The sequence below is a fragment of the Prunus avium genome, chromosome 6 (genome assembly GCF_965620075.1).
Source record: "Prunus avium chromosome 6, drPruAviu1.hap1.1, whole genome shotgun sequence".
Lineage (NCBI taxonomy): Eukaryota > Viridiplantae > Streptophyta > Magnoliopsida > Rosales > Rosaceae > Prunus > Prunus avium.
The window spans coordinates 15,301,388-15,373,476 of record NC_142289.1 but is presented as its reverse complement, the minus strand read 5'-3'; the positions used below and the strand labels follow the sequence as shown (position 1 = coordinate 15,373,476).

Genomic DNA, 72,089 nt, shown 5'->3' with positions numbered 1-72,089 from the left:
TATGGAGATGTGGTTTCTAGTCAAAGTTCGTGTTTCCTTCTCTTTAAAAATTCTCACATTCTTTTATTCTCTCTTTTTTCTAAATCCATGTTGATAAAGAGGTTTATTTTTACTGTTTACATGGATAAATCAATGAAGCCCACAATATTTACTAGCCACCACAAATGGTATTCTTCCATTATTGATTCTATTGCAGTTTCTTCCTCCTTGTCATAAGATAGCCATCAATCTTCACCATCACTTTCAGTGTTACATTATGTCCAGTTGAACTTGAGATCTTAGAAAAGTCTTGGCGATTCATCTCAACTTATAGAGATAAGCCTGTCATACTTCATCTCAAATATTCCGACAACCAATCATGAGGCGCCACGTGGACAAAGAGAATATCGCTTAGGTCAATAATTATCTCCATTTAATTGGATAATTATTTAGACCAAAAATAGAGATATCATCATCAATTAGGAATTTGATTCGTATTAAAATCCCTAATTGACTCAATATCTCCATTCAAGGGAACGAATAATTCCTTCATTGTAGTAATTATTCTTTGAAAAATCCTAGATGGCAAGAGCACTATAATATATCGCAACACAAGGCATTCAAGGTACGTAATTCTAAAAAACCCTACCAACTCTCTCTCTTGCCGCCACTCTCTCTCTCTCTCCTCTCTCCCACACAGCTCCGGCTACCACACACGGCTCTTGCCACCCGGCTTTCCTTGTGAAGGAAAACTCTGTCCACTTTAGCTATTGCCGTATCTTTCTCAAGGTCCAATCGAACTCACTTAGACATCAGAGGGCCTTTGGCCAACAATCCCTTAGTGTGGTCCATGAAACTAGATTTGTTTTACAGGAACCAAGGAGGAAGAAAGAGAAGGAAGCCCGAAGGGCGAAGAATCTACACGTGAATATTCCCTATGCGGAAATTTGCTCAAACATATTTGGTGCATTCATTGAGAGCACAAGTTATACTCAACGAGTGTTCTTGAATCAAAGGAATCCATTTCCTATTCATCATTCAACAGAAGCTTTCCAAACAACCATGGTTGGAAGCACATGAACAACCCAATCCAAGACAAACCCGGGCCGTCACCACATTGTGGGTCCAAGGCGGCCACCACTTTCCGCTACCAAAGCAGTTGTTCAACTCTCTGCACCTCTGCTGCCACTACAGTTGTTCCTCCTCTCGGTCCTGTAGCTACGAGCACCTTTTCGACGTGCGCCGTTGAGCCTCTTCTTGGCCCAGCTACAAGCACGACCTTGCAACCTCAAGGACTAGCCGTTTGCTCCAACAGTCGCTCGTCACATGGCCACATAGCTGGATTTGATGTTCATCACTGTGATTGTCACATCCCGGATCGGCTCTGCCATAACACGATATTGTCCGCTTTGGGCCCCTGCCCTCACAGTTTTTTTTTTGGGAACTAACGAGCAACTTCCCAGTGGCTCACCCATCCTGGAATTGCTCTAGCCCAAACTCGCTTAACATTGGAGTTCTCATTCCAAGACAAACCTGGGCCGTCACCACATTGCAGGTTCAAGGCGGCCACCACTTTCCGCTACAGAAGCAGTTGTTCAACTCTTTGCACCTCTGCTACCACTACAGTTGTTCCTCCTCTCGGTCTTGTAGCTAAGAGCACCTTTCCGACGTGCACCGTTGAGCCTCTTCTTGGCCCAGCTACAAGCACGACCTTGCAACCTCAAGGACTAGCCGTTTCCTCCAACAGTCGCCCGTCACACGGCCACATAGCTGGATTTGATGTTCATCACCGTGATTGTCACATCACGGATTGGCTCTGCCATAACACGATATTGTCCACTTTGGGCCCCCGCCCTCACAGTTTTTTTTTTGGGAACTCACGAGCAACTTCCCAGTGGGAGTGGGTCACCCATCCTGGAATTGCTCTAGCCCAAACTCACTTAACATTGGAGTTCCTATGGAATCCAAAGCCAATGAGCTCCCAGAAGGCCTCATGCTAAACGGAGGTGGGCATGTACATATAAGGCACATCACCCCCTCTCCGTTGGTCAATGTGGGATGTTACAATCCACCCCCCTTAGGGGCCCGACGTTCTCGTCGGCACACTCGCACCACAAGGCAGAGTGGCTCTGATACTATTCTGTCACATCCCGAATCGGCTTCGCCGTAGCACAATATTGTCTGCTTTGGGGCCCCGCCCTCACGGTTTTGTTTCTGGGAACTCACAAGCAACTTCCCAGTAGGTCACCCATTTTGGGATTGCTATAGCTCAAACTGGCTTAACTTTGGAGTTCCCATGGAATCCGAAGCCAGTGAGCTCCCAAAAGGCCTCATGCTAGATGGAGGTGGGCATGTACATATAAGGCACATCACCCCCTCTCCGTTGGTCGATGTAGGATATTACAGTGATGGTGCACATCACCCCCTCTCCCGATGTCGCTGTGCACGACCATCTTGGCACTGCCATCAATTTTGGATCCATTGTGGAACAATTACAACATTTCCCTCCTTTGTCGTCGCGCTTGACATACGCTCCTGTGTACACCACTAACAAAACCCCAACTTGTTTGTAATTGGGCTCCACACAATTCTCTCCCCCAGATCCACGTAGTCAAGTAGACCTAAGTCTTAGAGTTGACAGTTGACTCAAAGAGTAGACGACCAAAACAACTTGGTTGGACAGCTCCTTAACAAGATTGAGTTGGTTTGAAACCTCGACCTTGAAGAGAAAGGGATGGATGAACCCATCGGCAGGCAGTTCGAGAGTTCTTAAGCAGATAGAGCAGAACCGAGCAGGCAAGGAGAAGGACAAGGACATGTTGTTCAACACGCATGCATGTCATAAGCATCTGCAAGCCCTGACCTGCTCCGAAAGAGTCGAATCATGTGGACAAGCCAAAGAGAATCCATCTCAAGCACAATCCACTAATACACCGCACTAGCAGGACAACCGAGGAGATCGACTCCTAAAAATCAATGAAGAAGTTGACCTGCGGCGCCCGCGTCATGGGAGACACCGATCTGAACCGCATGCCTTGCAAGTAGATGACGTCAAGAAGTTCGTTAACAATCGACTTCCAGACTTGAGAATTGGAGGAGATTATGAGGATGCTCTATGCAATGAGAAAGACCAAGTGAACTCTTCTCCGTTCACTAGTGAGATCGAGCATGTTGCTCCCCTAAAGCGGTTCTTAACGCCATCCTTTACGCCATTTAAAAGGATTCTGATCCCGAGAGTCATCTCAAGCATTTCAAGAGCGCTATGATCCTTTACAAATCCGAAGATGCGCTAATGTGCAAGGTGTTTGCGATGACCTTGTGGGGGTAGCCCAGGATTGGTTTCATGCCTTTTTTTCGGGGTCAATCAGCAGCTTTCGAGAGCTAGCACTTGATAAAGGAGTACACTTCTTAACGAACGATAAAAAAGAACCATGACCACCTCTTCAACTTGCGCAAGAAGCATGATGAGTTCCACCATGACTACATCAAGAGATTCAAGGTAGAAAAGGCAAACATCGTAGGATGCAATGATCAAATTGCGTCCTCTGCGTTCAAGAAAGGCTTGCAAGCCAATCATGACTTGTACCGCGAGCTGACTGTCGCTCCCAGCCAGACTCTAGCAGAGGTCTTCACGACCGCGAAATGCTATGCGCTCTGGGATGATGATCGAATCGCTGCGAAAAAGCCTACTAAGCAGGCCGATCAACCAACCAAAAATGCAGGTTAGATGAGCGATATGATCAGCAATAAGAACAATGGTAAGCGCAAGTTGCAGCCCCAAGGGGATGCTCTATAGCAAATGAGAAATACATCAGTCCTCCATCCAGATACATCACATTTTAGCCCAAGTGAAGGACAAGCCCTAGGTAAAGAGACTACCACCCTTAAAGGGATATCCAACCAAGAAGGGTATCAGCAGGTACTGTGCTTTCCATAGGACGCAAGAGCATTACACAAATGATTTCTTTGCTTGGAAAAAGCAGCTCAAGGAGGTGGCAAGAGAAGGCCACTGCACAGAATTCATAGCAAAGAAGGCCATCTAGTAGATCAAGGACCGCGATGCAACCAAGGAGCTGCCGCACAATAACTTGATGAGGGCATTCTCATCAGCACAATGACTTTAGAGGAAAGACTTGATCGACCTTAATCTACCGCACAATGAAACCCTTGTCATCAGCATTCAGATTGCCCAAGCGGTAATCAACCAAATCCAAGTAGATGAGGGCAGCACAGCTAATATCATACAGTTGTCGGTTGTCCATCAGATGAGCAATGAAACCAAGATCAACAAGTTAGCAAGGTCATGGATTGGCTTCAATGGTGCGACTTTGGTTACCATGGGCACAATAGACCTCGACGTCAACTCTCCACCGGTGATCAGCTCGGAAACCTTTATGATCATTGACGAAGTCTCCCCCTACAATGGAATCCTAGGCAAGCCATAAATTAACAAGATCAATGTCGTCACTTCTTCTACTCATCATAATATTCGTACCTAATCTCTGGATGTAGTATCGGGTAGATCAATAATGATCATTCGATGGCAAGAAAATGCTCAACCCTAGGGTTGAAAAGGAGCAAATAAGCATAGTTCATACTGATAAGTCGGACAGAACAAGTAGGGAAGAAAGTAGATCTCGTTCCCGATAGTCGAGCAGACCAAAAAGGAAAGGGAATAGCTACCCCCTAATAGCAATAAAAAGTCAGGACCAAGACGAATGGAATTTGTCTGGAGGTCTCTCTTGAATGTCTTTTGGGCTGAAGAATGCCGGAGCAACCTACCAAAAGCTTGTGAACAAAATTTTCAAGCAATAGATCGACAAAACTATGGAAGTCTATGTCGACAACATACTGGTCAAAGCTCCTCAGGTAGCAAATCACATTAAGAACCTTGTCGAAGCCTTCAGCTTGCTCCGAAAATACCACATGAAGTTGAATTCGGACAAGTGCACATTTGGAGTCTCATATAGCCGATTTTTGGGATATTTCGTCCCAAAATGGGGATTGAGGCTCACCTAAATCAAATCAAGGTCATCCTAAACATGAAGTCACCTGCCACCATAAAGGATATTCAAAGTTTGACGGGTAGAGCAATTGCTATCAACCGATTCCTTTCGAGATCTACCGACTAAGCAGTCAGCTGAGTTCTCATCCGAGAAGAGTTGGGGGCCCAACATTTGGCATTCTACACGTCAAAAGCTCTCCTCAATGTAGAGACTCGTTACCCGAAAATGGAGAAGCTTATTCTGGCCTATGTAGTTTTCGCAAGAAAATAAATACCCTACTATCAAGCTCACTGAGTCATTGTCATGGTCGACTTTCCTGCGAGAGAAGACCCCATTGGCCATTTTTCTAATTTTATTATTAAGAAACAATGGTTTTTTTATTACAGAAAAAATGATATTGCATTCAACTCAAGAAAAACATGACATGGTAAGAACAAGCATATTAACAGTGGCATTATTAAAACTTTTCACAAGGATAAAACACGGGGTAAGAAACAGTGTTATTCTGGGATTTGAGTTCGTTAAATAAAGTGACGCGTGGCAACATTTTATGCAACAAAGGACATAGTGGGGAGACCAATTTGGGCACAGCAGATCCTCTCCCCTTCTTCTCTGTACCCTCTCTGGCGTTTGCTCGCTCCCCCCTGTAAGCTCCAAAACCTCCATGTCCAGTGTCCTATATGGGAAACTGAAGATCGCACCTCCAATTGTAGAGCTCGAATAACCTAGAGAAAGTGACATAGAATTTTCGAGTTGCAGAGATGGTAGCATTCGCTAATTAAGCAATCCGTACAAGCTTCCGGTTCTTTCTCGAACCTTTTCTATTACTCATTTTGGAATTTGAACCTATAATTTCTTAGTATTTTAGTTTGGATTTCAAACTTTGTTGCTGCTTATTCTGTTTGGGTGCCAAGAAAATGGTTTGCTCCAAACAATAGGAAAACGCTCTATATAGAGTCTGAAGATTTAACCATAGTAATTAGGAATAATAGAAGTGGAAAAGAAGACCTTCTGATGAAGGTTTTTGCATAATCTTGGGTCCAACCATTTGTTGTTGTAATTACACATACATATATATGAAAATGAATATAGGGTAAAGAAATTTATTTCCAAAAAAGATGGATTCTAAGGCTTTTCCCAAGTTAGAGAACTTTCCCTGCTATCCTTCTTTCAGCTAGTCCTAACTTCATTCTCTTCTGGTTAATCCTATGAATCGGTAATCAGATCGGCAACAGGTAACAGGCTTTATCTAGGTTTAGGGTTCAGTTCAATCGAGCTTTTCTCAAAAGTTACACATATACACTCGGAGGAAAACATTCTTGTTCATGCATTATCTTCTTGCAGTAGGAAATTTCCTATTCGTTTGTTTTTCTTTCCTTTTCATTTCTCCCCTATCATCTTTGAATGAAAAGTTACCATCGTGTGCATACCCAAAATTTAATTATCCTGTAGACATTAAAGAAGCTTTCTCCACTTCGTATTCTTCTTATTGCTTTGTCTATTTAATAGATTTGGTATCCTAATTCTGTCCCTGCTTTTTCTCTGTTCATAATTGTAGCTATGAACTTACAGCAACATTATTATCATACATTTCTTAATACTTTTTTTTTTTAATGGAAACTGTTGTATTAATAAAATAAAAAAACAAGAGGACAAGAAATCCTCGAGAAAGAACACAACAAACTAAACACATCACAAACCTATGCAAAACGAGCAAAGAAAAACACAAAAAACACAAAAACAAAGACAACTAAACTTAATCAACCTCTAGGACTCCCCCAAGGACACCAAAAAACCTTTAACTTAGGACTGCTAACATGTCTCGCATGATTATAGAATAGTGATAATCATTGAAATTCCCAGATTCAGATGCCCAGAGTGAAGCCCAAAATTTAACTCTCTCCCAAACTTCTTTAATGCTTGCTCCTTTGTAATCCTGAAAGATTCTTTGGTTACGCTCCAACCAAACATTCCAAAAGAAAGCATGAACCAGACAGCTCCAGAGAGTTTGAGCTCTTTTTCTCCTTCCTGGCACCACCCATCTAATGCTAAGGATATCAGCGCTGCCTCTAGGAATCACCCAAATTACACCGGTTTCACTCAAAAGCTTCCACCAAACATTTAGTGAAAAAGGGCAGTGCATGAACATGTGGTCAGTGGTTCCTTCTTTGGATCTGGTCGCAAGTGTTGATTTTTCCAATTGCGATTAACCACACAAAGAACTTAACTTTAGGGGGAGTTTTCACCTTCCAAACAGATTTAAAAGGAGTGAAGGATTCCTTAATATCATTGGACAGAAGGAAATACCTAAAAGATTTACATGAGAAATTCCCGTGTTCCTCAATCTCCCAAATTCTCTTGTCCCTTCTAGCGTGGATGATTCTCACTTCCCCTAGAATCTCCAGAAGTTTCACTACTTTAGCAATCTCGGCCTCCGTCAAATTTCTTCTAAAGCTGAAATCCCAATTATGTGGTACATCGGCAGTGTTAACAAAATCTGAAATATTTTGGTTCTTTTTTCTTGATAGGGAAAAACACCTTGGAAAAACCTCCAGTAAGATCCCTTCCTTCCTCCAGTTATCCTCCCAGAACCTAATCCTTTCTTCGTTTCCAACTACATAGCGACATCATTGAAGGAAAGAACTATATCCCTTCGAAATGTCTATCCATGAATTCCTACCAGAAATTGTAACAATCTGCTTGGGATCCCACCCGTTGGAGGCGATTCCATACTTGCTTTTGATAACCTTATGCCATAACGAGTGGATTTCTAAAGGAAATCTCCACATCCACTTAGCTCTCAAGGCTTCGTTTTTCTCTCTTATCAACCCGACACCAAGACCACCCTCTTCCTTTGTTTTGGAGACCTGCTTCCAAGATGGACTTTTTTTCTCTTCTTCCACTCCTTCCCACAGGAAATTATGCATTTTTTGCTCCACCTTAGTTACCACTCCTGCAGGCATCTTGAAAAGAGACATGTAATAAGATGGTATGCTACTCAGCACGGCTTGGATCAGAGTGAGCCTTCAGCCCTTGGATAAGCAAGCTCTCTTCCAATTTTGGAGCCTTTTCTCCAACTTTTTCAGCACTGGGTTCCATAAACTAATTGTTTTTAGGTTTCCCTCAAGGGGCGTACCCAAGTACACCATAGGCCAACTACCCACCTCGCAACCCCACCTACTTGCCTTATCCTCTAGGGAAGCCATGTTGAAATTGATACAGAGGAGGGAGCTTTTCCCTTTATTAATCTTCATACCTGAAACTGTGCAAAACAGATCTAGCACATCCAGTAAATTTCTCCAGGATTCCTCCTTATCATCCAGGAAGAAAATAGTATCGTCTGCGAATTGAAGGTGCGAAACTTCCACTTCATCTTGGCCAACCATTAAACCATGTAAAAGGTTAGCTTCTTGCGCCCTTTCAACCATTCTGCTCAACACATCGCTGACTAAAGTAAACAGGAAAGGAGATAATGGGTCACCTTGTCTTAGCCCTCTGGTAGCCTTAAATTTTCCTCTTGGTTTCCCGTTAACCATCACACAAAAATTGGCCGATTCCAAACAACCTTTCATCCAGTATCTCCATTTTGTTCCAAACCCTTTCCTCTCTAGCACATCCTCCATGAAGTTCCATTCGACATGGTCGTACGCTTTTCGAAATCAATCTTGAAGACCAACCCTTTCTTCTTTCTTTTTATTTTTCCTAACTTCCTCTATGACTTCATTTGCAATTAAGACAACATCTAGTATCTGTCTCTCTTGTACGAAAGTCCCTTGTGCTTGGGAGATAGTCTTGTCTAGAACCTCTTTTAGTCTTGCCGCCAACACTTTTGAAATTACCTTATAAAGACTAGTGACTAGGCTGATCAGTTTATAATCCGTAACCTTTAAGGAGTTCTTTTTTGGGATGAGACAAATGAAAGTTTCATTTGTAAGCCCGTTGGCAACCCCGCTAAGGTAAAATTCTGCCATTACCCTCATAAGGTCCTCTTTAACGAGCTCCTAATAGCTTGGGAAAAAAGATATCGAAAATCCATTCGGACCCGAGGACTTGTCTTTTTCGCAATCAAACACAGCTTCCGACTCAAAAGTTCTTTCTAGCCAATCGGCCTCCTAATGGCTAATTGGGCACCAATTTAAACCTTCAACTCCCTATCCTATATTGCCATTGCTGTTGTACAGGCCTTTGAAAAACTTGATGATTTCCTTTTCTATACTTGCTTTGTTTGCTATTACTCCCAACTCCTCTACTTCTAGTTTTTCAATAAGATTTCTTTTCTGAAAGCCGCTTGCCATTTTGTGGATAAACTTGGTGTTCCTGTCACCCTCCCGTGCCCACTGTACTTTACCTCTTTGTCTCCATTTTATTTCCTCTTTTTGGGCAAGATCTCCCAATTTGTTGAGAAGATCATCTCTTTCTTTCCTTACCAAGTTGTTCAGACCATCTAATCCTTCAAGTTGGTCAATAGCCAACACCCTAGCTTCAGCCTCCCTTTTGGCCAACTCAACCTCCCCAAACATCTTCTTGCTCCACGATTTTAGTTTTCCCTTCACAGATTTTAATTTCATCATGAACCTGTAACTAGGGGTGGGCATATTAACCGAAAAATTGGAAAACCGAACCGAATCGAATGAAAAAAAAAGGGGGAAAAACTGAGTTGACTAAAAAGTCAAAAAAATCGGACCAAATCGAACCGAACCAGTTCAAACCGTTTTCGATTTCGATTTTACACAAGACAGCACTGGACCAGACCGAACCGAACCGATCCAGTATTTAATATATATTTTTAAATATATTATATATAATATACAATATAAAAAATATTATTTTATTAGGCCAGTTCTATTTTGTTAGAATAGAACTGGCCATATCTGATTACAAAGAAACAGGTCCACTTTAGTTTACACAAATAAGGTTTTCCCTCAGTCTCATCTTCTCCTTCTCACTCTCTGTCTGCTTCTCTTCTCTCAGACGCAGCCACGCTGCCGCTCCTTGCCGCCGACAACGACAATCACGCAGCGCACACCTCAAGTAAGTCATGATCTTCCTCTTCTCTCTCTGTTTGCTTGCTATTTTGAATGTCTCCTCTTCTCCTTCTCTCTCTCTGTCTGTTTGCTTGTATATTATGATGGAGGCTGGGAAGTCAAATTTGGGGGACTATTTTCCTGTGATTATGATTAGGAATATTGATCTCCAGTGCCTTGTGTTTGGCTTCTAGGGGTATGAACGATTCTTTGCTTCAAAATCCAAGTTTGCTGCTTTCACATGCAACAGACATAATCTGTGGGTCTTTTGTTAGCATTTTTAGATTTGCGTTATTGCTCCTTGCCTAGCTAATTAAAGCTTAATTGGTCATTAAAATATTTAATTAATCCACATTAAGTACAATGAGCTTACAGATGTTTGCTTTGTTTTGTGCAGATTTCAAATTTCAATCAAAGATGCACAAGAATGTCGAGTCAGCTTTAGCAAAGTTTTGACCAGGAGGTAGTGATGATTAATTAATATTTGAATGTGGTGGATGATTAATTAGCACTCATGACTCATATTAGAAATAATAATGGAATTGTTGAAATTTGATCATGAGGTTGCTTTTTTTTTCTTTTTTTTGCTGTCATGTTGTTGCTAAGAATTGAAGGGAAACCAAATTGAATTGTTGAATTTGTTATGCATTGAAATTTCAGGAACGTATACTGTGATTGAGAGGAAGCAATGAGCAAAGGGCCTTCCTCACATATTGACATTGAAAAAAGGCAGTGCTCGCCATGCAAAACTTGAGGAAGAGGTACGCATTAGAGACTGAATTTTCTACTTTTGTAGTATATCTGGTTTTGTACTGCATGAATGGTACTTGTTTAAATTTTTTTGCCAAAGTACAAAGCACTCTTCCATACTTTTGTACTTGTAGTATATCTGGTTTTGTACTGTTGTAAGAAAATTTATTTGGCTTTTGGAAGTTCTTATTCTTACCCCCATGTTTTCTATGCACTCTTATGGTCTGATTATATTTTTGTACAGGTTGTAAAAAAAGTTAAAGTTCGTATTGAATCAATAGAAGATAAAAGATTTAGGAAAATTGTATCGTCTTACCTATAGTAAGTTGAGACTTACTCCTTTTAAATATGCTTCATGCTTCTCTCAAATTGATAACATTTATATATTGGTAAATAATCAGGTGCTGATTTTTAAATATTAAAAGAGGAATGGACCAATTTGAGCAGTTGCCTAGTAATAGTAATGAAGTATGCTCTTCTTCCGCATCCACTTCCGCTTCCGCATCATCACCATCACCTACTATACCAATAACCCAACCTCAAGCCCAAACACCTCCTCAACAAAGTGGTCTTCCACCATTACCTCCTTTAGAGACTAGAAAATCATCAAGAGAAAAATCGGAGGTGTGGGATCACTTTGAGAAATATGATGATGTGGTTGAGACCGTGAACAAGGATGGTAGCAAATCTTTGACAAGTAAAAAGAGAGCTAGGTGCAAGTATTGCTTTACTAGTTATGCCGTGGACCCCAATGTGAATGGGAAATCAAGTTTGAAGAAACATATTGAGTCTATATGTAAGAAATACCCTAGGAGTGTTGGAAAGGATAAAAGGCAAAAGACCTTGTCGTTTGACCAAGCACTTGGTGGTCTTTCAACAATCGGGCATACTAAAGAAGATTGGTAAAGGTCTTGTGTAGAAATGGTAGTGATGGATGAGTTGCCTTTTAGCGTGGTTGAAGGTAAAGGGTTTAAGAGATTTTGTGAATCATTGAAATGGGGATACTAGTGCTAATGGTGATACTAGTTCTCCTAGTAGTATTACTATAACAAGTTCTAGCAAAAAAGGAGGAGGAAAGCACCTTTGGGAAATGGAAGAAGGTTGGATAAAAGAATCTCAAGCAAGTAACACCATGATATTGGAGCATGAAGTTGATAGGTACTTAACCGACCCAATTGAAAAAATGGTTCCCAACTTCGATATTTTGAAGTGGTGGAAATTGAATGGGGTTAAATATCCGAGTTTGTCACTTATTGCAAAGGATGTGCTTGCTATTCCCGTATCAACAGTGGCTTCGAAATCATGCTTTAGCACGAGTGGTCGGGTGATTAATTCATTCCGTGCTTCTTTAACTCCTAAGATTGTGGAGGCCTTAATTTGTTCTCAAAATTGGTTAAGGTCCGATGACATCTACGTTATACAATATGAGCCAACCATTCAAGAAATGGAGTTTTATGAATCCATTGAGTCAGGTATTTGTTTTTAGTTTTATGTGATTTAATGATGTATACTATTACTATATATATAGTTTGCATGTTTGCCTAATGTTTTAATGTGTTTATGTTTTTATTTGTAGATCTTGCAATTTTACCGGTACCTACCAACTCAAGTCCTTCTACGTTCCAGTGATCATTTAATATGTGAAGCCTTCATTGGTTTTTATGTTTTAATTTTGGGCTTATATTTCGAACTTCTAATTTGGTTTGTAATTTAATTATCAATTTTTACATTGGGTTGTATAATTCTTAAGATTGTATGTTTGGATTGGATAACCATGTTTTGTATGTTTGGATTGGATAACCATATTTTGTATGTTTGGATTGGATGGCCATGTTTTGTATGTTTGGATTGGATGGCCACATTTTGTATTTGGAAGTTAAAATGCATATGCTTGGCATGTATAAATTATTTAAGTTGAGGCCAAATTTTTACAGGAATCTGAAACAGGGCCAATCTTATATGCTACTGAAGCCCAACACAAACAGATTATAAATAAAAAATTAAAATTAAAATTTTTATAAAAAAACCGGCCCAAACCTGAAAATCGGACCGGGCCCAACCAATTCGATTTGGTCCGATTTTTCGACTATTTTTACTAAAAATCGAACCGGACCGGATCGGATGAACAGTGCCGATTTCGGTTCTAGTTCGAGCTCTGCACCAGATCGAACCGGACCATGCCCAGCCCTACCTGTAACCTTCCCAACCGGAAGGTTGTACCTCATTCCACCACTGCGTGATCCTTGTTTTAAAATCCAGATGGGTCAACCACATATTTTCGAAACGGAGGGGTGAAGGACCCCATTTCACCCTAGTTGTGTCCAGCTCAATCGGGCAATGGCCGGAAGTTATCCTTGGCAGGGCTTTATGGCGGTAGTGAGGGAAACACTCTTCCCAGCCACCGAAAACTAGAAACTGATCTAATCTGCTACAGACTGCATTCGCCCTAAGGTTGGACCATGTGAAGGATGCATTGAGCAAATTGGGATCCCGTAAGTTGATATCTTGAATGAAGTTGTTGAAATTTTGCATACTTTTCATCGTTCTTCCACCGTTCGACTTTTCTAAAGTAAATCTCACTATATTGAAGTCACCTCCTAGACACCACTTATCACCACAGTAGTCTAACAAGTCTGCCAATTCTTCCCAAAATCTGGTTCTTTCCCTTTGTTTGCAAGAGCCATAAATCCCTTATAACCACCAATCCTCAATCCTAATAGAAACGGAAAACTCACTAATAATGGAGTCACAAACTGAGATTGATTGAGAGTTCCACATAATTAGAATACCCCCAGAACTTCCAAAATAAGGGGAGAAGCTCCACTCCTTAAATCTGGACCCCCACACACTTGCCACTAATTGTCTATCCACTACCTTTTCTTGGTTTCTAACAAAATAACAATGTCTGGTTTAAGTCTCCGCAATAGCTCTTTCACCAACAATCTTTTCCTCCTACACCCAAGTCCCTGAATGTTCCAACTGATGATCTTCATTAATGAGAGTTGTAATCCCTCGAAGAGCACTTATCTGCTTCCTTCTTACTGTGCCCTTTCGATATGAGGTCGTGAAAGGCCAAACCTGCTCTGCCTCGTCTTCTGTTAATTAGGTTCTTCTTTAAGGGCATTAGAGAGATGTCCATTTTGTTCAGTAGAATTTTAGACTGACCTTCAAGTCTTCCTTTTTCTCTCCTTAATCTTCTTTTCCTGGTATAATACAACAGTTCTGGATCGGTCGTTTCCACTGTTTCGGCAGCTTTGTCTGCCTCTAAGGTCTGACCCTCAGTTGGCTCAAGCCCTTCACCACTCGCCTCTACTGGATCAGCAAAGAGTTTTTCAAACAGCCCCTCTTCTCCTTTGAACGCAACAGTCTTCAGTTTAAACTCAGTCGAAGACAACTCATCAACGTACTCAGACTCAGTCGTCGGCATCTCCACTGACTCCTGGCAGATCGACGAAATGGAACCATTAAACTTTGCCACTACTTCTATCTTCGAGTTAAGGGAGTCTGCATTTGTCACCACCTCCGGCTTGGAAAGACAACCATCAAATTGGGCAGTTACACTTCTGCCCCTTCTATTTTCTTCCCCGTTCACTCGCCCAAATCTGAAAAGGAATTTGGGTTTCGGCCTATTCTTTGTTGCTGTGCAATTCGATGTTGACTTAATATTATAATTTGCCTCCACATCCTCCCCATAAGCATGGGCTGACTCACTAAAGGACTTGGAGTGCAGAAAAGGTTTGGGGTCAATAAGATTTTTAAATGAAGTCTTGGTTTGGGCTGAGGATTCCTTGCAAAGCCCATCAGGATTTGAGCCCAAGACGACGTTGACTTCCAGTATTGTTGGGCTTGCAAATCTCACGGCATGGTGCTTCGAGCCAAAGGGATCCGCATCGACATGTGGCATCCTTCTTTTGGTGCAGTGCGGTTGTGTGTGGGCGTGCCAGCACGGTCTACCGTGCGTTTTGAGGGTGATATGATTGGACGAGTGGTTGGATTGTGTGCCTGTTTGAGTTTGACTTCTAATCAAACGATTGTGGTCGAGAGAGGAACTGATCTCAGCCGTCAGGTTCGCGGCCTGAGCTACAAGGCTGTTAGTGATCGTGTCTCTGGTGGATGTTTAGGTGGTGCTCCGACGCATTGCTGGATAACAACGGTTGTGTGATATATGGGATGAATGAAAGAGTAACAAAGATGGTGCTCCAGCGCCTTGAAAATCAAGGGTCGTATGATATATTGATGAATGGATTTTCCTACAAGCTGTCACTACTCCTAAGAAAGCAAGTAAAGATATTGAAAGTGCATTACAAGGAAATAAATAACAGAAGATAAATGACAAGAAATTATAATTTGCTCCGTGGGAGGCTTGTGTTTGGTGTTGAACCCTTCAAATGTAGTTGGAGCCTAGTATTTATAGGGAAGTTCTTGAGAAGACAATGGGGTGGAAAATTTGCATGGTGAGGTTGATCAGAGCTAGTGGGTAGTCGAATCGACATTTGGAAATGTGAAGCATAGTGTTGTGACCCCCATAAACCCCGGCCGCCGCCCTGATGGTGGGCTCTGCGTCTCGGGCCTTAGAGGAGCATTTAATGCCCTGGTCTGATGGTTGGTGGCTTAGCCTTACAAAGTCATAGAATTTTCGTACCTAATCCATGATTTTACTCGCCATATCTGACTTCAATCACGTCCCCTCTTTCTTGGTTCATTAAATGCTCCTACGTGGATCATGGGCTTTCTGCTGTGATCAGAAGCATTACTTCATTAAATAAAGCGTGGGACCATGACACCACATGGCAATGTTGCTTAGCTTTTCCTATCTTGGCTGTGTATCCGAGGAGCTTATCCTCGGCTAGTATTATCGAGGCCGTGATGACCTTGCCGTGCCAACTTACTTTTGTTTCCAAAAGAGAACGAACAATGACTCGTAACTTTCAGCCAAGGGTAGGTGCTAGGGCCGAGAGGAAGTTCCTTCGGTTAGTCTCCTTCGGTCAGTTTCCTCGGACGAGATTTATTTAGGCACAAACAAGTATTCTCTTTTTGTACGTGTGCAATGAGGTATTCAGATTTGGGTTCTGCGATCTGCCATCTGTTTGTGCCTAATAAATCACGGCCATGAGCTGGCCGAAGGAGCCCCTTTTCTCGACCTTGGCACTTCCTCGTAAAACTGAAACGTAGCGTTTCAACAGGGTGCTTTGCCTTCCTAAAGACAAAAGAAAAATGCCAAGGCATGATCATCTCGGCCTCAAGTGCAGGCCGAGGCCGAGGCCGAGCAAAATCACGGCCAAAGGCATTAAAGGCGAATCGTCACGTGACAACAGGGTCCCAGGTTTCATTTAATGAAGTAGTGCCTCTGTTTATTGCAGCAAACCCACTGACCACGAATAAGCATTTAATGCACGAGGGAAGGTGGGAAGTGATTGAAGGTGGCCTCCTAAACATGAGAAAGAGTTTGGGTGAGAAACAATTAGCTAGGACATAAAGGAATAACAAAAAAGGGAACTAAATACTCACGGCGAGCGAGAGGTCGGTCATGACCGCCGAAGTAGTCCGCAGGAGACTCGGCACACTCACGACCGTGGCTCCAGTTACCGCCGGCTCAGACACGACCGTTGAGTCTTGGGACGACGGCGTGGGGGGGTATGGTCGCAACAACCGTGGACAGCGGCAGCAACGGCTGGGGAGGCTGGAAGCAAAAATTTGGTCAAGAACATAGTGCAAAATTCTGAAAAGAAAAACAGTTAAGTCAGGCATAAGTAAAGCAGGCTCTTACCGAATGGAAGACAATGCCGCTTGGACGATGAGGGATGGACGGCGACGGCTCAACAGGCACGTCCGCAGCGGCCTCTTCGGTAACCTCCTCGGCGGCCTCTTCGGCAGCTTCCTCAGCGGCCTCTTCGATGGCCTCCTCGACGCCCTCGTCGGCAGCCTCTTCGGTGGCCTCGTCGGCAATCCCTTCAACAGGTGGCACTTCTACAAACGCAGTCTCAGCTTCCAGCATTTCAACCACCTCTTCAGCGACTGCCTCCTCAATCGCCATCTCACCCGCGGCCTCATCTTCGACTACCATCTCGGTAGCAGCTATTTCCTCGACCGGCATCTCGGCCGTTGCTTCCTCCTCGACCACCACTTCATCCTAAGGAAAGAACCAAATTACCAAAGTGAATAAAGAAGGGTGGGGGTGACCTGGAGAATAGAGAAGAGAGGAAGAATCAAGAAATACTTACGGTCACGGGGGGAGCTTCACTTACAACCACAGGGGGGACTTCTTCCTCACCTCCGCCCTCCGGGAAAGCAAAGAGGGTCCTTCTTCTCGGCCTCTTCAAGGCTGCCGTCTCAGCCACGGCACTCTGGGCCGGTGCGGCCTCGGTACTCGGCGCCTCTCGACCCCTCTTGCGACCCGGGGCTGCGTACACGAAGAAAAGAAATAAAAAGAGGTGAGGTAACCAAAGACAAAAGCGGCTTAGAGAGGCCGACAAACAATAATGATAAATATGTAAAATAAGCAAAATGTACCAACGGCAGCGATCGGTAGAGCCGGCGGGGAAGACGGCACGGTCCTGTGCGCCAGCGTTTTTCGCGCCCTCACCACAAGCGTCGCCCTGGGAGCTGTGGCCGCAGTCGGGGATGGGGCCGCGGATGAAGCCACGGCCGTTGTTCCAGCCGAGGGAGGGTACGTCACCTTGGGGGCGGCCACGGCCGGGGTACTCGGGCGAGGAGGCCCGGCTGATACCTTCTTCACTTTGCTGCCCTTGGAGAGGAGAGGATCCCAGTCCGCATTCTTCAAGGCCCCCCTCACGGCCTCTTCAACAGGCCGAATAAATCTGGCCGAGATACATTCCTCGTACCAGACCCTCCCATCCTCGTCATAGGCATTACGACGCAACCAAGGCGTCAGAGTGAGGAAGGTCATCCCCCTTTGCAGCTGGAAGGTTATGCCAACTACGCCGTGCTGCTGGGAGACCTCGGCCCTCCAGGACGAGAGCCGGTTGGTTGACATAGGGGGGAGCGGGGCCGTCTGGATTAGGCCGACCTGCCGCGCCACGCAGTTTGGCAGATAAACTTCGGCCCCGGCCTTGGACAAGTCGCAATGAACGTCGCGCGAAACCAGGAAGGAGCCCCAGATCTCCTTCAGATCGTTCTCCGTCTCAACATCAGGAATGGCGGAGAGGTCGTGAGTTAGGAACAGGCGGAACGGCCGAGCAAGGCAGACTCGGAACTGCGCACCAGTCCTCTCGGTTAAGCCGTAGAAGAATTTGTAGCAGAAGGCCGTGATATTGTGCTTCTTAGGGGCTCGGGCGAATGCGTTGGCTAGCGGCTCGTTGTCTTTGGCACTGGCCACCCCCCTCAGTTCTGGGAAGTAAGCTTGCAGCCAGAACTGGAAGGCCCACAGTGGACCGCCATGCTTCGGCTTCATCCCATCGGTAACGATGTCATGAAGCGTGCGGTAGATGTGGCCGAGCAGGAATGGGCCGAGCACTAGCCTTCCGCCCTGCGCTAGATAATCGGCCAAGTGGGTGAACTCCACGGTGACCTTGTTCGCCTGGGTGCAGAAAACGAACTTGCACAGCCAGTACAGCAGAAATGCGGCATGCTCAACTTCGCCCAGGGGAGTGATGGCGTCACCTTCGGCGCTGTCCTCTACGCCAAAATTGCTGTAGAAGCTGGAGTAGTTGAGCATGTTCTTCGCCTTGCTCCCGGCGACTCTCGTAAGAGTGGGCCACGTGGCTTTAAAGCTCCCTTCCACCTCAGGAGCAACGAGCGCGGCGTTCACTTCCACGCCGAGAAGAGAAAGGCCGAACAAGGCGGCCATGTCTAGAACGGTCGGCGTCATCATGCCGAACCGAAAGTTCATGGTATTGGTGGCCGACGACCAGAAGCACAGGGCCGCGGCCAAAAGCGACCGATCCATGACAAGCGGTCGATCGAACAGCTTGATCAAGTGGTAGATGCCTTGATCTTTCCATTGCTGACCGAAGAAATGCTCCATCCTCGGCAGCCATTTTTCCCAGTCTGAAGTCACGGTTGGCCATTGTTGTTGCGGCCTAAGGACATTCTAGTCCTGGAAATCCCCCCATCAAAGGTTGAGAGGTCCACCAAGTTGTTCTTCAAGTGGGCCACAAGCCTCTCTGGCATTCCGCCATCAATAGAGGGGTCGAGGAGGCAGGAATCGGTGGCAGCACCATCATCGTCAGTCCAGGGCGAAATGATGTCGGGCAAGACCGAGCCCTGAATTTCTTGGCAAATGCCTTCAAACTCCGTGTGGAAGGCTTGAGACCGAGCTTCAACAGATGTGGAGGTACTGGAGGCCATTTAAGACAAATATGAGTTGGGTGTTTAGAAGGAGAATGCAGAGAAAAGGCGGTGAATTGTGAAGAACACTGGAAGGGAATCCAGAAAAGGGTGAGGGTTTGCAGGTGTTTGAAAAGGCCAAGAGTAGAAAGGGTCGTGGTTTTAAAGCGGGATTCTTTGGTAAAACTGGAAATTCGAGAACTTGGTAATCTGAAGGTTTGAGAGAAAAGGTTTTTTGGCAAAGCTTGGGCGTCTGAGAGTTCTGAAAGCGTGGAAGTCTGGGTTTTTATATTGGCGCTAGAATTCGAAACGAAAGGGCGTGTCTCTCTCGAGAGACGTAACGTTCTGTCAGCACGCTCAACAAGCGCAATGACGTGTCAAGAGCCCAGAGGCCGTCGTTTCCTCTAACAAAACGAAATGACGCCCTGGGCAATGATGGCCTACACGACGTGCTTAAGGCATTAAATGCGCCGACTGGCCTGCGCATTTAATGCCCCAAGTTGTCAATCACTTCAGAAGGAATGCAAAGGGTCCATCCCTTGGAATCCATTCGGCCCCTACCCATGCCGAGGCCGAAGAATCCAGGGATGTGGGGGCAATGTTTGTGCCTAATAAATCACGGCCATGAGCTGGCCGAAGGAGCCCCTTTTCTCGGCCCTGGCACTTCCTCGTCAAACTGAAACGCAGCGTTTTAACAAGGTGCTTTGCCTTCCTAAAGACAAAAGAAAAATGCCAAGGCATGATCATCTCGGCCTCGAGTGCAGGCCGAGGCCGAGGCCGAGCAAAATCACGGCCAAAGGCATTAAAGGCGAATCGTCACGTGACAATAGGGTCCCAGGCTTCATTTAATGAAGTAGTGCCTCTGTTTATTGCAGCAAACCCACTGACCACGAATAAGCATTTAATGCACGAGGGAAGGTGGGAAGTGATTGAAGTCAGGATTTGGTGATGAGGATCAGAGTGATTAGACGTAGACATTCTCACAAGAATTCTGGCAGCTTGAGATATTAGGTCACCAGCTATCAAGGCCATAAATGCGTCTCCACGGCCAGAAGCGCAGAGTCCATGATCAGGGCGGCGGCCGAGATTCACCAGGATTTATGGGGTCACACCACCATACTTCACGATCCCAAATGTCGATTGGACTACCCACTTGCTCTAATCAGGCTCCACCATGCAGATTTTCAGCCTCGATTACTCCTCCAGAAACTCTTCCTATAAATACAAGGCTCAAGCTACATTCAAAGGGTTCAAACACCAAACCAAAGCCTCCCACGGAGCAACTTATTTTTTCCTGTAATGCACTTTCAATATCTTTACTTGCTTTCCTAGGAATAGTGTTAGACTGTAAGGAAAATTCATTCATCAATATATCATACGACCCTTGATTTTCAAGGCGCCGGAGCACCATCCCTGTTGTTCGTTCACTCACCCCATATATCATACGACCGTCGCTCCCTGAGCAATGCGCCGGAGCACCGCCCAAAATCCACCACCAACACCATCACTCAACGGCCTTGTAGTTCAGGCCATGAACCTAACAGCAGAGACTAGTTCCTCTCTCGGCTACAATCGTTTGATTAGAAGACGAGTTCAAACAGGCGCACCACTTATCCATCCTACACTCATCAACATCTCGACGCACGGTAGACCGTGCTGGCATGCCCGCGCACCACCGCACCGCACCCAAAAGCAGGAAGCTGCGTGTCAACGCATATCCCCTCGGCCCGGAACTCCAGGCCTTGAGATTTGCGCGGCAGACACCATCTTGCATGTTCCATTCTAGCGCACTTCTGGGAATCCATGAATACTCTTCCGTATTTCTAGGTTCAGTCTCGGTGTTATCTAAATTCCGCATCGCACTCACTTTGCCATGATGATTAGTGTCATCCCGCAGAGGGGTTGGATTCCGCCTGTGATTTCTGGCCGTTAGCCTTCTTCGACTCCTGATTGTCTTTCTTTTTTTATAGAAACTGATATGTTAATGTGGGCGAATCGCAGAGGAAATTGGTCTGATCTTCACGAATTGAGTTGCAGAACCTTCAGATAAAGCTACGATCTCAGGTAAAAAGTCAGTGGAATTTTCCTGATTTTGAGTTTAGCTTCAAATAGGTAATTGAAGTTTTCTGTCCTGCGATCCACTTCTAACAACCCCCCACATTCCTCTCCTATGCGATCAAAGAACTTTTTACTCCACCAGTGCATGGGAAGCCCTGAGATCCCCACCCAACCACCGTAGTTGACAATTTTTGGGTTGTTATTTTTCAAGCCTTCTTCCCAACTGAACAGCAATGCATCAATTTGATTCTCCACAGCCAGTCTACCAATGCTGCTGATTTCCGTTGCTAGTGAATTACTATCACAGGAGAAGAAAGCTCTATTGATTTGATACGGAAATAAAGAAACATCTTTCCCAAATTGTTCTCTTGTAGCTATCCGAATGTCATCCCAAGCCTGATGCACCACTTGTCTTTTGCAAACCACCACCCTGCTCCAGTTTGATATTTCCTTCACCTTTTCGCTCTTTTCTTCCTCTATTTTTAATGCTTCTCTGCTTTCTACTGCCTTTTTGTAGGTCAAACTAGGGCCTCTGCTACTTGCTTTTAAACCCCATCATCAAAATTGACTGATCTTCGCTTTTCATTTCCTTTCATTAACATCTCAAGATTTTCTTTTAGCAGAAACCATCCTTCGTTGTCCCGGCCCCGGGGAACAATAACTGACTTCACAACTCCATGCAAACATTTCGTTCATCTCAGAAGGGTACCTTTGGAATTGTAGCTCCTCTCTAACCATACCTGGTACGAATCCACCCTGTATCATTTGAAGTCTACATGTTCTTTTTTACCTAGAAAAACTTGCAGCTCTTTTAACAACCAAGTCGCGCACCTAAGCTCAAGGGAAATGTGGAAGGACCGCCTTTTAGCCAACTCAGTGATTAATAATGATCCTCCAAATGAAAACTCATCAACTTTAATTCTAAACTTCTTTGCTTCTATAAAGAAAAATCTCGGTTAATGTCTCACACAAACCCTTAAGAAGCACAGACACGGATACAGATACAGATACGGCGATACAATACGACACAACACGACACGGGGATAAGGTAAATTTCCAAAAACTAGGACACGATACGTGTTGCATTCCTAAGAGGACACAAATTAATGTGCAAACAACCAATTAAAAATACCCGCAAGTGCACGAATCTAATGAAGTATAGATTATGTAAGTACGGGGTCGATCCCACGAAGAACTTGTCGGCTTCCTATAAGTTCTAGTTTGAGTACGTAAAGAACACTTATTTAACACACCACAAATGCACAAATGCAAATTGGAAACTAAAAATGAGTAAAGAAATGTAAAAGAAATGAAACAACACAAGAAACCAAAGAAAAACAGAAACAGCACTTTCTATCGCCCTTTTATCACCTATTTATCACCTGTGAACAGTACTGTGAATAGTATCATGAACAGTGAAAAATGAACAGTCGCATGAACAGTGACGACCGGTCGCATGAACAGTGCCGACCGGTCGTTTTTGGCAGAGTCGAAACTCAAATTTGGACGTGATGAGCGACCGGTCGTTAGGTGAAAGCGACCGGTCGTTTTTCACAGAGTCGAAATTCTCTGCTTTTCAGTTTCGACCTCTGTCCAGCGTTTTGCCTATAACTTTCCAACCGTTGGTCCAAAATTCACGTTCTTTATACGGCTGGATTCAGCACAGAAAATACAAGAACACAACGCGGACCAAAAGTCCAAAACAATTACAGAAACAAATAAAATTCAGTAACAAAGACACATAATGTGTCGAACACACAACTCACACACACATTGGGGGGGGGGGGTTTTGATTTGTTTGAAGTGACCTATTTCTATTGCATGAAAGTAAATGGACTTTAAAATTGAATAAGAAAGGCAGAGATGAAATATCAAAGAGTGGAATTAAAATGTAACAAACACTAGGGTTTCGGAATCCACCCTAAACAATTCTACCCAAGTTCATGAATACTCAAGTGATGAACTCTAAACGTGTTGATGAAGATGTTCGCAATCAAGACCAGTACGAGTGGCTCAAGACGCATTGATTTTCTCTAATGTACGTAAAGTGCAGTACGAGTGCTACAATACTTGTGCCTTCCCTATAATCGAATCTAGGTGTGCTTAGTACTTTGATTCAATTACAAGAAAAACCCATTAAGTTCAAAGAGAATATGAACATCACAAGAATCCTAATAGCATGGTGTTTACATTAGGTATTCAAGAAAACAATTCACATGGATGATTCTTACTTCATCCATTTATTGCTTAGGATAACATGAAGATACACATAATCCCAACAATCTCAAGAAGCATGCTTTCAAAGGTGATCAATCAAAGAAGAACATACATCAAGGATAGATTAATTTGGTGAATTGGAATTCATCAACAATATCTAGAAATTCATACACTCAAGCATCAAAACAATAAGGTAATCATGTTTAGGGCTTCAACCTAAGCCCTAGCTATGGAGTTTAGTTCCTCATACTTATTTCAAATACAAACTCAAAACAAAACTAGAAAGAAGTTACAGATTTTGTGAACATGGGAGCTCAAGGTCTTCAATGGTGGAAATCTCTTCCACTTCTTGCTTTGTTGCCCTTGTCTTCCTCCTCGAGCTCCCTAGCTCCAAGCTTCATCTCCAGCTCCAAAATCTCTGCAAATTGTGGAATAATCTAATTGAATTCATTCCCCCACGTTCAATAGCCCTTTCATTTCAGATTGCACTCTCTTGCCCATCATTTCCAGCTCACACTTTTAATATAAAAGTCTTGCTTTTGTTAAAGCCTTTGCCTTTGTCCCCTTGTCATGATGGGTTCTTTTGTTATTGTCTTCACCAAGATGCTCTTTGTTTCAGATAATATCTCTCAACCAAAGTAATTTCTTGTTACCAAGTGTTATGGTAACAAGAAGAATCAAGATAACATTATGGAGGTAAAAGCTGGAGCACTTCGGATTTCCAGAGCTGTGGTAACATGCTGGATTGGTTGGATAGGCAATACTTGTCCAATGAAGCTCAAATTTGGATATGTTGTAGTTAACATCCATTGGAACAAGTTTCATGAAGATCTTCACCTCATCCGAGCACCAGAGCATGTTGATCCCAGGCCAAGAAGTTGACCTACGAAAATGAACAAAAACAGAATTTATAACCAATAATGCACTTTTAGCTCATTTTCATTCTAACCAAGGTAAAATCTAAGAAAACACAAAAAAGAAGTAAAAAGCTATAAAATGTCAAGAACTAACTCAAAATAATAGGTGAATAACATGAAAAATCATGTGTAAAAATGAACCGAACAATACGTCATGAATACGGTTATTAAAAATATATATATTAATATATATTAATATATATATATATATATAAAATTTAAAACAAATTTTTAAATAAATTATAAATCTATATATATAAAGCAAAATGCAGAGAATGGTGAAACATTCAAAATACCATAAAATGCCCTTGGTTAATGCAAATATTAATAATTGAAATTATTAATTAAATAAGGATAATATGGTAAATTCACACTTTTTCATATTTAAAAAAATAAAAAGAAATTAGATAATTGCCTATTTTTATGGAACACAACTACCCATTATCTTTTTTAATTCTAAAATAAATTTTAATTTTTAAAAAAAAGCCTCTCGTAGGCGTGAAAGCGAGTGCGGAGAGGCTAGTTATAAATTATAAATATAGTGTAGCATTTTGGGCTTTCTTTTCTGATTCTTTATATTTTTAGGCATGTATAGTTTTTTTCAGCCAAACACATCATTACATATCATTACCCAAAGCCCATTTTAATCCTATTGCTTAAGACCCAAACCCATAAACCGATCTATGAAAAAAATATATATATATTACAAATCCTGTTTTAGCAAACGACGTCGTCACTTGAGATAATAGAAATTAGATCAGTCGACATCTTCTTCTTCCTTGTGCGCGCCCTAAAAGGTTTCTAAGAATGTTAATAACCCACCCTAAACGGCACTTCACATACTTTCAGACCCAAGTCTCCAGAAGGGGCATATTTTCTGATTTTTTGTTTACTTAGAGGATTGCAATGGATTTGTCTTTGGATGATAAAGGACCTGCTATACTGCAGCTGCACAAATGGGGCTCTTCTCAGGCCCAGCTAAACCTGTCAGAATTTCGTGAAGCTTTTATTTCTCCGACAAGACAGCTATTATTATTGCTTTCGTATCAGTGTGAAGCTTTGTTGATTCCTCTAATTACAGGTGAATTTTCATAACTTTGTTGTGTTGCCATAGTTTTGTTTAATTTGTATTATCACACTTTTTTTGTTTGTTTTGCAGGGGACTCTACAGCTAGTAATAATTTGGAGAGTAATTCTGATGAAAGTCTTCAGAGTCCAGGTTCATCTGCTTTCTGCTCACAAGACTTGACAGCGCCTGGCGGGTCAGATTTAGGAAGGGGTGATATGCCATGTACCTCTGGATCAATGCTGGATTTTGATAATGATTTCACTTTTCAAAGAGAAATTTCAAGATCCAAAACTTACCCTTTTGTTGGTGATGTTAACTCTCTGGCTTGGGGTATCTGTGAGGATACTTATAATCAGCACAAGGATGCTTTGTTTAGTGAAATTTTGTTTGTATCTGGCAAGCAAGGTGTGATGGTCCATGCTTTTGTTGAATCCACCGGAAACACTGGAGGTACCAGAAATGCACTGGAAGGCAGGTATGGACAAGGCAGGTGGGTGGAGTGGGGGCCCTCTGTCTCTTTAGTTGATAATATGGGGATTGAGGAACCTAGCAGCTTGAGTTGTGAAGCCACTGGAAATATTGATTTAAACAGAGCCAATGGAAACAGTGTTGCTTCTAAGAGATGGTTGCAATCTTTTCTGACGAAAGTTGAAAATGATGAATATAATGGTAGCATGTTGACCAGGTTCCCGGAAAAGTCATTGTTTCCTTGCTCTGCAAAGGTTGTTTCATTTGCTTTATTTGATAGTAATTTACCAAATCTGGACTTCCTTTCTAACACTGGTTCCGTACCGAATATGGAGTGCTGGCAGGAAAGAGGTCACACGTCAGAGAGTGATAAATCTGTAAACTTGACTTCATCTGGTCAACATTTCAAGTCTGAGATTTTGTCTAATATTTTTGGTGTTGGAATGAACACTTCATACAAATGCTCCAGGGTGTTCTCAAGCAATTCACATTATTTTATTGGATTCGTTTTCACACAGACTGATCCTGCTAGTGATGAAACTGAAAGAAGCAACAACAAAAATGTACTTCTTGTTGCTAGGTTAGACCGTTGGGGAATTCAGTGGGTTTCCTCAGTGAAGCTTGACGAAGATCCAAAAATTCGCTCAGTAGTAGAATGGACAGACTTTCACTTTTCTGACAACCTTCTTGTTTGTCTAAATGCATCTGGCTTAATTGTTTTTTATGCAGTAATGTCAGGTGAGTATGTTGCACATCTAGATATTTTACAGACTCTAGGACTCTACCCTCAGCTGGATTTTCAGAAGCAAGAAACATTGACTGTGGGTTCTCAGAAACATAGTTTGCAAGTTGATGGAGTTGATTACAAACCAGTTTTGCAACGTGGTGATTATTCTGGTAGGAGAATATTTAAGATGTTAATTGCTGCTTCACATACCTCCCTAATAGCTGCTGTTGATGATTATGGTGTAATATATGTGATTTCTGCTGGTGACTATATACCGGACAAGTATTATACAAATGAGAAATTACTTCCACATGGTCAACATCTAGGACTAGGCATGTTGGCTGGTTGGGAGGTGGGTGGTTCTGATATAGGGCAACAAAGGGTATATTCTAACCTATCTGCTTCACAGAAATCTATTATTCCATCCATGAAGAATGAGAGATCTTCTTTCCTGGATGATTGTGGAAATAATGTGCTTAAACAAGAAGGGAAGGGCAGCTCATGCTTGAGTGGTTTTTCTGCTTCATCAAAAGTAACTGATCAGAAGTGCTATGACTCTGAAAAGAAATCACACCTGATGCGCAAGATCTTTCTTCCCCCTTATAGATTTAGTGAGGATGATTCTATCTGCTTTTCTCCATTAGGAATTACTCGGCTTATTAAGAACCACAATCTGAAGGACCCGAGGGGTTCTCAGATCGTTCATCTCAATCTGCATGCTGAGCCTGCAGTTCACGATGACAACTTTTTGAATAGTGGGTGTGAAATGGTTCATCTCCAAGGGAAGGAAGAATCCTTTATCGGAGAGGCAGTGGGTTGCACATTCCAGGGATGTTTTTATTTGGTGACAGAAGGTGGTCTTTCAGTGGTGCTTCCTTCTGTATCAGTCTCATCAAATTTTCTTCCTGTTGAAGTTATTGGATGTCGGCAGTTGTGTATTGATTCAGGCATTGGATATCCAGTCAAAAACGCAAGGGAAATAAGGGAATCTAAGCAGCCTTGGTCACCTTGGAATGTTGAAATTTTGGACAGAGTCCTTCTGTACGAAAGTGCTGAAGAGGCAGATCGCTTATGTTTGGAAAATGGTAAGAATTTAGTGCTCTGCATAATTTTAGCATCCCATTGAATAGTGTATACTTAATATCAATATTTGGTTAAGAGAATTTTTTTTCTCTTAACTTCATATCCTTAATGATTTGGTGTCCATAAGACTGTGCTGGAACTACATTTCATGTTATAGTTAGAATCTGTTGCTCGGGCCAGCTGATAAATGGTTAAATACAATTACAACAATGCAGTACATTTTTCCTTATTTCATTTATTTTTGCATGACTGTTAACTGGACTTGAAGTCATTAAGAACCATTTTGGCCTGCACAGCACATACATCCCGGCTAATTCTTCCCACAACCTCCTTCTCTCCCTTGGCTTATTAGGTATGGTTTATTTGAAAATATGTGGCTAGAACATCATTCGTTCAGAAGATGCTTTAAAGAATGGTGGGCTAGTGAGAAGACTTAAGGTTGGGAAGGTTACAATGTTATGAGGAATTTGAAATGGATAACAGAAAAAGCAAAGAATGACAAGGAGGTTTTTGGAGATGTAAAAAAAGGAAATGAAGGAAATGGCGGTAAAAGTAGAAGTGTTGGATTTGTTGGAGGAAGGGAGAGATTGCAAGAAAAGGGAAGCAGGGAGAGTTCTAACTAATCTAGTTCCTTCTCTCCCTCGCCTTATCAGGTATGTTTTTTTGAAAGAAAGGATTTGGGTTTGACAATAATCCTAGATTAGTTAGAAGAAAGTTAAAATACTAAGATATAATGTATTTGAAATAATCAAATGCAATATATTTGAAATTACTTTATGCAATACAAACCAAGGATCTGATGAGTTTTATTCTTTTTTGTTTCAAACAAATCTAAAAATTTATGCATTGTGATAGTCCAACCTAGAAATTTACCTATATAATATTTTATTGGATCCCTAGGTTTGAAATTACGCCTCCCAAATGGACTTAGGGGTATTTGAATTTTAAGTTCAATGATAATACAGGGATTTGAAGATTTTGAGGGATTGTATTCATCTCAACTGAGGTATCCATACTAATTACAGGAAAATATAAAGGTCTGATTGACTGGTAGTGGAAAATTTAAAGGCCTAATAAATAGTTCAAACCGTAAGGCCTAAGGAATAGCTTACAAAGAAGTGGAAGAGGAAAGTACGAGAACTGAATGAAAAACACATTAAGAGACAACTGGAGAAGCTACTTCATACTCCCCCACAGACTCAACGTCTAGGGAAGATGAGGTTGGAACAACAAAGCATATAGTGGTGCTTGTGAAGTGCTTTAGTGAAGAAATACACAATCTAAGCTGTGGAAGGAGCAAACTGAATGAACATGATAACTTCCAGAGCGTACATGCTCATGACTGATGTGATAATCAAGCTCAATGTGTTTGGTGCAAGCATGGAAAACAGGATTGGAAGCCATCTGTAGTGCTGAGGGGCATTGAAGTAGGCATATGAAGCTGGGGAAGAAGGTGCACAATCCAAGCAGTCTCAACAAACTTGAGAATTGAGAAAGCAAGTGATATTGAGACTCAACACTCCAATCAGAGACAATGAATTGTTTCTTTGCACTCTGAGAAATTAGGTTGGGGCCCAATAGAGCACATGAAACCAGAAGTTGAATGGTGAGTGTCAGGACAACTAACCCAATAACCATGAAAGAGTGGATGAAGAGCTAAAGTAACAGAAAATAGGCAAAAGGGAGATAAAGTGCTTAATGTCAAAAAGATGTGGGGTCAGACTTGCACTTATAAATTGAGCAACATGGTGAATCGCTAAGGCAGTGTGTGTGCCAATTCCAGTAAGGCTGGAATGAACCACTTGAACAAGGTTCTCAATAGTTTTGAAAAATGGAGCACCCGCAAGTGGGGAAAGCTGTCTTATCACTCGAGGGATGGTTCTACTTTTTATGTGTCTTTACTAGGGAGCAGTTATTATAGATATGCTTTTAATAGAACGTGCTAAACATGCATTAATAGTAGAAAGACCAAAATACAAATACGGTCACTTGAAAAACTTTATAAAAAAATATTAGTTCTGTTTTTTTTTCCTTTTTGTATAGAAATATGTTGGATGCTTGAAATTTTGTAGAGTTTCTGCATCTCAAGGCATGTTGACATAAATTCTGATCAATCAATGCAATGTTAGGGTGGAACCTGAAAATATCTCGTATGCGTCGGCTTCAGTTGGCATTGGACTACTTGAAATTTGATGAGATAGAGCGGTATGATTCTATATTTTTTTGTTGCTACATTGTTGTTGCCTAGTATCAGAACTGATCTTCTGCAGTGTGGTTGGTGCTTGCTTATGGTAGACACTCTGTCCATTGTTTTGTACTATTTCATCTCTTTAATGAATTTTTGTTTCCTATAAGACAAAAGTTTCTTCTGGTCTGTTATGTTGTTGGTAATGAATCCATATAATTCAAATTGTCTGTACAGTTCTGTTGATTAACTGGAGTGCATTTTGGAATCATGCTTTTGAAGTTGAAAAACTTTGTTAATATCATCTTTACAGAACTTTTTTCTCTTGTAGAGATAACGATATATGTTAGCTAATCTGAAATTTTCCAATTAAGGAAACTAGGATGGTATTCTCTTGATGTATATAAAAGTTGTCTTTCAAACATTGTGCCTATTTTTGTCTTTTGAGCTCTGGCATTTCTCTAAACGCGTGCACCTCTGCTTGATGTTCTGTTTGTCCATGCTTTTTGGGAATAAAATTCTGTTTCTTTTTATTATAAAAATAAAATTTAAAAAAAAAAAAAAAAGATTGGAATGATCTGAGCCTGCCTCAAACGCATCCAAACTTGCCGAAGAACCCAAAGAGAAAACCTAAACTAACCGACAGAACAGCATCCCAGGAATCCCTCAGTACAAAAGTTCCCTCCAATAAGCAAAATATCTTGTTTTTCAGGCAGTTAAAACGCTTACAAGTGAACACAACTATAATTTTATGATATAGAAGGGGTATTAAAACTAAGATAGGTTAATTATGCTGATGCCTGTTAAAGACACATGAAAAAGTAGAACCATCCAAAACTGAGACCTGCTAAAGGGGGAAAAGTTTTGAGTATGCCCCATTACACTTGACTTAAAAAAATTGTATTAAAAGGCTCTACTAATCTCCTTGGCTGACAACTGAAGTGATAACCAATACATATATTGAATCTAATTGGTGTTTTCTTCCTCTTTTTTTTTTTTTTTTTTCAATATATGCTAGTTTTGTGAAAAATATCAGAACTAATGCATCTTTCATTCTTTAACCAAATAAAAAAAGCATCTCTTATTCCTTTATCATGGATGTATTTCTCATTCATTTTTGTGGTTGAACAGATCATTAGAAATGCTTGTGGGTGTCAATTTTGCCGAAGAAGGTGTGTTACGATTGCTCTTTGCTGCTGTTTATCTGATGATTCATAAAGTTGGCAATGATAATGAGATTTCTGCTGCATCAAGGTAAATTCATTTACCAAATTGCATTGAATGTAATGGATGTTCTTGTGGATGCACCAAGATTGCTCTGTGGACTTCGGTCATTAACTGGAAGAATGGTTTATGTTTTGTATTATTTGTGCACCTTTTGCACTGGTTGTTGTTATTTTTATTTTTATTTTTTATTATTAGATAACAATTTGTGCTTTCCACATAGGGCTATGGGGAGCAAGAGCACTATACATGTATCGTCTACGGTTCTTTTTATACTTAAATTGCAGAACTTACTTTGTTCATTCTTTTTTCAGGCTTCTTGCATTGGCCACTTGCTTTTCAACCAAAATGATTCGTAAGTATTGGTTGCTAGAACATAAGACAGATGCATATGAATATGCTAGAACCCAGATGCTTTTGCTTCCACCAGTTGTACCACAAGAGGTACAAGATGAAATCGCAAACTCAAGAAGGCTTCGTGAGATGGCTCACTTTTTGGAGATAATTCGAAATCTGCAATCTCGACTTGGTTCAAAGTACAAGAGGCCAGGCCAAGAATTCGTAAGCTGTTTCATTCATCTATCTAGATTCTTTGTTGCTACCACTTTTGTTTTTCAAGGCATGTTATGTTGCCAGTGAAGTTGGACCACACATTTTAACAGTTGTCTACCTAATCAATGGTCCAGACTCGCAGTCTTGCAATATAACATGTCAGACACTCTGGACAAAGAAAATTTCTAGATAAATGTATATATACACATGTAGAACACATGTAGAGTTTTGATCTCTTGGTCACTGTCGACCATGATTATACTTGGTCACTAACCGTTGGATCAAAATTCAATAATTGACATTCAAACTTAGTTAAAATTCCAACCAAGTATTTTACTTTTGGGAATTAAAGTCCATGGGTTTTTGATCCAGCCGTAGTTGACCACCAAATTCCTTGGTCAATTGTGAGCATGAGATTATGGACCCCAGGATGGATGGGAGGAGACTCCCCACTCTTGTGGTCATTCATTTTAGATCCTGTATGTACATATACATACATATATGTATAAATTCAATATATATATATATATAGGGGGCGGATCCGTGGCACTATGTTTTTGACACAAGTTTTGACACAAGCTTTCAACCATTAGATTAGAATGGATTGAATGGTTGAGATTATGTTTCATTAATTACTTAAAATTAAATTAAATCTCTAATGCCAAGTAAATTTCATTTTTATTTATTAGTTATGATAATCCTGAAAATCACTCAATTATCTTTCCCCCTTTTGTTTTCTTATAATTTTCTCTCCTCTCAATTAATATCCTGCAAAACCTCACCATTACCTTCCCCTTGCCATTGTCATCTACACTAACGGAGCATTCTCCCACGACATAGAAAATCTGTCTCAAGCTACCAATATTGAAGAGAAAATAGGATATTAATATTTAACCAAAAAGGAAAAAGCCCAGATCTGTTGCAATATTTCCTCTCTACGGTTTGGTTGGTCTAACTCTGTTGCTCTCTCTCTATGCTTTTTTCTAACATCTTAATGGCTTACAAGATTTAGCTTTTATTCATTATGATTAATAATACTTTAAAATATGGCAAAAGACAGTTTGCTTGCAGTTCATTGTGTGTGTGTGGTGGGGTGTTATCCCCAAGCCTTTTCTTTGAGAGTCATAATCCATGTATAACTGTAGCAACCCAAAAAAAAAGCAGTAAAAAAAAAGCAAAAAGCAAAGTTGGGGATGGAGAAGAAAAAGAATCAGAAACCTGTAAAGCTTTAGAAGAAAGAGTAGGAGGATGGGAAAGTCATTAACTGAAGAATTCTAGAGGATAGAGAACGACAAAATAGGGAGATTTGATAAAACATTGATTGAGGATAGAGAAATAAGAAAGAGAAAGTCAATTAATAATTATTTTCAATATATTTTTTTCTTAAAAATTGTAAAATTAGTTGAGTTAATCTTAGCCATTCAATACATTCTAATCTAATGGTTGAAAACTTTTGTCAAAAACATAGTGCCACGGATATATATATATATATATCTCTCTCTCTCTCTCTCTCTCTCTAAGAAACAAAATGGGGTACAAGGAAAGGACAATTTGTCCTCCTCAGAAAAGAGAATAAGTAAAAAGTATCTGCACGAGCAGAACAATCAAAACATTACTACATCACTTCCCCCCTTCCTGGTGAAGATAAAATCAGACTATGTTTCTAAAATGTTTTGACAAAAAAGCCCACAAGGATGCCAAATGTCTACTCTACTCCCAGAATAAATGCTCCTCTGTCTTATACTTCAAATTCCTGGTGTTTCCTTTACTGCACCAAAAACAATTCTTGAATGAGGTATTGAACTCCAGAGATCAATCAAAATAGTTAATGTAAGTAATATCGTATCTATATTACAGGTGGAAAGTGGGGAAGCATCAATGTTAGTGGACAATGATTTATCACAGGATGAGTCTCAGTTATCAGTTATTTCCGTAGACCCCAAATCTTTGGAGACATCAAAACAGCATGAAGCTTATTTTCCTGTATCTACGTCTGGCTTTAATTATTCTGAGAAGCTTGCTTTGACACCTGTAGATCCTTCAGTCCATTTGGACTCAGAGGATTTAAGTGAAGTATCTGCTCTTGTGCCACAAGGGGGCTTCTTGGAGAAAAAAGTTCTTCCCTTGGAAAATCCCAAAGAGATGATAGCGCGTTGGAAGATAGATAATTTAGACCTTAAGGCAGTGGTCAATGATGCTTTACTCTCTGGTCGTCTCCCCTTAGCAGTTCTTCAGCTACATCTTCATCGTTCAAGGGATTCATTTTCTGGAAAAGAGCCTCATGATACTTTCACTGAAGTCCGTGATATTGGAAGAGCTATTGCTTATGACCTATTTTTGAAGGTAACTTATTAACAGTTAGATATGTGAAGATATTGTGTTTTATGTTGAAGCAATTATATTACTTGACCTACAGGGTGAATCCGGACTTGCTGTGGCCACGTTGCAAAGGCTTGGAGAGGATGTAGAAGCTAGCCTCAAGCAGTTATTATTTGGCACAGTGAGAAGATCTCTTCGAATGCAAATCACTGAGGAGATGAGTAGATATGGTTACCTGGGGCCATATGAGTGGAAGATATTGGATCGGATATCCCTAATTGAGGTACATAAATTTGTACTTACATGTCTTTCTTATGTTATGATCATATTTGGTATGATTTCAAGTGCTGCCCAGATGTTATGATCGTATGTGGTATGATTTATTTTGGATTTGATGCCTTACCATTGTTTATTCAAACTTTTCTTGGAATAGAGGCTTTACCCTAGCAGTAGTTTCTGGAAAACGCTTCATGGACGGCAGAAAGAATTCATGCGATTTCCAGCAAGTTCAAGTTTGCCCAAGAGATATTATTTGCGCCTGCTGGATTCACATGCATTCAACAATTTTGCCATTGAGTGTGATGACATTGATGGAGTTGTTTTTGGTTCATGGACAAATGTCAATGAAAATCCCTCTGTTCCTATGGTGGATGAAGATAATGCTTATGCTGGATACTGGGCTGCTGCTGCTGTATGGTTTAGCTTCTATGACCAAAGAAGCATTGACCGCGTAAGTCACTTTTCATACCTTTCTGCTTTCTGTAACTGGAAAGAGGTTGATTCATAAGCTTATAAACTTCTTTCAATACAGATGGTTTTGGATCAGTCATCTTTTATGGGTGTGCATGTACTGTGGGAATCACAGCTTGAGTACCATGTATGTCACAATGATTGGGAGGAAGTCTCTAGACTCCTGGACCTTATTCCCCCGCATATTTTAGTAGTTGGAAGCCTCCAAGTCAGCTTGGATGGGTTACAGCCTGCTTCAAATTTTGGATGCCGTAGGGGACCTGACTATGGCGATTACTTATGCTCTCTTGAAGAATTGGATGCTGTCTGCATGGATGTTCCAGAAATCAAAGTTTTCAGGTTTTCGTGTAATATTATGTCCTCCATGTGGTTAAGGATGCTGATGGAAGAGAAACTTGCTAGAAAACTAATTTTCTTAAAGGAATATTGGGAAGGCACCTTAGATATATTACCTCTGCTTGCCCGTTCTGGCTTTATTACTAGCAAGTATGAAATGCCTTCCAAAGATGATAAGATTGAGAGTTTATCAGAGCCACAATTTCCAGATGATTCTGGAACATTTAATGTCAGTACCATGCAGGCCTTACATAAACTACTGATACATCATTGTGCACAGTATAACTTGCCATACCTTCTGGACCTCTACCTTGACCAGCATGAGTTGGTACTGGATAATGATTCACTTTCTTCACTACAGGAAGCTGCAGTAAGTTTTAAGATTTCTAGCGAGCTTCACAAATTGTTCTATTCTATCTCTGGTTTCCATTTATCTAGTTTAATGGCTGTTTATATTTGTTTATGCTCTTAGGTTGATTTGGTTTGCCTCTTGCTCCCCCTTGAATTTGTTTCGTGTTTTTTTTTAATATTTAAAATATGAATCTCTCTAACATTTGCAGCTGATGTTTAGTGATAAAATGCAATTAACATTTGCATATGTCTCTAACATTTAAAGCCTATAAATAAAAGCATCTCTTTTAATGTAAAATTGGATTCTGGTTGAATAAAAACTTGGGTTTTCTTAAAAGGTTAGGCACCCTCATATCTCATTCTTTAATAACTCATATCCTCCTTTTCTATTCCTCTCTATCTCGTTGAGTTTTTTAACAATACAGTGATCCTGTATTGTTTCTTCTCTAAACTCCTGTTTACTAAAAGCTCTGCCATCTAATGCTCATAATTGTACGCAGCAATCATCTCTTGTTGTCCTACGTCAAAACCACCAACCTCTGATACAAGATGATATTTGATTTTTGGATGAGCTGGTAACACTAGACTAATGTTTATCCCTTTCAAAAGAGTTCCTAGATAGAAACCCGTATTCAACCTTTTTTAATCTTCCTAAATAACCATTGGTTGTTTACAGAAAGCTAGGATTCCCACATTATTCCATATTTCAAGAAGTCATATTTGACTCACATAGTTTAATAGCTATGACTAGTAATTATTTAATGCTAGTGGCTCTTCCTTAAACCATAGTTAGTGAGCAAATAAAACTTATTAAGCTCTTCCTTAGACCACTATTAGTGAGAAAATAAAACTTAACAGGCAGTTTTTAAATCCAATGATTCAATTATTTTGAAAGTTTAATTTCTTCATGTGTGCATTCACCTGTTGACTGATCCACCAAATACAGCTTGAGCGCCGCATTGCAAACTGCAGTTCAATAAAATCAAACTGCCGTTCCTCAAGACCACTGAGAGAGAGGGAGAGAGAGAGAGAGAGAGAGAGAGAGAGAGAGAGCCTTCGTTTACCTGCTTGGGCCCTTTTTGCCTGGGCCTTTCTATGAATATGAACTAATGGCCATTAATGATAGGTATCTCGTAAATATGTTTTTCTACCTTGTGATAGTAATCACAATAGTTGGTTTACCAACTTTCACAATTTATTACCCTAAACCCTATTTCAAGAAGAAAACAAAGGTTTAAGGTAGGAGGATGTACCCTAAACTTTAATTGGTTTAGGGTAATATATTGTGATTACTACGTCAAGGAGGATGTTTTGACTTGGGGATAATTAAATAAATATAAAAAAAGCCACTAAAAAACTACATTAAAATAGCAGACAACAATAACAAGATTCTGAGACACTACAGCTTTCCAATAAGACAGTGTAATAGAAAGAATAGTGTCTAAACTCTGGAGATGCCGAATCCCACAAGGATGCCGAAATCGAACTTCCTGGGGATGCTTCTGAACTTCCTGTGGTTCTCTCAGTTTTTGCTTCTGAACTTACTTTCTGGGGCTGCTTCTGAACCTTGCTTATGAATAACTTAAAAAATTACTGAACACCTGAATTATTTTGCTAAGATTCATTGTGTAATTTCAGAATATATTTTGCAAAGCTTGATGAGTGCTATGTTTAATCTTTGTTCCAATTTTCATGTCTAATCCAACATTGAGTGGTGTGCCGTGTCACTCTTCTACATTGCTTTATGACTTCTATTCAGTTACGACAATATATGTAGTCCTGTGACTTTCCCCTTACCATCTTATTCTTGCCAAAAGATCATGCTTGTCTCATCTATTTTCTGCAATGCATTCATACAGGGAGATTGTGAATGGGCAAGATGGTTGCTCCTCTCTAGGGTTAAGGGGTGTGAGTACAAAGCATCATTTTCCAATGCTCGTGCGATCATGTCGTGTAATCTAGTTCCTGGTAGTAACCTCAGTGTTCCGGAGATGGATGAAATAATTCGTACTGTTGATGACATTGCAGAAGGAGGGGGGGAATTGGCAGCTTTGGCAACACTGATGTATGCCTCTGTTCCAATTCAAAGTTGCCTGAGTAGTGGTAGTGTAAAAAGGAATAGCAGCACATCAGCCCAGTGCACACTAGAGAATCTCAGGCCCACTCTTCAGCGTTTCCCTACGTTGTGGCAAGCATTTGTATCAGCATGTTTTGGGGAAGATGCAACTTCCAATTTTTTGGGGCCTAAAGCAAAGAATGGTTAGCTTTTAGCCACCCTGCTTCATGAACATATTTTTGTAGCCGTAAAGCACTTATACTTCTAGAATCATTTGTTTCGTTGCGCCTTTCAATTTACAATTTTTTCAATTCATCTCTATCAGATTATTTAAATTGGCGTGACAACATATTCTTCTCTTCTGGACGTGATACTTCACTTCTACAAATGCTACCGTGCTGGTTTCCTAAGGCTGTACGGAGGTTGATTCAGCTTTATGCCCAGGTCTCTTATTGTTATTTATCATCTATCACTGAGCTTCTTTCATGAGGTACAGGCACGCTTGTGCACACACGCACAAATGTGTCTGGAAATGGCATGCTACTTGCTTCATACAGAAGCCCCTTCCTCCCTCTCCCCCGTGCTGTTCTCTTGTTAGTTGTTTTGATGTGCTTTATTTGGATTGGGTTATCGTATCATGTGCTTTGTATGATATTGCAGGGTCCTCTTGGATGGCAATCAGCATCAGGTCTGCCAGTGGGAGAAGGTTTGCTACATAGAGATATAGATTTTGTCATGAACGTCGATGAGGATGCTGAGATCAGTGCAATCTCCTTGGAAGCAACCATCCAAAAACACATTGAGGAGGAACTCTATAATTCTGCACTTGAGGTATATGTTTACATTTCTCTTGAAATAATTATTCATATCAGACAATTTAGCTTGAATCTTAGAATGAACCATTAAAGAGAGCTGCGCACTGTGTTCAATCCTGTCACAGTAGCTTTGTTGCTGAACTGAAATGTTTCTGTCCTCTAGTTGAGGGGACAAGAAATGGGTTTTTAACCTTTTTTTTCCTGAATTTGAATGGTATATTATGTATATATATACATACATACATATATCTCACTGAGTGGGACTATAAAATATATTTCTCAGAATGTGAGGCAGTTGGTAATGTTTGACTTAGTATTTTTTTTTTTTGGTATTTGGTTTTATGTTGAATTGGATATCCATTCTATTGCTTTAACTGTTCTTGTTCTTTATGGCCATTGGTCCATATCATTTCGGACAATTATTGTTTAACTGAATTGTTCTATTACAATTCTACTTTCTCTAGTTAACATATTGGGTTATTAGATTTCAATTTGATGGCGTTGATTTTAAATCAAATCAAATCAAATCTCAAATAGTTACCTGTTTTTTGCTTCTCTGGTATGACTACAATGTTCCTGCCTCCCATCTTAATAATATTTTTTACTTCAGGAGAATTCACTTGGCCTGGAGCACCATTTGCATCGTGGACGTGCACTAGCTGCTTTTAACCATTTACTTACTGTTAGAGTTCAAAAATTGAAGTCAGAGGCACATACACATGGACAAACAAATGTTCAAGCTGATGTTCAAACACTTCTGGGACCTATAACAGAAAGTGAAAAGTCTCTTCTTTCTTCTGTAAGTTTTTTAGTTTTCTTTTAATTTTTTATACTTTTGGTGAATGAGATTTACTGGTATAAACACTATTTTATTTCTTGAATGATTTTCTTCTCTGTTACATATTTATTTATTGCTGAAATCCCTTGCATTAGTAGAAACATTGAAGTCAAAGACTTACTTTGAATTGTGCTTTGAAGTTTCGTGTTCCACTTTATTCTAGGTCATGCCACTTGCAATTATTAATTTTGAGGATTCTGTGTTGGTGGCTTCATGTGCTCTTTTCCTGGAGCTTTGCGGCTTTTCTGCGAGCATGCTACGCATAGACATTGCTGCCTTGAGACGGATGTCTTCTTTCTACAAATCTAGTGAAAATATTGAGAGCTTAAAGCAGCTTTCAACCAAGGGTTCTGCATTTCATGCAGTTAGCCATGGAAGTGATATAACAGAATCTCTAGCTCGAGCTCTAGCAGATGAACATCTGCACCAGGATAATTCAAGTACTGCTAAGCAAAAGGGTGCTTCAAATTTAGCTGCTTGTAAACAACCTTCACGAGCTCTCATGCTTGTCTTACAGCACTTGGAAAAGGCTAGCCTTCCTCCAATGGTGGATGGAAAGACATGCGGTTCTTGGCTTTTGAGTGGCAATGGTGATGGAATTGAGTTAAGATCTCAACAGAAAGCTGCAAGCCATCACTGGAATTTAGTCACAATTTTTTGTCAGATGCATCACCTTCCCTTGAGCACAAAATACCTTTCTGTATTGGCAAGAGACAATGATTGGGTTTGTATACATCGTTCTATTATAGTTGTCATTAATTATAAAATGAATCTAGCTTGTGACTAGAAAATTTCTTAAACTATGAATCTACCCTCTTTTTGTCTCTTTAAGGTTGGATTTTTGTCGGAAGCTCAGATTGGAGGATATCCTTTTGACACAGTAGTCCAAGTGGTACTTATTGTTTCTATTTTAATATGTATTACACTATTTTTTATGCGGACCAGACATATATTTAATACATTGCATTTTATCTCATCATATCATTTTTCAGGCATCAAAGGAGTTTAGTGATCCACGTCTCAGAATTCATATTTCAACAGTTTTGAAAGGCATGCAGTTAAGAAGAAAAGCCAGCTCTTCTTCGTATTCAGATACTACAGAAAAAAAGAATGAAGCTTCCTTTCCGGATGAAAATTTTTGTGTCCCAGTTGAACTCTTTAGAATATTAGCAGAATGTGAAAAGCAGAAATTTCCTGGAGAGGCCATTTTGATGAAAGCAAAGGAGTTGTCCTGGTCGATTTTGGCAATGATTGCATCGTGCTTTTCAGATGTGTCTCCAATATCTTGCCTAACAGTCTGGCTGGAAATCACTGCAGCAAGGTAACTGCTCATATTCCATTTATGAGAAATGCTTCCCGGATTGTGTATTCAAATCACACTATATATGTTTGAACTTTTTTATGTCATGACTCGCTAACTCCACACTTGTTTTATGTATTTTTGTTATATAAATTTCTCCAGTTCTCTTTGTAATACATCACTTCGCAAACTTCAAAGCATCTGACTGCAACTTTATTTTCCATAGGGAAACTTCGTCCATTAAGGTGAATGATATTGCATCCAGAATTGCAAATAATGTTGGAGCAGCTGTGGAAGCTACTAATTCCCTGCCGTCAGGGACTAAAGCCCTTACTTTTCATTACAATAGGCAGAATTCAAAACGAAGGCGGCTTCTGGAACCCATCTCAAGAGATCCGTCAGCTGTTGCAATTTCTGATATTTCAAATTCTCCTGTGGGTGCACAAATATTTGATTCTCAGGACCCTAGTTCTAAAGGGGAAAGGAATGTAGAACTTGGTGAAAGTATCAATGTTTCAAGTGATTCTGATGAAGGGCCTGCTTTGCTGTCAAAGATGGTTGCAGTGCTTTGTGAGCAACACTTGTTCCTGCCTTTGTTAAGGGCATTTGAAATGTTCCTTCCCTCATGTTCTCTTTTACCTTTCATACGCGCTCTCCAGGTTTGTGAATAAAATTAAAACCCACCTTCCTTCCTTCATTGATTCTTTAATTTGAATTTCAAGAGAATTCCATTTTTACTATGTCAGAGGACTGTTTATCATTTTTCTTTGCTTCTAAGGAACCTAACTGCTGTTTATCATTGACCAAAAAAAAAAACAAGGAATCTAACTGCTGGTATGTGAGTCTTTTTTATGTCGGATACAATGTCCTGTTGCTACAGCTGGCAGTTTGTGTGGACAGTTCATATCTGTCTCCAATCTGCAGCAAGCAAGAATTGGCATATGTTTTTGGGATTTTGTGTGTGAAAACTTGGTGGTTTACCACTGTTAAAGTTGAGCTGTTAAGCTGTGGGCTAACATTGTCCTATATTCTAATGCTCTTCCTCACAAGTGGGGTTCCCTTTACCACTCAAGAATGAAATTGTCGATGTTGGTGGTGGAAAGATCGGTGGTCTAGATTTACGTAAATATTGATATTGGGGGAAGTGTTTAGTAAAAATCAACAAAAGGGGGAAAGATCGGTGGTCTAGATTTACGTAAATATTGATATCGGGGGAAGTGTTTAGTAAAAATCAACAAAAGGGTTGAAACATTTTGAGGAATAGTAAATTTAATTATCATGCATAGTATTGAATTTCATTTCCTACGGGCTGTGGAAATGAATAAACGTGATCAACACTTGTACGGGTTTCATATTTTTACCCTCCCTTTCTCCCACCTCAGGCATTTTCACAAATGCGCCTATCTGAAGCATCAGCTCATTTGGGTTCGTTTTCTGCCCGGATTAAAGAAGAATCAACCCGCTTACAGTCAAATGTAGGAAGAGAAGTGCAGATTGGTACATCATGGATAAGCTCCACCGCCATTAAAGCTGCGGATGCAATGCTTTTGACGTGTCCATCTCCTTATGAAAAAAGATGCTTGCTACAACTCCTTGCTGCAACTGATTTTGGTGATGGAGGATCTGCAGCAGCATACTACCGACGGCTTTTTTGGAAAATTAATTTAGCTGAGCCATTATTACGCAAGGATGACATTTTACACCTTGGAAGTGAGACCTTAGATGATGTTTCACTTGCAACAGCATTGGAGGATAATAGGCATTGGGAGCAAGCACGCAACTGGGCCAGACAATTGGAGGCCAGTGGTGGACCTTGGAAATCTGCTGTTCATCATGTAACTGAAACTCAGGTACTGTTTGAACTGATTGGGTTAGATATGGTTAAAGTTTCCTTATATCCTTCATCAAAGACAGTTGAAAGGAAATGTAAATAAGAGGCTTGGCACCTTATAAATCTGATTTACCTATTTTTAATTTCCAAATTTAGATAATCCCTTGACAATATTTTACTTTCCAACCCATCTACTGAGATACATGACTTTTAAAAATAAATGAAAAAGGTTAAGAGAGCATATGAAGATACCTCATGGAGATGTTGCATTTATTAGTTTGTAGGAATTGTGATAAGTAGAGGTAGGTTTTATTGCCTCACAAAAGTTAGTGTTCTGCTTTTATCTTTAGTTCTCCTGAGCACATATAGTTCATAGAAGAGAAGTTTTGACTAAGATATTAGTCAGTTGATAGACGCTAATTGATTATTGTTGCTGACCGGAGTGGAGTGCTTTGGGGAAGGTTGGTCGAGGTATATCCTTGGTTAATATTTTCTATAAAATCTTTCATGTATACTGTTGATTCCCTGGGTCAAAATGTTAACCTCCATGAGATAAAGTGAGCATGGTAATATTGCATCACTTGTACTGTCATAACTATCTCTCTCTCTCTCTCTCTTATTATTATTATTTTTTTCTACTGTTAACCACTTTAGGCTGAGTCGATGGTAGCTGAGTGGAAGGAGTTTCTTTGGGATGTTCCAGAAGAGAGAATTGCTTTATGGGGCCATTGCCAAACTTTGTTCATCAGATATTCTTTCCCTGCTTTACAGGTAGTTTCTCATTGTATTTGAAACATTTGTTAACTAAAATTCATTTATGGTGTCTTGTTTCTATGAATTGGTTTCCAGGCTGGGTTATTTTTCCTCAAACATGCAGAAGCTTTGGAAAAGGATCTTCCAGCTAGGGAGCTTCATGAGCTATTGCTGCTTTCTCTACAATGGTTAAGTGGGATGATAACCCTGGCCAGTCTGTAAGTATATACAAAGGTTTTAATTTCATTGTTAAATCTTTGTTTTAAATCTTTATTGATTGGGGTAATCAATTCACCAGAGTGTATCCACTTCATCTTATTCGGGAAATCGAAACTAAAGTGTGGCTCTTGGCGGTAGAATCAGAAGCACATGTTAAGAGTGAAGGAGACTTCAATTTAAGCAGTTCCAGTCGTGACCCTGCTCTTAAAAATAGCTCCAGTATTATTGACCGAACTGCAAGTATAATAGCAAAAATGGACAATCATATTGGTACATTTAAGAATAGAACTTTTGAGAAACATGATCCAAGGGAACACAGCCTGGCATATCACAAGAACCAAGTATTAGATGCTAGCTTTCCAACCACCACAGGGGGGAGTACAAAGAACAAACGGAGGGCAAAAGGTTACATGCCATTGAGACGGCCACCATTGGACTCCGCAGAAAAAAACACTGATCTTGATAATGGTTCCAATTCTCTCAATACTATAAATGAGTTGCAGTCTCAGGAAGAAAACTTAAAAATGGAACTGTCTTTTTCACGGTGGGAAGAAAGGGTTGGACCTGCAGAGCTGGAAAGGGCTGTTCTTTCTTTATTGGAATTTGGACAAATAGCAGCTGCAAAGCAACTCCAGCATAAGCTATCTCCAGTGAAAGTACCATCTGAATTTGTACTTGTGGATGCTGCATTGAAGCTTGCAGCTATGTCAACTCCAAGTAAGAAAGTATCCATATTAATGCTTGACGAAGAGGTGCATTCAGTAATTCAGTCATACAATATACCGACTGACCAGCATCAAGTTGACCCAATTCAGGTTATTGTTTGAATCCACCCTTCTGTCTTCCTCCTCTATCTCTCTCTTGCTCACACATGCGATGTTTCTTCGTTATGTTCATATTCTCTTCATGTGTATAAAGTATATACTAGGTTTTCAACTGGGAAATTTTAATTCATGCTCAATGGTCTTCTTAGTGGCTACTGGTGGTCTACCGACTCTACCCCTTCTTTCTTTTCTAACAGTTATCCCATCTTGTCTCTGTTACTTGTCTAATGCACTTTATGTCCTTATATTTACGTGATATTTTGAATATGGAAGGTTTTGGAGAGTCTGGCAACCAATTTTACTGAAGGTTGTGGTCGTGGACTATGCAAGAGGATAATTGCAGTCGCCAAAGCAGCAGCCATCTTAGGTATTTCATTTTCGGAGGCATTTGATAAGCAGCCAATTGAATTGCTACAGCTGCTTTCCCTTAAAGCACAAGAATCATTTGAGGAGGCACATCTCCTTGTGAGAACTCATTCAATGCCAGCAGCCAGTATTGCTCAAATTCTTTCAGAATCCTTTTTAAAGGTTTGTTTATAAATATAACTTCTTTGGCTTGTGACTGTATAAAATGTGTATATGTGATACATATATACATGTATGAATGATGACTTGCCATATATCTGTTATGTTATGTTACCAGGTAGTAAGCACGTTGTTACAATTTTCATGTTTTAGATTGCACATTCAGACGTGTCTCCTTTAATTTCCTTGAATAAGCACGTTGTTACAATTTTCATGTTTTAGATTCTTATAAACTTCTCTTCCTAAGGTGGTATTTGTTTCTTTTTCATTTTCTTTTCCTCAAGTTTGATTGGGTTTTTACCAGGCCGTTATCCAATTGTTTTGGTAATGAATTGAGTTAAAAGGAAAACAAAGACAAGCTCTGTCCCATTTCTTTCTATCGATTCAGTTGTTTTTTGTTTTTTTTTTTTCACAATAGTTCTAGTTAGGAATATCTGCAGAGTTGTAATTGATATGTAATATGTGTAGATTTTCAAATCCAGTCAGTAAAGGTTTTAAATTTTCTAGTTAGGACTATCTCCAGAGTTGTAATAGTTGTAGGACTTACTCTCCCCTTTAGATTCACACTTTTTTTTACTTGAGGCATGGTTAAACTTGGTATTTTGCATTTAAAATTTCTGTATATTTTTTAATGTATAACAAAATAGCTTAAATATTTGAACTTGTGTGTGTCTTTAGTCTTGACCTGTACTTTAACCTGTACACGATTCAATTAGGGAATATTGTTCCATTTTTGGATCTTGATTTGCATATGGACAACAAAAATGCTAGTTTAAAGTAAGTTAAAATTACGTTCCAGGGCTTATTGGCTGCTCATCGGGGAGGATATATGGATTCTCAAAAGGAAGAAGGACCTGCTCCCTTATTGTGGAGATTTTCAGACTTCTTGAAGTGGGCAGAGCTTTGCCCTTCTGAACAAGAAATTGGACATTCATTAATGCGTTTGGTTATTACTGGACAAGAAGTACCGCATGCCTGCGAGGTACTAATATACTAGAGATAAGTTTCACATTATTATCTGTGTAACCAAGCATATTCAAACTTTTTATGAACAATAACAAATTAATATAACTTTTTCTGATAGACAAGAGTCATATTTAATGATTATGAATGCTATAATTTTCATTTGTGAACATTGTATCTTTATGTGAAAATTGTATCTTTATGTTATTGTTGAGTCTAAAAATGGTTTAGCAATGTATATCAAGCTAATAGTTTCAGTCAACCCTGCTCGCTGGGATTTATTGTATTTGAAGTTTTTTTATTTATTTGTAGCATCCTGTCATAACTAGGTTCTCTGTTGCAGTTGGTCAAATTATTAAAATAGTTAAAGCGAGAAGAGGAAACTAAAAGAGCATATGCAGGAAAAGAATTTGAAAGATCAAATGTTGATATGGTTGATTAGACCATTTTTCATTTTTCTGAGCTAATGCTTTTTTGGGCTTTCAAAAATGTTTCCAGGTTGAGCTACTAATTTTGTCTCACCACTTCTACAAATTATCATCTTGCCTGGATGGAGTTGATGTTCTTGTAGCCCTTGCCGCTACTAGGGTTGAGGCTTATGTGTCTGAGGGTGACTTTTCATGTTTGGCCCGTCTCATAACTGGAGTAGGAAACTTCCACGCCCTCAATTTCATTCTTGGAATTCTTATTGAAAATGGTCAGCTTGATCTTCTTCTTCAGAAGTATTCAGCTGCTGCAGATGCAAATGCTGGCACTGCTGAGGCTGTCAGAGGATTTCGAATGGCGGTTCTCACATCACTGAAGCATTTTAATCCAAATGACCTTGATGCGTTTGCTATGGTTAGTATATGCAGTCATGATTTTTTATAACCTTTACAACCTATACAGTGCAGTCAAGTTTATGTGGAGATTTCAGATTGAACAGGGTTATTAGGTCAATGTAATACTGGACCAATTAGCTATTTTATCTCAATCCAGGCTATAAAATATATTTATAACTTACGTTTATTCTTATCTTTACACTTCATTTTTCACAGGTCTACAATCATTTCGACATGAAACATGAAACGGCTGCTCTTTTGGAGTCACGAGCAGAGCAGTCATCGGAGCAGTGGTTCAGCCATTATGACAAGGATCAGAATGAAGACCTTTTAGACTCCATGCGCTATTACATTGAAGCTGCTGAAGTTCACAAATCCATTGATGCTGGCAACAAAACACGCAGAGCATGCGCTCAGGCTTCCCTTGTGTCTCTTCAAATTCGAATGCCTGATTTTCAGTGGCTGTACCGATCTGAAACCAATGCCAGGCGGGCCCTTGTTGAGCAGTCTCGTTTCCAAGAGGCCCTCATTGTTGCTGAAGCCTATGGTCTTAACCAGCCGAGTGAGTGGGCTTTGGTACTTTGGAACCAGATGCTCAAACCGGAAGTACTGGAAGAGTTTGTGGCTGAATTTGTGGCTGTGCTTCCTCTCCAACCCTCTATGCTTGTTGATCTAGCAAGATTTTATAGGGCAGAGGTGGCGGCTAGAGGAGACCAGTCTCAATTCTCAGTTTGGCTAACTGGGGGAGGGTTGCCAGCTGAATGGGCTAAGTATCTGGGGAGGTCATTTAGATGCTTGTTGAAAAGGACTAGAGATTTGAAGCTGCGGTTGCAGCTGGCTACCGTGGCTACTGGCTTCGGGGATGTCATGGATGCATGCATGAAGTCATTAGATAGGGTCCCTGACAATGTTGGACCACTTGTACTGAGGAAAGGCCATGGTGGTGCTTATCTCCCACTGATGTGATACTAATATTAATTCCAAGATTATAACTAGTGCTGATGTTCATGATGATGGTGGCGATGATGCACAAGCCAAGATGGCTTGATGTTACAATGATGCGAACCTACAACTGGATTTGTCCGAAGGAGGAAACGGGATAGGGATGGAGGAAGAAAAGAAGAAAGATATGAATGGAAATAGAAGCAGTAGCAGCAGGTTGTAAATTCGGGACAGTTTGTAAATTAGTTAGCAGGTTTGAGTTGAGGGATTGTTTTATTCATTTTCAGCTTAGTCCAACAAGCAAGAAGCAGCAACGAGTTTTGATTGAAGAGAAGCATTTAGATTAGATCATTAGTTTATTCTAGCGTAGTTGTGCAGTTTGATTTTGCTTCATCCTTTATTATCACCTATTCTTTTATTCACAGCGGGCAGTTGAATCTACGAAACAAAAAAAAACAAACAAACAAAACTTGTCAGTTGTATTTCTCATTGCGCCAATATCAATGAATGAGCCTTTCTTGTTGTATTCCTTCCATATCTGTTTACTGTTCACTATATGGTTATTGTTTTGTTATGCAAAGCACTAGCTTTTGTTAAAAAAGAATTCATCAGTTCTTTTTTCTGTCACAGGGAATTTGAAATTGAAGAATTTTTTTTTTATCACAAATGGTCCAGAGGTTCGTGAAATCATCACCTTTAATCCTTGAGCCTTGATTTCCAACTTGATGTGTCCATCGATAATGGAATCTTTCTCTCCTGGTTGAGGGGTCTGTTGACATAATTGGTCCTTAAGATTACTCTTTGTACATCAATTTAGTTCTTGCTGTCAGCCTCTGTTAAATTGATGATGTTGCACATATGTGGAGCTCACACATCAAATGATAGAGCCACGTGACTTTAAATAAAAAATATATAATATATTTTAATTTTAAAGTTTTTATGGATATTAAGCTTTAAAATATTGTCACGCGGCTCCATATCATTAGATGTGTGGGCTCCATATGTGTCACGCCATTAATTTAATGGAAGTTGATGGTAGGGGCAAAAGTGATGTACAAAGAGTAACCTTAAGGACCAATGATGTCAAAAAAAAGTTTAAGAATGAAATATGATAATTTTGCAGGACTATTTGTGATTAAAAAGAGCCTTGAATAAACTATAATAATTGAGGTCACATTATGGAATTATAGTTAGTACATTATAAAACCGAAACACTTTTTTCCTCCACCCCTAACCCGTTTTCCAATGTTAATTGGATTGGACTGTAAAGTCCCCAATCTAAAATGGATTAAATGCGGAATTGCTAAATATTAGCATTTTCGAATCGACTGCAACTGACAGGCTCCGTTTTGAGCTAGTAGCACCAACATTTCAAACTACGAACATGAAGCTTAATGCAAAAAACAAAACAAAACACAAAAACTTGAAGCTTAATTTGTTTATCAAAAAAAATTTACATTTTAAACAAAATAGAAAAAAACTGTTCAAGTGCCGATAAATATGCCTCTTAGTTTATCTAAATGCTAATTTAATCCTGCTTTGAGTCTTCAGGAAGTGTTGGTCGCCTCTGAGAAAGAAACCGCTTTGTACGCTCGAGGACACCAAAAAAAATCGATCCACCTATGCCTATCCACAAAACTCTTGGCCCAATGCCCTGAGGTAAATACAAAAATAAACAGCATAAGTCAATAACCAACTAATATGATCATATCATGACCCATGCTTCTCAATACTTACCTTCAAAAGAGCAGGAGGTCCTTCTTCCCTCACAATAGTTTGAACACAATCAATGATTCCTTTGTACTGGTTTGCAGATCCCTTAGAACAAGCAAGCAAATAAACCACATAACTGTTAAACTACGGTGCATACGTACACATGGTACATAATATGGTATGAGTTTCTTTTTTCATAATTAAAGCCCCTCAAATGTATGCCTGACAAAATTTTCAGGCTCTGCGATGGGGAACAGATTTGTACAAACATCAAGAGGAGAAGAATAACAGGAAGCAGGATAGCGGATTGCTGTTACCTGAACCATTAGCCTGGTTTTAATCACATCAAGAGGAGTGGTTGCAGCTCCAGTTAGTGCGCCTACAAGAGTGTGACAATCAATGTATGAGATTTCATATGACCAACAGAGAGTATGACGAGTTTAATTTGTAAAACCCAAGGGAGAATGAGGTGCCATCTATAGGTGTCCCAAAATTACACAGAATGAGGTTGTTTCTGTTCATGATAACAGAGAAAGAACAACATTCCTCCATGAATGAAGTCAAGGCTGCTCATCCCCAAAAGCAAAAAATAATAATAAACATAAAAAGAATACGTAGTATGTCAAAATGAAAACTGAAAGTGAGGAGACAAATTAACCATATTTGGGATCATATGCAGCTGAATGGAAATTGAAGAGTCAAAAGCTGTATACCAGCAAAAGCTCCAATTATAGCATTCTCAGGATCGTTGAGCTCTCTTTTTGCCTGACAAAAAGAAAACAGATAAAAAAACTGATAACAGATGACAAAACAAAGAAATTGAAAATACAGACATAAAATATTCATACACATATACAGACAGTGACACACTCGGTGCACACATATGTCAAAGAACGACTGCCTCATAATCATGGATTATTGCTCATGGTAGGGCTAATACTTAGGATCTGGTTCAGAGAAGAAGAACGACCTAACAATTATCCTTCTTCCCATTGGTGCATTATGCCTAAAGAAAGAAAAAGAATCAGATTTTGGGTCCTGTATATGGAAAGAAAAAGAAGCATTCTTTACCGTTATAAAAGGGAGGCAGTCGAGCCTTTGTGTGTGATAGAATCAGATTTTGGTCTTCTGAGTTTAAAGGCATTCCACTTTTCTCTATTTATGCATAATTGGAGAGCTGTAGTAGTTCAATGGGGGACAGATTTCTAGTTATAATATATTTATTGTTTTTTAATTGATAGTGTCAATATTCAAAATGGTGAACATGGTTACACAAATCCTCACTATTGAAATTTGAAACATCACCATCATCTTATGAAGTCAAGGCATTAAATGGAAAACGTTAGAAAGCATTCATTAATTCCATCAATTGCTCACTCTAGTCTGCAAGCATAATATGAGAGATGGTGAGAAGCTTACCGCCGCTTTGTAACCTAGCCGAAGCTGCTCGTATAGGCAAAATTGAATTGCATCAAATGGCAAATCTCTCAATAAGAACGATCCGTATCCCTACTATATCAAAAATGATGGTGAAAGTTAATAAATTGAAACTAACTTTAGAAGTGCAATAAAAATTGTCATCGAGGTTGCATTTCCTAATAGGAAATTGAAGACATTACAGAGAGAGAATACAAAGCACAAAAACAAGATGGACAAGAAGTCCGTCTGAACTAAGCCACCTAAAGAACGCAAACATGGTCACACTAAAATGAATCCAGGTTGCAAATAAATGTCGCATCTATCATACTAACAGAAACAGACAACAAAACAGAAACAGAAACCCTCTCATAAAGGAAGCCATTTAATTCAACCCTTTGACTAAAGACCAAGTTAAGGAACTTGAAATCCATTTTCTAGAAAAATGGAGACTTGATTTGTCCCTGGGTGGGAATACACACCGCATAGAATCCTTTGAAACCCTCTTTAGAAGCAATAAGGCGGACAGCATCAGAGGCTGATGTAAACTGCCCAGTTTGCATCCTTTGCTTAACAACCTGAGAAATATTGAAGAGAAATAAGGTCAACTAAAGCAAATATTAAACATGGAAGTGCACAAGTAAATTACTCTACCTCTGTCGGAACACGAACGAGTGAAGCAGCAACGCCTCCAAAAGCCCCTGCTGTCTACATAAAGTTTTAAAAAATAAAAATAAAAAGGGATTTCGATCAACCAACCAAATAGGTACAAAGGATTATTGGACCATATCATCAAGGACAAGATATATTCTAAATAAATATTTTGATAGCTGATTCCATAGAATATGTAGATCACAAGCACACCATGTAATGTAAAGTATACTAGACTATTGATAGAAGGCATGCATCAAGACAAAACGAACAGACAGTTCTCTTACAAAATGTGCTAAAGCACTTAGATTTTCAGGAAACATCTTCAACAATTTCTGCTTCGTAGGTTCATAGACTCCAACAAAAATTGCAGAAGCCCTGTACACAAGTAAATAATTATCAATCACAAATTACATTGCTCAAACATATTCAAATAAATAACTTATAGGGTGATCCAGAATACATGATGAGCTTATATAACTATAGCCAAGTAAAAGTAGAATCCCAGCAGCTGAAATTTTGGATTGGAGGGTAGGGCCAGAGAGGATGATCGCACATATCTTAAAATGCAAACATCCGCATATATAGAAGGAACTAATTTAGAAAAATATCTCCATCAGTCCAATTTAGATTTCCCAATCCATAAAGTTTATTTGGGTCAAAACCCACAACATTAATACTAAATAGAATTTACTAAAATAAGTGCATGAAAAATGAAAGGAAGAGAAAAAAAAAATTGTGATATTGAAAGCATGCTGCAATAGCTTGTGTAAATTGGCATGGTAAGCCAAAATTTGGAACTCAACTTAATCCAGAAAAATATGACAACAAACGATTATAGCCCCATATATTGACAATACCTAGACCAGTAGATATGTGTTCATGAAAGTCCCAAACAATCATAAACTAATAAAATTATCTGAAACATTAATTGCTCTCCACTACCCATGTTCATGGCATACAAATGGAGCCATTACAATAAACATGCACGATTCCAATTGATGTTAAATCACTTAACCCCATATTCAGAGGGTACTTACGGTAAGACACCAGCGAGATTTCCAGCTAACCCAGAATAAAGGCCCTTCAAGACTATTTTCCCTCCACCACGAGCAGCCTGTCCCAAAGTTCAACAGTATTCATAAATAACTTGATCGACAAAACAAAGATGAAAAGTATACAAAGAAGCTAGTACAGGATGCACCCTTCATGGGCTTCTAGACAGACAACTTCTGCAACATGCAGATACTAAACAAATGCGAACAAGGATAAATAAATAAAACAACTGAGTGCTCAAGACCTAAAAACTGGATACCAGAATAAACTAACAAGAAATCTAGTAAATGATTTCCTGAGCTATTGTAGCTGCTTCTATCAAATAAGAAGATTAACCATAATCAACAGGCCAGAGAACCAGAGGTGCAAACACATCAAATTTTAAACACATGAATAAACTAGAACGCATTTGCATAGTTAACCTGCCTGCAGTCTTGTCTTTATAGTATCAATGGGGTATAGAGCTGTTTCAACAACAACACCAGCTGTACCTCCTGCTATAACACCCTCTGCAAAATCCATCCATATGAGTTAAAGCAGGAATGCAGTATTTAATGATCATGGGCCAAACATAATCCAAGAGATAGATGATATTGCTCTCGCCCCTGGCTCCATCTAACCAAAAGCTTGTAACAAAGCCTATAAGCTCTATTACACATTTTTGTAAGTAAAATATACATGATAAAGCTAAAGGGAGTATTGCACATCCAATGATGATTTGAGAGAGAGAGAGAGAGAGAGAGAGAGAGAGAGAGAGAGAGAGAATAACCTACTTTCAAAACTTATCTTTACTCTACATTAAATCTTCAAAGATTAGCAGTCCCTCAATGCATTCATCAACTCAAAGAACTGGACTTAATTATGATGCTTAATGAACAGCAGCCTAGAATTTAATAAACAAGTAACTTCCACATTAATCAATATCTTCAATTGTAACTATTAAACGTACCAAATAAAGTGCGTAAGAAATCAAATGGCTTATCTTCATGCAAGCTGACTGATGCAAAAGACTTCCGTGTTCCTATAGGAGCATACTGCGTTTTCTTGCTATATTCATCTGCAAAACCATATCCTTTATTTTATTTTATTTTATTTTAATAAAAAGCAGTAACATACAAATATAAAATTCCAAGGCAACATAAATAAAATTATGCATCATCAAGACAAAGAGCCTAGGTAGATTATTGTCTAAACTTCTGGAGAACTTATACACAATTGAGAAAATTGATTTATGAAATGTGATGCTCAATCCATGTTGACTTGAAAAGAGGTTACAGAAACTGTTTTATAGGAGTTCCTAATTATAATTTTCAGAGAAATTTTTAAAAAAAGGCTACTTCCTACTGAAAAAAAATGGACTTTACAAATCCAATATTAGAGGGCTCTAAACGTTTCCAACTTACAAAATAAACCTCTAAGTAATTTATTTCACACGTAGTGAGTAGTAAAGCTTAAACATTCAACAATGTCAAGAAGATATCACACCCAGAAATGGGTAACATCAACCGTAAATACAAGTGCAAATTGGGGTCTTCGTAGAAACACCACAATTTATCTCAAGCTATGTATTGTTGAATAACGTGTTGCTTCACAAATACTGATGGTACGAGTGATAAGATATATTTGTATATATTGTTCATATATAAGCAGAACTTGAGAAAATTGTTTACCTGATGAAGTTCCCGAACAGCTTTTTGAATCCACTGCTAGCGTCAGAGGACCCATTGACGTCCAATACCTTGCCCAAACCAACCAATCAATCACACAATTACTCAAATTGCGAACAATATTGAGCACCAAAATTAAAAATTCAAGAAAAACAGTTCATATATTCAAAAGAAACAAAGCTCTCTTTTTTTTTTTTTTCTACCCAAATTATCATTGTATAGACATTGATGAAAGGAAGAAGAGATAGGGAGAGTAGAGTACGAATGAGCAGAGCCGTAGTTGTGTTCTTCTGGTTAGAAGTGGGTAAGGGAGGGAAAAAAATAACAGCCGGTATCTTATGCGGAGTGCCAATTTACAGAGTGGGAATACAGGCCGTTCGATGTAATTAAGGGCTGAGATTTAATTTTCTAAGCACAGCTGTATTTCTAGGGCGCTTCTAATACAAGCGATAACCACTCTAATTTTCCAAGCACAGATGTACTGGGACGGGCTGGCTACTCTAGTCAATTGACCTAATTTACATTTGCTCATCTATTCAACCCAATATTAATTGACCTAATCCACATTTGTTCTTCTCGCCAACAACATATTACTTTAAAGGGTATATTAGTAATTTGTGTCATGAAATTTGTACTTAACTTTCGATTTATTCTCCATCATTTTTATAAAAAAAATTAAGGATATGAACTCTCTTTTTTTTCGCCAATTTCTCCCTTACCATCTAAATCCTCGACATTTCACCCAATTTTCAATTAAATCATTTTTTTTTTTTTTTTTTTTTTAAACCACTAAACCAAACCTATCGCCATTCCCCTCCCCCAGCAACCCTATCGCTAACCCCCCTCCCCCAACTATATCTCCTTCAGCAACCCCATCAACCCTAGATCAACACATCATCTTGAGGGAAGACAGTAGCGGACTGTTCAAGCTCTCCCAAATCAGTAAAACGCGTTTGGTTTCGGTTAGTGTCGTCTCCTCTGTTTTTGCACAGCACAGATTCACAGAAACAGAGGCGCTGGGTTATTATTTGGTGATAAACATAAATGTTAAGACTTTTTTTTCTGTGCACACAACCCATTTCTTATGAACTCTATTAACAACCAAAAACCCATAACTTGAACAGAGACCCAGAAACCAAAAACACAACCAATTAGCAGAGGCAGAGAGAGAGAGAGAGAGAGAGAGAGAGGGAAGAGTGGGAATACAATTCTGGGTTTGTTTGAAGCTGCTTGGAAGCTCCGCATTTTTCTATTATCACTATTATTTCAGTTTTTATTTTATGACTATTATTTTATTTTTCATTCCTTATTTATTTTTAATGTATAAAATGACTATTTTACCCTCATATTTAATTTTCTATTAAAACGTTTATATCCTTAATTTTCTATTAAAACTAGACGGTATGGGTGAAATTTGCGAAAAAAAAAAGTTTATATCCTTATTTTTAACTTTCTCCTACTTTGACTCCACCTAATATCACACCAAATCTGTGCACACTAATTCAGTGCACACACATCCTTCATGTATTGGGGCTCGCTATTATTTTTAAAAAAATTGGAATATACCTTGATTTTGAATTATTTTTTCTGGGTTTACATTACGTGGGTTTTGGTTTTCCATGCGTGAGAGAGAGAGTCGTTTTGATCTTTGTGAATTTTTATGCATGGTAGCATCTTGCCCACGGTTAAAGAAACGTATAAAAGAGAGGTGGCGACGACTGCAACCATGGTCAGGGTACTATCATGCATTAAAAGCTTTACTTTCCATTGGTGTTCATCCATTCGCAAAAATCAATATGCCTTCCTGACTCGCATAAACCACGCCATCTGACGACTAATGTTCTTGCATCTCAGCACTATCCTTGGCTTTGAGGTTTTTTCTTATAATTTCAAAGATGTTGTATTAGGATTCTAGGATAGTGTGTGGCACATTTGGTATGTTTTGAATAGATATGAGTTAATTGTGAATCTTGTTTACACCCAAATTAAACAGCCAATAAGGACAAGACACGTGGAGGAAACTGGGCTTGATCAGAGGCACCCTCGGTACCCTACCTACCGATCTCTCCATTAGGGCAACGCCCTCTCCTGGGACACGTGGCGCGCTCCCAAGCGACGCCCAGTCCCACATCGAAATAATCAACAAAATGCACACCTCCCAAGAGCTATAAAAGGAGGCCAACTATCCCAAAATAGAGGTAATCAGAACTTACGGCATACAAGCCTATTGATCTGTCAGTTGAACTTTCTTTTCCCGAACTTACTTAAGCATCGGAGAGCCTTCGGCCGGTACCACACCGGTGCCCCAGGTCTTACCGTGCGTTTACTCATATTGCAGATTACGCAGGCTACCGAGGCATCAAGGGTACCGAAGGCATCAGATTACTAAGTTGACCCTCTAAGTCAGAGAACCACTTTTTGGCGTCAACAGTTTGGCGCCGTCTGTGGGAAAACGATAAAATCAACCCTTTATCCCGAACATATGGGGACCACTGAAAAAACTACGTTCGTACCGCGAGAGGGGATGCCGTCCGGCATGCCAAGCGGGGTAAGCCCTGCGCCAGCCCCCTACACACCGGCAACAAATCCCCCTGCGATCCAAGCTGCCGAGAACGCGGAGCTTTTAGCACAAGTCGTGTCCCTTCGGCAGGACATGGCTAGGATGCAAGAACACAACAATCTTCTCTCGACCAGAGTGGAAGAAACGCAACTGCTGTTGAACCAGCAGCAAACGCAGAACATGCCGACAGATCGATCGTCCGAAAGCCTACAGACTCCTCGTCGGCAGAAGAAGGGCAAGAAGGTGGCAAAGGCAACGCCTGCGCCGTCTAAACAATTGGTGGTCCCGGCACCCAAAAATAAGCCCCATGTACCGAAGAAGGTCTATTCCGATTGCCGACACAGGCTGCTGGAACGAGAAGTCGAACGACGGTCCGAACGGCAAGAATCGCCGATCAGGATCAACGCCCGCTTGGACGATCCTCGACTGAAGAACATGGGGAGGAAGTCTCCGATACGAAGGATACCGGTCCTGGAGTCCACGGCAGAGTCTGACCACGAGTACACTCCTTCCGCCAACCGGTCATCTTCCTACCGTTCGGCAACCCCGACGAAGTTCTCGGAGGTCAATCCTGCTAGATCCCAGCAGCGATCGGCACACCAGATTGCAGAGGAGATACCGGACAGGGACCCTGTCATTCGCCTCCTCCTTCAAAGGGTACAGAAGATGGAGGACGATCGGACTCGTTCACAGGAGCCAGACTGGGGAAGGCTTCGGCCAGGACCCTTCACCGAGCGCATAAGGCACTCACGGCAGGATAGGGATGTGCAGCCCCTCCGCATAACCCCCTACACAGGGGTGGAGGATCCACTGACGCACCTTCATTCTTTTCAATCGGCAGTAGGGTGCCGAGGGCTGAGCGACGAAGGCCTTTGCCTTCTGTTCCCTTCCTCACTCACAGAAGCAGCTCTGAATTGGTTCTACCGTTTGGAACCGGGGACGGTCGACTCCTTCGACGAGCTAAAGCAAATCTTCCTGAACCACTTCATGATTCAGACAGACAGACTGTACTCTGCCGATGATCTATATACCATCCGGCAGAGGGATGACGAACCATTGCGCGAGTATGCCGCACGATTCAGCCACGAGTACTCGAGATGTCCGGATACCGATGACAGGGCAGCCTACGGCGCCTTCAAGAGTGGCCTACGGTCCTCACACTTTCGGTATCTGGTACACAGCAGCAATTGGCGTACGTATGATGAACTCATGAAGCAAGCGGCAATCCACGCCAAGGCTGAATACTTCAACTCGAGGGCCGAGCCCACGGCTCGGCAGAGCGAACCCGTGCAGCGTCCCTCCACGGCACAGGCATCGCCGTACGCACCACCAACCCAGACTGCTGCGTACTCTGAAAGTCACAAACGCAAAGATGCTGGAAGCTCCCAAAAGGGGCATTCCAAGAAAAACAAGAGCAGGTACGGCAGGGAAAACTACCGAGCCCCACTAACGGCACATAACCAAGGGACGGAGGTGTTCACCCTGCTCAACACCTCCTACAAAGCAGTACTGATGAACGAGAACGAGATAATCCCGAAGCCAGCCTTCCGAAAGCCCAGTCGGCAAGACGGCAGGGATACAGGGAAATTCTGCCGATACCACCAGCAGAACAGCCACAATACCGAGGACTGCATAAGCCTGCGAAAAATCGTTGAACGGTTAATTCGGGAAGGCAAACTGGACCAATACGTCGCCAGGCCTCAGCAGGCGCCAGTCCCGAACGCTAATCGGCAGATCAACATGATCAGCACGATCAGCGGAGGCCTAACCCTAGCCGGAGCATCCAACCGTTCGATAAAGCAGTATGTCAGGGCGGCGCAGTACCCCCAAGTCCTCGGAATTGAAAGCAGCCGGCATACAAAGATGCCGAAGGTCAGGTGGGAACCCATCACCTTCTCCGAAGAAGAAGAGGAAGGGATCATCTACCCACACAACGACCCTATGATCATCCGAGCCGACATTGCCGAGTTCGATGTCGGACGAATCCTAATCGACAATGGCAGTTCGGTAAACGTCATCTTCGCCGATGCATTCAAAGAACTCGGAATTGACGACAGCCAAGTCAATCGGCAACTCTCGCCTCTCCTTAGCTTTTCAGGAGACCTGGTCCAGCCAATCGGTAGTATCAGCTTGCCAATCGCCTTCGGCACAGCACCACGAAGAACCATGGTCTACGACCAGTTCCTTGTGGTAGACTGTCCTACGGCGTACAACGTAATTGTCGGCCGAACGACGCTAACGGCAATAAAGGCCCATTTGTCCCCCCACATGCTACTCATGAAGTTCCCAACCTGCTACGGCACGGGGGCAATCAGGGGTGATCAATTGAGCGCTCGGAACTGCTACGCCACAGCGTTGAAATCGGCAGCTCCCCACAAGCAAAAGGAAACCTTCACGGTCGCAGACTTGCCGAACGGCAATGAACCAGTGGACGATCCAAGGGAGGAAACGCCCACTCCGGTGGCACAACCTGCCGAAGACCTGGAAACGGTGGCGCTGGACGAGAATCAACCGGACCGGTGTGTGAAAATCGGTACCATGCTGAACGCCACCCTCCGTGCCGAATTCATCCAGTTCCTTCGGCAGAACTCAAAAGTCTTTGCTTGGTCCTACAACGACATGCCAGGCATATCCCCTGACATCATCAGCCACAAACTGAGCATCTCGCCAGCATTCAAACCTATCAGGCAAAAGCGCCGATCCTATGATGCCGAACGGTATGAGGCCATGAAGAACGAAGTGGACAAACTCATGACCATTGGCTTCATACGGGAAGCCATATACCCGGAATGGCTGGCGAACTCAGTCATGGTTCGGAAGGCAAAGGGCGGATGGCGAATGTGCCAGGACTACACCGACCTCAATAAGGCCTGTCCAAAGGATAGCTTCCCGTTGCCACGCATCGATCAGCTGGTTGACGCCACTGCCGGTCATGAACTGCTCAGCTTCATGGACGCATACTCCGGGTACAACCAGATCTTCATGCACCCTGCCGATAGCGAACACACGGCGTTCATAACTGACAAAGGCCTGTATTGCTACAACGTCATGCCGTTCGGCTTGAAGAATGCGGGGGCAACCTATCAGAGACTGGTCAACCGAATCTTCGCTGAGTAGATCGGCAGCACCATGGAGGTCTACGTGGATGACATGCTAGTAAAGAGCCGAACGGCAGGGGAGCATCTAAAAAACCTATCGCTCATGTTCGGCATCTTGAAGGATTACCGAATGCGACTCAACCCGACGAAGTGCGCCTTCGGCGTATCTTCCGGAAGATTCCTCGGTTTCATGATCAGCCAGAGGGGTATTGAGGCAAACCCCGATAAAATCAAGGCAATAATCGACATGGAGGTGCCGAAGACACAAAAGGACATCCAGAGCCTTACCGGACGAGTGGCAGCCCTCACTCGCTTCATCTCCAAGGCTACAGACAAATGTGCACCGTTCTTCAAAGCCTTGAAAGGGGGCAAACACCATATAGAGTGGACTGCCGAATGCAACAAGGCGTTTCAAGACTTGAAGAACTATATGGGCCGAGCACCGCTACTGTCGAAACCCCTCCCTGGAGAAACGCTCTCTCTATATCTGTCGGTATCCAGCACTGCCGTCAGCTCAGTACTAATACGGATCCCAGAGAAGGCAGAGCTGCCGATCTTCTACGTCAGTAAGGCCCTTCAGGGGGCAGAGTCTTGGTACCCCCCACTCGAGCAGCTGGCTTTAGCTCTGGTCGTTTCTGCCCGGCGGTTAAGGCCCTATTTTCAGGCCCACACCATCATCGTTCTGACTAACCAGCCCCTTCGGCAAGTTTTTCAAAAACCAGAAACATCCGGAAGACTGGTGAAATGGGCGATCGAGCTAGGAGAATTCGACGTGCAGTTCAAACCTAGGACTGCCGAAAAGGGACAAGCCGTAGCAGACTTCATCGCTGAACTGACACCTTCGGAGACTTCAGAAACTGAGAAAACCCCTACACTGGAAGGCCTACCGAACGGTAGTCGTCTCGACCAGTCAACTCCTTTCTGGATCCTGCACGTTGACGGCTCGGCAAACCAACAAGGATGCGGAGCAGGTCTGGTACTCACCACTCCCGATAGAGCCAAAATTGAATACGCCATCAGGTTTGGCTTCCGAACGTCCAACAACGAAGCCGAATACGAGGCACTTTTGGCTGGCCTACGGCTCGCCAGAAGCATGGGGGCAATTCAGATCAGCATCTACAGCGACTCGCAGCTAATAGTGAACCAGGTGACTGCCGACTTCGCAGCTAAAGACGCATCCATGACGGCATACCTTACGGCAGCACACCAACTGCTAAACAAGTTCCAGGCGTACGAGATTCGGCAGATACCAAGGAACGAGAACAGTCATGCCGACGCCCTCGCCAGACTGGCTTTGGCAATCAACGACAAAGTGGGTCGAAAGATCCCCGTCGAGATACTGGCCCTTCCGAGCACCGCCACTGCCGAGATCTGTGCTGTAGAGTACAACGATACGTGGATGTCGCCTATTCATGCTTACCTAACGAACGGCGCCCTCCCTACAGATAAGGCCAAGGCCAGACAGCTGCGCTACCGATCGACGAGGTACATTGTCATCAACGACACCCTGTACAAACGTGGCTACTCGACCCCCTACATGAAATGCATCACCGAAGAGCAGGGCGAGTATGTCCTTCGGGAGATCCACAGTGGTGTCTGCGGCGATCACTCCGGTTCTAAATTCCTGGCCCACAAAGCCTTTCGGCAGGGCTACTATTGGCCATCCATGCACAGGGATGCAATCGCAATGGTAAAGAAGTGCGACAAATGCCAGAGGTTCGGTAACATCCCGCACTTACCTGCCGAACCACTCACGCCTATCTTAAGCCCATGGCCATTCGCCCAATGGGGACTCGACCTAATTGGACCAATGCCGCAAGGCAAAGGGCAGGTCAAATACGCGATCGTTGCCGTGGACTACTTCACAAAATGGGTTGAGGCCGAAGCCTTAGCCACCATAACGGCAGCTAGAGTTGAAGAGTTTGTCTGGACCAACATCTGTTGCCGCTTCGGCATTCCCTACGCCATGATCACTGATAACGGCAGACAGTTCGATTCGGCGCTCTTCAGGCAGTTCTGTACTCGCCTCAAAATCAACCTGTTCTTCGCCTCGCCAGCTCACCCTCAATCGAACGGCCAGGTTGAGGCCGTAAATAAGATCATCAAGAAACTCTTGAAACGGCAACTCAACAGTGCCAAGGGCGCTTGGCCGGAGAAGCTTCCCGAAGCTCTGTGGGCAATACGGACATCCTACCGAACCTCCACAGGGGAAACTCCCTTCAGCCTCGCATTCGGCTCGGAAGCCGTTGTCCCAGTTGAGATCGGTGAGTCTTCTTACCGAACGGAAAACTTCGAGCCGAAGGCTAACGAGGCAGCACTCGCGTTAAGCCTGGATTTAATCGAAGAATGAGGAACGGTAGCCAACCTTCGGAATGCAGCTTACAAACAGCGCGTCTCTCGGTACTACGACTCAAGGGTCAAACCGCGTTCCTTCAGAATTGGGGACTGGGTCATGCGCAAGGTTTCGCTTGCAACCAAAAACCCAACGGAAGGAACCCTCGGACCTTCTTGGGAAGGACCTTACGAAGTCATCGGCATCCTACGCTCCGGTACTTACAGACTCCGAGGCACAGATGGGAAGACCCTCGGTCACCCATGGAATGTGGACCATCTCAAGAGTTATTTTAAATAAAGCTCCCTAGCCAACGGCAGGGAGGAATTTGTATTTTTGCCTACGGCATATATAAATAAAACGAGATTATCCAGTCCCATGTATTCGGAACGTAACATCCTAGCGGTATCCATTCAAAAAAAATTGTTTCGGTAGGGCTCACCAAAATGAGCCACAGTAACATTGCCTACGGCAACTAAAAGTAGACCACTACATGCTTATTGTCGATTCCAACTTAGCTTGTCAATTTTCATTCCAAGTTAATACAGTATGTACGAGCCTACGGCAGTACAACGCCCTAGAATTACCTACGGTATTCTCATCGCGCAAGGACTACAAGGCTATACGGTATCCCAGACGTGCCCACGGCATTTCCATAGGCGAAAGGCTTTGTGGGACCTTGTTCCTACCAAAGCTTTGGTTTGTATACCGAAGGTAAGGGCACTTTGGGAAAATCCAAGGCAAACCAACTCCTAAGTAGCCAACGGCCCAATCAGTAATTATCCTACAGTTATTAGCCTACGGCAGTAACAAGCATGGATAAGAATTCAAAGTGCAAATTAACAAAAACACAAGTCTGAAAAGACAAATTACTTCAAATTAAAAATGCCCTCGGCATTAATATGTTCGGAAATTTTGCCAACGGCAATTAAAATACAAAAAATTACTATTATAAAAATACAGCTCAAGCCTCGGCAGCACGCCCTCCCTGGTCTTCGGTAGCCTCAACCGCGGCATCGACGGTCGCGTCAGGGGCATCCTCGGCATCCGGACCTTCGGCATCTTCAGGGGCATCTTCCCCCTCATATTCCTCGATCATCTCCTCTGTGATGCCTTCCGGTAGGGGAGGAGGATCGGCAGTGAAGTTCAGGTTCAGCTTCTGGCTCGGATTAAACCGCTTGAAATGGTAGATGAGGTCCGCCATTTCCGAAGCCACTTCATTGTCCACCAGAGAAGTGAACTCGGCGGATGAACGGTAGTCCCTGATCGCCCCTGTAACGGCAGCCTCAACCTCCGCCGCCTTAGTCCGCTCGGAAGCCTCCAACGCCATCTGCACCACCAGTTTCGCCTCTTCAGCATCCTTGACCGCCCGCTCTGGGCCATCCAGAGCCTCGCGCATCTCGGCGAGCTTCGCCTCGTGCGCTTGGATCTGCCGTTCGGCAGCATGCATGTCCTGCACGAGGTTGGCATGGTCCTGGAGTGCCTTGGCTGCGTCGGCAACCTTGGAACGGCCATCCTCGTACAGCCGTTTGGCGCGCTCGGCAGCGGTGATCGCCCTCCTCATGCACAGCCACATGTCCATCGACGCCTGAAAGGTTAAGCCACAAGTTAGTACCGAACGAAAAACAACAACAGCGAGAACACAAGGGGAATCAGAGGTTACCGTGGCCTGGAGACGGAAGGCACGCCCCGCCTCTTCCCGAAGAGCCCTATTCGGGAGCTCGTCAATTTCAGACAGGTCCATCTGCGAACCCAGGATCATGTGGTTCGCGAACTGAACTGTCTTGGATGGACAGGCAAGTGTCACCGCTTCGGCAGGGCCCTCCTCGTCCTCAACCGCGAAGATGGCCCTCTGTTGTTAATAATATGTTAACTCGCAATTGTACGGGGCAATTAGTAGTATAGCAAGACAAGTACGAGGTCGTACCCACGAAGACTGAGAAGTTCAAATTAGTTATGTACTTTAGATTACCAAATTCAAGAAGTTAGGAAGTTAAATCTAAAACAGAATTTAAAGCAAGAGTGAGTTTGAAAACAAATGCAGCAAGATTAAAATGAACTTTGAAGTGAGAATGCTTGTGATTATAGAAAGAAATGAACAAACTGAAATTGCAACGGAAAGCAAGTAAACAAAAGTAACAAAGGGTGGTTTTGAAAGTTAAAACACAGGTTTGGAGACTAGGGCATTCGATTCACCATAACAATTCAATTCTGGGTTATAAAGATTCAAGTAACAAGTCTAATTCAGATTCAAAGATTGATTCTAGCTAAAGTATGATTAGGCCATGGTGTTTGGTCCTAACCTTGTGTTCCTAATTCCCTAATTTGATCATTTGTTGTCTAACCTAAAATTAAGCATTAGGAACCCATTAAGCATAGAAGAACATTTTAAACAACCAAGTATGTATCTAATCCCTGTTGTCGAATGTCCATACATACTCTTCCTATTCATAGTTCAATTCGAATTAAAGCATGGTGTATACTCTTAATTCAAACCAAGATAGTTAACAAACAAGTTCTAATGGTGATCAATCATTCAAACAAGCATGTTAACTTATAAGCATAATGAATAAGAACATGAATCATGAATCAAACTTGAAACTCCAAACTTATAAACCCAGAATATTCATGTTAGGTTACATCGAAGCCCTAGTTATGGATTTAGCTACTCATAATGGAAAAGAGACTTGAACAGAAATGAGAAAACATAATGAATGCAATAAGAGTAGAAAAACCCTTTTTCTGAAGTTCTTGTGGTGTCCAAGGCTTCTCCAAGTGCTTCTCCACTTCTAATGCTTCTCCAAGAGCTTCCCCACTTCTAGAAAGATGTATGAAGGATATGGAGGTGATTTGGGATGAGTTTGAGTGAGTGGTGATGGCTAAGGAAGATGAAATTCGTAGGGAAATGGAATAGAAGTTTGCTGGAGTTGTTTTGGTGATTGTTGGAGTGTTTGGGATTGTGAGAGTGTTTGAGGATGGTTGGAGTGAATTGTGGGGGTTGTGAATCTTAGGATTTGTTGTGTCTTGAATGTGGAATGGATGTGGTATTTATAGGGAGAGGGGAGTGATAAATCTGAATTCAATATGGCTAATGCATACAACACTTGCATTATAAAAGATGAATTGGTTGATGCACTTCACTAATGCATACAACACTTGCATTATAAAATCTGAATTGGTTGATGCACTTCAGCAATAAATCCCACTAGCAGCCCTAGCTCATCTTCATGTCACCATGACCAAGCCTTCAACCAGCTACAATAGCTCATGCCTAGCTCACCATGACCAAGCTTCCAACCAGCTCATCCTGAGGTCAGCATGACCAGCAACTTCAAGGGCTTACAACTTGGGCTAGGCTGAATCAAATGAAGACTTTAAGATGTCCATTGTGAAGTTCAGAATGTGTATGATCCAACCACACAAGTATTGGCCCAATCCAAGCTCGGAGGAGGAAGTTAAGGCCGAAACAAATTGCTAACTCAGTTTGCTCACTGACAAAATCCATCCTGAGCATGGTTCTGTGTTTGCTAGGTGACGGACTCCAGATTTATCCAATGGGGCTGAATTTTGGATATGTTATAGTACACACCCATTGGAACAACTTTCATGAAGAATGTTGCCTCATCCGAGCTATGTAGGTTGCTGAAACAAAGCTTGCAATATGACCTACGGAACTGGACTGGCAGGGGGCTGTAGCCAAAATGAGTTTGTCTTTAAGCTCTTCTTCTCTTCATCCAAATTAGGCCTTAACATGCATGAATTGCATGAATTATGCTCTCTTGCTCTTTTGGCCTACAAAACACACAAAGGGAGGCAAATAACTCAAAATTATAAGAAACTAAGCAAAAGAAGTAAGTAAATTGGGCATGTATATGTATGAAATTATGAGCTTAACACACCCCCAAACTTAGATTTTGCTAGTCCTCGAGCAAAAAAAAAAAGAGAAACAAAGATAAAAACAAAACAAGAAGTTAACTAGACCACTTTCGTAGGTAACTCGATTGCATTGAGCGTATGCAACAAGCCTTTAAACCTCTAGGCATCCCTAGTAGGAGGAGTTGTGTCTCCTGAGGGTTTAACAGATACGATACCCACAAACGTTTTTCTAACTCTACAAAACAAAATGGTTAGAAAAACAACTTTGAAATCAACTAATGAAAATGAAAGAAAGTTTTAGTCATACCTTCAACACCATAGAGTTGCCAAGATAGGTCATCAATCAGTGTGTACAAGTGGAAGCTATAGCTCAAAGGCACACAGTTTCAAAGCAAGCACACTCAAACCTTGAATAGAGAACATGCTTCGACTCTAATTCTCACAGATAACACTCAATCACTCAGAACCTATGTTTTAATTCTCTCAAGAAAGCATAAGTGAGTGTATGAAATAGAAGCACAAATTTGGTTAGATCTCATGAAAGGAATTAAATACTAAGAATAGAGATACACACATACTTACCAGCACCCATGAATACATCCTCAAAGATCAGCTAGGTCTTTCACAATGTTGTAATGAAAGGCTAAGGTTTAGGGGAAATGGAAGAATTGGAAGGAAAAACAAATAACTTAAGAACATACCAAGGTTGCATGCTTCATTAATCTGCAAGGCATCATTGATTTAGATTGGCATGGCAGCAAACTTCATGGTATCACCTGGCATGGACTTTATTTTTCACACTTAGATCAAATCGAAACACTTTCATCTTCGTTGATTTGATCTGCATCTTCATTAACTTCATTGCACAGATTCACACCAAATTTCATTTAGGTACACGGCAGCAACTTCCTTGCATCAAACTTTATCTTGGCACACCTTGGTATATTTCTAAGTTATAGGGTATGGCTACAAGAGGTTAAGTATCTCAGATTGAGATACAAAGGTAGGGAAAATGATGAGGGTGATAAAAGAAAAGGCTTTGAGTGTTTGGCTTCAAGAGGGCTAATGGAACACACATATGGGTAGGGTGAAAAGAAAGCATAAAGAATGGTTATACACACATAGCCTAGCATCACTTCAATGAGTTCATTCATGAATGAGAGCAAGCATATGATATCTGCAAAAGAGAATCATCCTTAGTATTCGATCAAAATGAAATGATGAGATCAATTAGAGTGAATTGAAGAAAATAAGTATGGATGAGAAATAGAACACTTTAAACCCTCTCAAGAAAGCAATTAGGCTCGATATAGCTCACTAGGGTAGTCTCCACTATTTTCCTTCAAGAATTTGAGCATGGTACTTTAGCCACCAGAATTCTAAGAGCCAAAGCTTTGTGAAGTGCAAAATTCTGATATGAAAACCTCAATGGCAGCTCCATAGCATCGATTGTATGACATTTAGAAAAAAAAAATTAGTGACAAATGAACGAAAATTGAAACACAAATGAATGAAATTTGAAAACCTTCCCCCCAGACCTGAATTAAACATTGTCCTCAATGTGAAAGCATACAAAAGATGATTGAGAACAAACAAATGATAAAGGGAAAAGTTTAGAAGAAGGTTTAGGAAAAATAAAAAATAAAAAAAAATGAATATATAAGCAACTCATGGATGACCAGTTAAGGGCCTCAGAAAACACAGCTAGGGGATCCGGGAAGGTTGGAGGGGTCACAATGGTCCCGCTTAAAACCCAAACTTCTTAGACACCGAAGGTGTCGCCTAAAGAACTCCTAGACACTGTATTGACGGAGGTGCTCACTGGGGTTACCAAAAGTTAGCTTATATGAATTTTTTTTTTTTTTTTAATTTTTATATTTATTTATTTATAAAAAGGAACAGAAACTTAAAAATAAAAACAAAACAAGTAAAGAGAAAGGATTGAAATGCTTCCCCTTGATGCGATTAGGTCGATTGCTACCAAGCACCTTCTTCTTGAACACATGGGTTGCCTCCCAAGAAGCGCCTTAGTTACTGTCTTGGCAAGACATTGTGCAATCAGCTAAGTTGATGGTACGAAGGGAAGTTGATCTACCACATGGCCAGTTGGGATGCCAGCTGAAACTCCCTCATAGAATGGCTTTAAACGTTGTCCATTTACTTTGAAAGTCGAGCCATCTTTAGGGTTTTGAATCTCCACAGCTCCATAGGGAGAAACATTGACCACGGTGAATGGGCCTTGCCATCTAGACTTCAATTTTCCTGGAAAGAGACGCAAACGTGAGTTAAACAAAAGAACTGACATACCTTTGGAGAACTCTTTCCGTTGAATGTTTCTGTCATGGTAACTCTTGGTTCGTTCTTTGTAAAGCTTTGCATTCTCATAAGACTCATGTCTAATTTCTTCCAATTCATTGAGCTGAAACTTTCTTGCATGGCCTGCCTTGTCTAGATCAAAATTTAACTTCTTGATGGCCCAAAAAGCATTGTGTTCAAGCTCCATTAGCAGGTGACAAGCTTTCCCAAACACAAGACGATAAGGGCTCATTCCAATGGGAGTCTTATATGCAGTCCTATAAGCCCATAATGAATCATTGAGCTTAGCTGCCCAATCTTTCCTTGTATTGTTCACCACCTTCTCCAGGATGTGCTTAATTTCTCTATTGCTTATTTCCACTTGACCAGAAGTTTGCGGATGATATGGTGTAGAGACTCGATGGGTGATGTTGTACTTCTTCATGAGTGCTTCGAATGGCTTGTTACAGAAGTGGCTGCCTCCATCACTAATGACAGCCCTTGGAGTACCAAACCTTGTGAAAATATTATCCTTCAAGAACTTCAGCACCACCTTATAATCATTGGTTTTGGTGGCTATGGCTTCCACCCATTTAGACACATAATCAACAGCAACAAGTATGTAAGTATAACCAAAGGAAGATGGGAATGGTCCCATGAAATCAATACCCCACACATCGAAGAGCTCCACAACAAGTATGTTATTCAATGGCATTTCATTCCTGCGACTTATGTTCCCCATCCTTTGGCACCTATCACACTTAACACAAAAATTAAATGCATCTTTAAATAGAGTGGGCCAAAAGAAACCAGATTGCAGAATTTTAAGTGATGTTTTCTTAGCTCCAAAGTGACCTCCACAGGCCAATTCGTGGCTATGCCTAAGTATGCTTTCTTGCTCTTCTTCTGGAACACATCTTCTGATGAGTTGATCCGGGCAATGCTTGAATAAGAAAGGTTCATCCCATACATAATGTTTCACCATGGAAAAGAACTTCTTCTTATCCTGAGAAGTTAGATCATTTCTAAGAACACCACAAGCAAGATAATTAACAAAATCAGCATACCATGGCTCTTTGACTTGGGCAGCATATAGTTGTTCATCAGGGAAAGTCTCATTCAAGGGTAGCACAGCTCCTCCTTTTTCTTCAACCACAATTCTGCTCAAATGATCAGCTACCACATTCTCACATCCCTTCTTATCTCGAATCTCCAAATCGAATTCTAGCAGCAAGAGAATCCATCTAATCAAGCGTGGTTTGGCATCCTTCTTAGTGAGCAAGTATCTAAGGGCTGCATGGTCAGAATAAACAATTACTTTAGAACCAACAAGGTAAGAACGAAATTTTTCTAAAGCAAAAACCACAGCAAGCAACTCCTTCTCTGTTGTGGAGTAGTTGATTTGAGCATCATTCAAGGTCCGGCTAGCATAATGAATCACATGGGGCAGCTTGTTCTTCTTTTGACCTAAAACTGCACCAATAGCAAAGTCAGAGGCATCACACATTATTTCAAATGGTAAAGACCAATCCGGAGCTATGATAATAGGGGCTGAAGTTAGCTCCCTCTTCAAGGTAGAAAAAGCTTCCATGCAAGCTTCATTAAACTCAAAAACAGCATCCTTAGCAAGGAGATTACACAATGGCCTTGTAATGCTTGAGAAATTTTTGATGAACCTTCTATAGAATCCAGCATGACCTAGAAAGCTTCTAATTCCTTTAACAGAGGTAGGGGGTGGAAGATTTGAGATGAGATCGATCTTGGCTTTATCCACTTCGATTCCCTTGCTTGAAATCACATGGCCTAGCACAATGCCTTGTCTCCCATGAAGTGACACTTCTCCCAATTCAAAATCAGATTTGTTTCCTGGCATCTTTTAAGCACTAGAGACAAGTGGTGAAGACAATTATCAAAAGAGGAACCAAAAACTGAAAAATCATCCATAAATACCTCAATGAATCGTTCCACCATATCTGAAAAGATTGACATCATGCATCTTTGGAAAGTTGCTGGGGCATTGCACAAACCGAATGGCATCCTTCTATAAGCAAACGTACCAAATGGGCATGTGAATGTGGTTTTCTCTTGGTCTTCCGGAGCAATGGGAATTTGATTATAACCTGAAAAACCATCAAGAAAACAATAGTAAGCATGGCCAGATAAACGTTCAAGCATTTGATCAATAAAAGGTAAGGGGAAATGATCTTTTCTAGTGGATGTGTTCAACTTCCTGTAATCAATGCAAACTCTCCAACCAGTGACAGTTCGTGTAGGAACTAGCTCATTCTTCTCATTCTTCACAACGGTGATTCCGGACTTCTTTGGAACAACTTGCACAGGGCTCACCCACTTAGAATCTGAAATTGGGTAGATGATTCCTACATCGAGTAGCTTTAAAACTTCAGCTCTAACCACCTCTTTCATGTTGGGATTTAGCCTCCTTTGGGCATCACGAGATGGTTTGCTGTCTTCTTCCATTAAAATCCGGTGCATGCACATGCTTGGACTAATTCCTTTGATGTCTGCTATGGTCCACCCAATGGCTGTTTTATGCTCTTTTAGAACTTTAATTAAGCTCTCTTCTTCATGTGAGGAGAGACCTGCAGCAATTATAACAGGGAGAGTTTCGTTAGCACCCAAATATGTATATTTAAGATTATTGGGAAGAGGTTTAAGTTCTAGCTTTGGTGGGATGACAATGGATGGCTCCAATTTCGTGGATGATGGTCCAAGAGGCTCGATTGGTGGCCTAAAGGATGGTGGGTATGGCGGAAACACTTCTAAGGCAGCCACCACTTCTTGGAACTCCGGTTCACAAAGATCTTCCTCTTCTTGTGTTAAGACAGCTTCTAGAGCATCATTAGACTTTCTCTGCAAAATTTTGGAAGAAACCTCATGATCCACAACATCAATTGAAAAGCAAGAATCAAGAGAGATAGAAGGTTGAGATAGAGCATTAAGCATTTTAAATTCAACAATTTCACCCAAAACAGTCATGGAGAGGGTGCTATCTTTCACTTTGATGATTGTGTCTGCAGTGGCCATGAATGGTCTGCCTAGGAGAATGGGATCAACACGATCTCCATTTGGATTGTCTTCCATGTCCATCACTACAAAATCAGCAGGGAGAATTAGTGTATTAACTTGAACTAGAATATCTTCTACAATACCTTTTGGATATTTTATAGAATGATCAGCTAGTTCAAGTCGCATTGAAGTCTTCTTCATCCCTTCTAAGCCAAGCTCTTGATAAACTGAATATGGCAAAACATTGATGCTTGCTCCCAAGTCCAACATGGCTCTTCCAACCTTCTTGCCTCCAATGTTAATGGGAATGTCAAAGCTGCCAGGATCATCTAGTTTTGGTGGAAGCTTCCTTTGCAATACAGCACTTACATTCTGGTCGAGCTTTACTCCTTCATTTGGAGCGAAATTGAGCTTGTGAGTTTTCAAGTCCTTGATGAATTTTCCATATGCAGGAATCTGTTCAATAAGATCAAGCAAAGGCAAATTGATATTAACTTTACTCAAAATATCATAAATCTCTTTAAAAGCCTTATCTTGCTTTGCTTTCTTAAGACGGCCTGGAAATGGAATCTGTGGAACATATGGAGCGGGTGGCATGTATCTATCTTCTTGAAGATGTGGTGGCACAAATTTGTCATCCCTTTTATGCAATTGGAATTGATCGGATTTCTGAGAATCTGATTTGGCCTTAGGAGCAGATTGAGAAGTTTTGAGTTGTTCTCCTTCCGTAGCCATGGTCTCCTCGTCTTTATCTTCTACAATCACAACATCATTTGAAAGATTAGAATCATCTTTATTATCAATGATCTTACCTGATCTGAGCACATGAATGGCCTTGGCTTCTGGGTTCTTTGGATTGATCTCAGTTTGGCTTGGCCATTTCCCAGGCACTCTTTGAGTTATTTCAGCAGCTACTTGGCCTAATTGGACTTCCAATTTGGAGATGGCAGCTTGTGTAGTTTGCTGAAAATTGGATTGGTTGATTGCCATCTGCTTCACTATATCTTCCAATGATGATGATGATTGTTGTGGCCTTTGGAATGAAGGGGGATTTGCTTGATTCTGGGTATTTCTCCATGAAAAGTTTGGATGATTCCTCCAACCTGGATTATAACTTTGAGAGTATGGATCATTTCTTGGACCTTGGTTGTAGGAATTTACCAACTTAGCTTGCTCTTGCACAAATTCTGGATATCCAGCCCCAAGTGGA

At 41.2% G+C, this 72,089-nt stretch overlaps 3 protein-coding genes across 3 annotated transcripts; 2 read left to right on the top strand and 1 right to left on the bottom strand.

Annotated features, from left to right (window-relative positions):
- The first annotated feature begins 25,001 nt into the window (after window positions 1–25,001).
- LOC110751695 (spatacsin carboxy-terminus protein) lies at window positions 25,002–47,723 on the top strand. The gene is made up of 25 exons (XM_088255414.1): window positions 25,002–25,318; window positions 25,397–27,586; window positions 29,714–29,789; window positions 30,901–31,023; window positions 31,308–31,554; window positions 33,403–33,888; window positions 33,962–34,147; window positions 34,298–34,594; window positions 34,676–35,320; window positions 37,161–37,560; window positions 37,683–37,801; window positions 38,018–38,188; window positions 38,783–38,971; window positions 39,174–39,734; window positions 39,843–39,902; window positions 40,003–40,331; window positions 40,537–40,969; window positions 41,693–42,160; window positions 42,796–42,912; window positions 42,991–43,112; window positions 43,193–43,928; window positions 44,211–44,465; window positions 45,262–45,444; window positions 45,924–46,265; window positions 46,463–47,723. Exons 1-25 carry the CDS (start codon window positions 25,144–25,146, stop codon window positions 47,210–47,212), a joined length of 9,660 nt encoding a protein of 3,219 aa, XP_088111540.1. The 5' UTR covers window positions 25,002–25,143; the 3' UTR covers window positions 47,213–47,723.
- An 875-nt stretch (window positions 47,724–48,598) lies between these two features.
- Window positions 48,599–54,170, bottom strand: SAMC1 (S-adenosylmethionine carrier 1). Its single transcript, XM_088253998.1, has 13 exons — window positions 53,954–54,170; window positions 53,695–53,762; window positions 52,974–53,081; window positions 52,451–52,533; window positions 52,009–52,085; window positions 51,256–51,346; window positions 50,972–51,025; window positions 50,800–50,895; window positions 50,321–50,410; window positions 49,615–49,666; window positions 49,219–49,280; window positions 48,926–49,006; window positions 48,599–48,842 (listed from the first exon to the last, which is right to left on the bottom strand). The coding sequence occupies exons 2-13, from the start codon at window positions 53,747–53,749 to the stop codon at window positions 48,717–48,719; spliced, it is 975 nt and encodes a 324-aa protein (XP_088110124.1). The 5' UTR covers window positions 53,750–53,762; window positions 53,954–54,170; the 3' UTR covers window positions 48,599–48,716.
- A 5,609-nt stretch (window positions 54,171–59,779) lies between these two features.
- Window positions 59,780–61,699, top strand: LOC148293773 (uncharacterized). The gene has a single exon (XM_088254602.1). It carries the CDS (start codon window positions 59,780–59,782, stop codon window positions 61,697–61,699), a length of 1,920 nt encoding a protein of 639 aa, XP_088110728.1.
- Window positions 61,700–72,089: the final 10,390 nt, after the last annotated feature.

What these genes read in the sequence shown, in the direction of transcription:
- SAMC1 (XM_088253998.1), bottom strand. Translation starts at nt 53,749, where the DNA reads ATGGGTCCTCTGACGCTAGCAGTGGATTCAAAAAGCTGTTCGGGAACT. An exon ending in CTATAAAGACAAGACTGCAG is followed by an intron (nt 52,086 to 52,450) that starts GCAGGTTAACTA and finishes ACTTTGGGACAG; the next exon opens with GCTGCTCGTGGTGGAGGGAA. An exon ending in GGCTAGGTTACAAAGCGGCG is followed by an intron (nt 49,667 to 50,320) that starts GTAAGCTTCTCA and finishes TCTTTTTGTCAG; the next exon opens with GCAAAAAGAGAGCTCAACGA.
- LOC148293773 (XM_088254602.1), top strand. Translation starts at nt 59,780, where the DNA reads ATGGGCCGAGCACCGCTACTGTCGAAACCCCTCCCTGGAGAAACGCTC.
- LOC110751695 (XM_088255414.1), top strand. Translation starts at nt 25,144, where the DNA reads ATGGATTTGTCTTTGGATGATAAAGGACCTGCTATACTGCAGCTGCAC. An exon ending in AAATTTGATGAGATAGAGCG is followed by an intron (nt 29,790 to 30,900) that starts GTATGATTCTAT and finishes GTGGTTGAACAG; the next exon opens with ATCATTAGAAATGCTTGTGG. An exon ending in ATTCTTTCCCTGCTTTACAG is followed by an intron (nt 42,913 to 42,990) that starts GTAGTTTCTCAT and finishes ATTGGTTTCCAG; the next exon opens with GCTGGGTTATTTTTCCTCAA.